This window comes from Oncorhynchus nerka, unplaced genomic scaffold (assembly GCF_034236695.1).
Source record: "Oncorhynchus nerka isolate Pitt River unplaced genomic scaffold, Oner_Uvic_2.0 unplaced_scaffold_1364, whole genome shotgun sequence".
Classification (NCBI taxonomy): Eukaryota; Metazoa; Chordata; class Actinopteri; order Salmoniformes; family Salmonidae; genus Oncorhynchus; species Oncorhynchus nerka.
This window is the reverse complement of record NW_027039986.1, coordinates 22,658-90,881: the sequence shown is the minus strand read 5'-3', so window position 1 is coordinate 90,881 and position 68,224 is coordinate 22,658. Positions and strand designations below refer to the sequence as shown.

Below are 68,224 nucleotides of genomic sequence, written 5' to 3'. Positions count from 1 at the left end.
GCGTCTCTCTGGTAACTAACCGTCTGTCGCGTCTCTCTGGTAACTAGCCGTCTGTCGCGTCTCTCTGGTAACTAACCGTCTGTCGCGTCTCTCTGGTAACTAACCGTCTGTCGCGTCTCTCTGGTAACTAACCTTCTGTCGCGTCTCTCTGGTAACTAACCGTCTGTCGCGTATCTCTGGTGACGTCGCCGTCTGTCGCGTCTCTCTGGTAACTGACCTTCTGTCGCGTCTCTCTGGTAACTAGCCGTCTGTCGCGTCTCTCTGGTAACTAGCCGTCTGTCGCGTCTCTCTGGTAACTAGCCGTCTGTCGCGTCTCTCTGGTAACTAACCGTCTGTCGCGTCTCTCTGGTAACTAACCTGTCGCGTCTCTCTGGTAACTAACCTTCTGTCGCGTCTCTCTGGTAACTAACCGTCTGTCGCGTCTGGTGACGTCGCCGTCTGTCGCGTCTCTCTGGTAACTAGCCGTCTGTCGCGTCTGGTGACGTCGCCGTCTGTCGCGTCTCTCTGGTAACTAGCCGTCTGTCGCGTCTCTGGTAACTAACCGTCTGTCGCGTCTCTTATAACTAGCCGTCTGTCGCGTCTCTGGTAACTAGCCGTCTGTCGCGTCTCTCTGGTAACTAACCGTCTGTCGCGTCTCTGGTAACTAACCGCTCTGTCGCGTCTCTGGTAACTAACCTTTCTGTCGCTATTTCTCTGGTAACTAACCTGTCGCGTCTCTCTGGTAACGCCCTGTCTGTCGCGTTCTCTGGTAACTGACCGCTTGTCGCGTCTCTCTAGCCGCCTGTCGCGTTCTCTAGCCGCCTGTCGCCAGTCTCTCTAGCCGCCTGTCGCGTCTCTCTGGTAACTAGCCGTCTGTCGCGTCTTCTGGTAACTAGCCGTCTGTCGCGTCTCTCTGGTAACTAGCCGTCTGTCGCGTCTCTCTGGTAACTAACCGCTCTGTCGCGTCTCTCTGGTAACTGACCGTCTGTCGCGTCTCTCTGGTAACTAGCCGTCTGTCGCGTCTCTCTGGTAACTAACCTTCTGTCGCGTCTCTCTGGTAACTAACCGTCTGTCGCGTCTCTCTGGTAACGCGCGTCTGTCGCGTCTTCTGGTAACGCCGCCTGTCGCGTCTCTCTGGTAACGCCGCTGTCTGTCGCGTCTTCTCTGGTAACTAGCCGCTCTGTCGCGTCTCTCTGGTAACTCACCGCCTGTCGCGCCTCTCTGGTAACTAACCGTCTGTCGCGTCTCTCTGGTAACTAGCCGTCTGTCGCGTCTCTCTGGTAACTGACCGCCTGTCGCGTCTCTCTGGTAACTAACCGTCTGTCGCTGTTTCTGGTAACGCCGCCGCCTGTCGCGTCTCTCTGGTGACGCCGCCGTCTGTCGCGTCTCTCTGGTAACGACCTTCTGTCGCGTCTCTCTGGTAACTAGCCGCCTGTCGCGTCTCTTCTGGTGACGCGCCGCCTGTCGCGTCTTCTCTGGTAACTAACCGTTGTCGCGCTCTCTGGTAACTAACCGTCTGTCGCGTCTTCTGGTAACCAGTTCCTGTCGCGTCTTTCTGGTAACTAACCGTCTGTCGCCTTCTCTGGTAACTAACCGTCTGTCGCGTCTCTCTGGTAACTAACCTTCTGTCGCGTCTTCTCTGGTAACTAACCGTCTGTCGCGTATCTCTGGTGACGCGCCGTCTGTCGCGTCTCTCTGGTAACTGACCTTCTGTCGCGTCTCTCTGGTAACTAGCCGTCTGTCGCGTCTCTCTGGTAACTAGCCGCTTGTCGCGTCTCTCTGGTAACTAGCCGTCTGTCGCGTCTCTCTGGTAACTAACCGTCTGTCGCGTCTCTCTGGTAACTAACCTGTCGCGCCTCTCTCTGGTAACTAACCTTCTGTCGCGCTCTCTGGTAACTAACCTTCTGTCGCGCGTCTGGTGACGCCGCCGTCTGTCGCGTCTCTGGTAACCAGCCGTCTGTCGCCTGGTGATGTCGCCGTCTGTCGCGTCTCTCTGGTAACTAGCCGCCTGTCGCGTCTCTGGTAACTAACCGTCTGTCGCGTCTCTTATAACTAGCCGTTGTCGCGTCTCTGGTAACTAGCCGCCTGTCGCGTTCTCTGGTAACTAACCGCCTGTCGCGTTCTCTGGTAACTAACCGCCTGTCGCGTCTCTCTGGTAACTAACCGTCTGTCGCGTCTCTCTGGTAACTAACCTTGTCGCGTCTCTCTGGTAACGCCGCCTGTCGCGTCTCTCTGGTAACGACCGCCTTGTCGCGTTCTTCTAGCCGCCTGTCGCGGTTTCTGCCGTCTGTCGCGTTCTCTAGCCAAAATTCTGTCGCGTCTCTGGTAACTCAGCCGTCTGTCGCGTCTTCTGGTAATTCAGCCGTCTGTCGCGTCTCTCTGGTAACTAGCCGCCTGTCGCGTCTCTCTGGTAACTAAGCCGCCTGTCGCGTCTCTCTGGTAACTGACCGTCTGTCGCGTTCTCTGGTAACTAGCCGCTGTCGCGTCTCTCTGGTAACTAACCTTCTGTCGCCTCTCTGGTAACTAGCCGCCTGTCGCGTTCTGGTAACTCAGCCGTCTGTCGCGTCTCTCTGGTAACGCCGCCTTTGTCGCGTCTCTCTGGTAACGCCGCTGTCTGTCGCTCTCTCTGGTAACTAGCCGCCTGTCGCGTCTCTCTGGTAACTCACCGCCTGTCGCGTCTTCTCTGGTAACTAACCGCCTGTCGCGTCTTCTGGTGACGCCGCTTTCTGTCGCGTCTCTCTGATAACTACCCTTCTGTCGCGTCTCTCTGGTAACTAACCTTCTGTCGCGTCTTCTGGTAACTAACCTTCTGTCGCGTCTCTCTGGTAACTAACCTTCTGTCGCGTCTCTCTGGTAACTAACCTTCTGTCGCCTCTCTGGTAACTAACCGTCTGTCGCGTCTCTCTGGTAACTAACCGTCTGTCGCCTCTCTGGTAACTAACCTGCCGCGTCTCTCTGGTAACGCCGCCGTCTGTCGCTCTCTGGTAACTGACCGTCTGTCGCGTCTCTCTAGCCGCTTTCTGCTAGCCTTCTAACCGCTTGTCGCGTCTCTAGTCGTCTGTCGCGCTTTCTGGTAACTAGCCGTCTGTCGCGTCTCTCTGGTAACTAGCCGCTTGTCGCGTCTTCTGGTAACTAGCCGCTGTCGCGTTCTCTCTGGTAACTAGCCGCCTGTCGCGTCTCTGGTAACTGACCGTCTGTCGCGTCTCTCTGGTAACTAGCCGTCTGTCGCGTCTCTCTGGTAACTAACCTTCTGTCGCGTCTCTCTGGTAACTAACCGTTCTGTCGCGTTTCTGGTAACGCCGCCGCTTGTCGCGTTTCTGGTAACGCAACCTTCGTCGCTTCTGTAACGCCGCTGTCTGTCGCTGCGTCTCTGGTAACTAACCGCTCTGTCGCGTCTCTCTGGTAACTCACCGCTGTCGCCTCTCTCTGGTAACGCCGCTTGTCGCTTCTCTGGTAACGCTAGCCGTCTGTCGCGTCTCTCTGGTAACTGACCGTTCTGTCGCTGCTTCTCTGGTAACTAACCGCCTGTCGCGTCTCTCTGGTAACTAACCGTCTGTCGCGCTCTCTCTGGTGACGCGCGCCTGTCTGTCGCGTCTCTCTGGTAACTGACCTTCTGTCGCGTCTCTGGTAACTAGCCGCCTGTCGCGTCTCTTCTGGTGACGCCGCCTGTCGCGTTCTCTGGTAACTAACCGCCTGTCGCGTCTTCTGGTAACTAACCGCCTGTCGCGTCTCTCTGGTAACTAGCCGTCTGTCGCGCTTTCTGGTAACTAACCGTTCTGTCGCGTCTTCTCTGGTAACTAACCGTCTGTCGCGTCTCTCTGGTAACTAACCTTCTCGTCGCTCTCTCTGGTAACTAACCGCCTGTCGCGTTCTCTGGTACGCCGCCTTCGTCGCGTTCTGGTAACTGACCTTCTGTCGCGTCTCTCTGGTAACTAGCCGTCTGTCGCGTCTCTCTGGTAACTAGCCGCCTGTCGCGTCTTCTGGTAACTAGCCGCTTCTGTCGCGTCTCTCTGGTAACTAACCGCCTGTCGCGTCTCTCTGGTAACTAACCTGTCGCGTCTCTCTGGTAACTAACCTTCTGTCGCGTCTCTCTGGTAACTAACCGCCTGTCGCGTCTGGTGACGCCGCTCTGTCGCGTCTCTCTGGTAACTAGCCGTCTGTCGCGTCTGGTGATGTAACCGTCTGTCGCGCTTTCTGGTAACTAGCCGTCTGTCGCGTCTCTGGTAACTAACCGTCTGTCGCGTTCTTATAACTAGCCGTCTGTCGCGCTCTGGTAACTAGCCGCCTGTCGCGTCTCTGGTAACTAACCGTCTGTCGCGTTCTCTGGTAACTAACCGCTTCTGTCGCGTCTCTCTGGTAACTAACCGCCTGTCGCGTCTCTGGTAACTAACCTGTCGCGTTTTCTGGTAACGCCGCCTGTCGCGTTCTCTGGTAACGACCGTCTCGCGTCTCTAGCCGCTGTCGCTCTTCTAGCCGTCTGTCGGTAACTAGCCTTCTGTCGCGTCTCTGGTAACTAAGCCGTCTGTCGCGTCTCTCTGGTAACTAGCCGCTCTGTCGCGTCTTCTCTGGTAACTAAGCCTTCTGTCGCGCTCTCTGGTAACTAGCCGTCTGTCGCGTCTCTCTGGTAACTGACCGTCTGTCGCGTCTTCTGGTAACTAGCCGTCTGTCGCGCTCTCTCTGGTAACTAACCTTCTGTCGCGTCTCTCTGGTAACTAGCCGTCTGTCGCGTCTCTCTGGTAACTAACCGTCTGTCGCGCGTTCTCTGGTAACGCCGCTCTGTCGCGTCTCTCTGGTAACGCCGCTGTCTGTCGCGTTTCTGGTAACTAGCCGTCTGTCGCGTCTCTCTGGTAACTCACCGCCTGTCGCGTTTCTGGTAACTAACCGCCTGTCGCGTTCTCTGGTGACGCCGCCTGTCGCGTCTCTCTGATAACTACCCTTCTGTCGCGCTCTCTGGTAACTAACCTTCTGTCGCGTCTCTCTGGTAACTAACCTTCTGTCGCGTCTCTGGTAACTAACCTTCTGTCGCGTCTCTCTGGTAACTAACCTTCTGTCGCGTTCTCTGGTAACTAGCCGCCTGTCGCGTCTTCTGGTAACTAGCCGTCTGTCGCGCTTTCTGGTAACGCCGCCGTCTGTCGCGTTTCTGGTAACGCCGTCTGTCGCGTTTTCTGGTAACTAGCCGTTTGTCGCGTTTTCTGGTAACCAGCCGCTCTGTCGCGTTTCTGGTAACGCTTCCGCCTGTCGCGCTTTCTGGTAACGCCGCCGTCTGTCGCGTTTTCTCTGGTAACGCCGCCGTCTGTCGCGTTTCTGGTAACGCCGCCTGTCGCGTCTCTCTGGTAACTGCCGCTGTCGCGTCTTCTGGTAACTAGCAGTCTGTCGCGTCTTTCTGGTAACTAGCCGCCTGTCGCGTCTCTCTGGTAACTAGCCGTCTGTCGCGTCTCTCTGGTAACTAGCCGCTCTGTCGCGTCTTTCTGGTAACTAACCGCCTGTCGCGTCTCTCTGGTAACTAACCTGTCGCGTCTTCTCTGGTAACTAACCTTCTGTCGCTTCTCTCTGGTAACTAACCGCCTGTCGCGTCTGGTGACGCCGCCGCCGTCGCGCGTTCTCTGGTAACGCCAGCCGCCTGTCGCGTCTGGTGACGCGCCGCTCTGTCGCCTCTCTGGTAACTAGCCGCCTGTCGCCTCTGGTAACTAACCGCTCTGTCGCGTTTCTTGTAACTTCTAGCCGCCTGTCGCGTCTTCTGGTAACTAGCCGCCTGTCGCGTCTCTGGTAACTAACCGCCTGTCGCTGTCTTCTGGTAACTAACCGCCTGTCGCTCTCTCTGGTAACTAACCGCCTGTCGCGTCTCTCTGGTAACTAACCTGTCGCGTCTCTGGTAACGCCGCCGTCGTCGCGTTCTCTGGTAACTGACCGCCTGTCGCGTCTCTCTGGTAACTGACCGCTTGTCGCTAGTCTCTGGTAACTAAGCCGTCTGTCGCGTCTTCTGGTAACTAACCGTCTGTCGCGTCTCTCTGGTAACTAGCCGCTGTCGCGTCTTCTGCAACTAGCCGTCTGTCGCGTCTCTCTGGTAACTAGCCGCCTGTCGCGTTCTCTGGTAACTGACCGCCTGTCGCGTTCTCTGGTAACTAGCCGTCTGTCGCGTCTCTCTGGTAACTAACCGCCTGTCGCGTCTCTCTGGTGACGTCGCCGTCTGTCGCGTCTCTCTGGTAACTGACCTTCTGTCGCGTCTCTCTGGTAACTAGCCGTCTGTCGCGTCTCTCTGGTGACGTCGCCGTCTGTCGCGTCTCTCTGGTAACTAACCGCTCTGTCGCGTCTTCTGGTAACTAACCGCTGTCGCGTCTCTCTGGTAATTCAGCCGCTGTCGCGTCTCTCTGGTGACGCCGCCGTCGTCGCGTCTCTCTGGTAAATAACCGTCTGTCGCGTCTCTCTGGTAAATTCAACCATCTGTCGCGTCTCTCTGGTAACTAGCCGTCTGTCGCCTTCTGGTAACTAACCGTCTGTCGCGTCTCTCTGGTAACTAACCGCTGTCGCGTCTCTGGTAACTAACCTTCTGTCGTCGCCTCAATGGTGACGCCGCCTGTCGCGTCTTTCTGGTGACGCAGCGTCTGTCGCGCGTCTCTCTGGTAACTGACCTTCTGTCGCGTCTCTCTGGTAACTAGCCGCCTGTCGCGTCTCTCTGGTAACTGACCGTCTGTCGCGTCTCTGGTAACTAGCCGTCTGTCGCGTCTCTCTGGTAACTAACCGCTGTCGCGTCTTTCTGGTGACGCCGTCTGTCGCGTCTCTCTGGTTACTAACCTTCTGTCGCGTCTCTCTGGTAACTAACCTTCTGTCGCTGTCTCTCTGGTAACTAACCTTCTGTCGCCTCTCTGGTAACTAACCTTCTGTCGCGTCTCTCTGGTAACTAACCTTCTGTCGCGTCTCTCTGGTAACTAACCGTCTGTCGCGTCTTCTGGTAACTAGCCTTCTGTCGCGTCTTCTGGTAACTAGCCGTCTGTCGCGTCTTCTCTGGTAACTAGCCGCCTGTCGCGTCTTCTGGTAACTGACCGTTCTGTCGCGTCTCTCTGGTAACTGACCGTCTGTCGCGTTTCTGGTAACTAGCCGCCGTCTGTCGCGTCTCTGGTAACTAGCCGCCTGTCGCGTCTCTCTGGTAACTCAGCCGCCTGTCGCGTCTCTCTGGTAACTAGCCGCCTGTCGCCTCTCTGGTAACTAGCCGTCTGTCGCGTTCTCTGGTAACTGACCGCCTGTCGCGTCTCTCTGGTAACTAGCCGCTCTGTCGCGTCTCTCTGGTAACTAACCGTCTGTCGCGTTCTCTGGTGACGCCGCCTGTCGCGTCTCTCTGGTAACTGACCTTCTGTCGCCTTCTGGTAACTCAGCCGCCTGTCGCGTCTTCTGGTGACGCCGCCGTCTGTCGCGTCTCTGGTAACTAACCGTCTGTCGCCTTTCTGGTAACTAACCTTCTGTCGCGTCTTCTGGTAACTAGCCGCCTGTCGCCCTCTCTGGTGACGCCGTCTGTCGCGTCTCTGGTAACTAACCGTCTGTCGCGTCTCTCTGGTAACTAACCATCTGTCGCGTCTCTCTGGTAACTAGCCGTCTGTCGCGTCTCTCTGGTAACTAACCGTCTGTCGCGTCTCTGGTAACTAACCGTCTGTCGCGTCTTCTCTGGTAACTAACCTTCTGTCGCGTCTCAATGGTGACGCAACCTTCTGTCGCGTCTCTCTGGTGACGCCGCCTGCTCTGTCGCGTCTCTGGTAACTGACCTTCTGTCGCGTTTCTCTGGTAACTAGCCGCCGTCGCGTCTCTCTGGTAACTGACCGCCTGTCGCGTTTCTGGTAACTAGCCGCTGTCGCGTCTTCTCTGGTAACTAACCGCTCTGTCGCGTCTCTCTGGTGACGCCGCCGTCTGTCGCGTCTTCTCTGGTTACTAACCTTCTGTCGCTGTCTCTGGTAACTAACCTTCTGTCGCCTTCTCTGGTAACTAACCTTCTGTCGCTCTCTCTGGTAACTAACCTTCTGTCGCGTCTCTCTGGTAACTAACCTTCTGTCGCGTCTCTCTGGTAACTAACCGTCTGTCGCGTCTTCTCTGGTAACTAGCCGTCTGTCGCGTCTCTCTGGTAACTAGCCGCCTGTCGCGTTCTCTGGTAACTAGCCGCTGTCGCGTCTCTCTGGTAACTAGCTGTCTGTCGCGTCTCTCTGGTAACTAGCCGTCTGTCGCTCTCTCTGGTAACTAGCCGTCTGTCGCGTCTCTCTGGTGACGCCGACTGTCGCGTCTTTCTGGTAACTAACCGTCTGTCGCGTCTCTGGTAACTAACCTTCTGTCGCTCTTTCTGGTAACTAACCTGTCGCTGCGTGTCTCTGGTAACTAACCTGTCGCGTCTCTCTGGTAACTAACCTTCTGTCGCGTCTCTCTGGTAACTAGCCGCCTGTCGCGTCTCTCTGGTGACGCCGCAGTCTGTCGCGTCTCTCTGGTAACTAACCTTCTGTCGCGTCTCTCTGGTAACTAACCTTCTGTCGCGTCTCTCTGGTAACTAGCCGTCTGTCGCGCTCTCTGGTGACGCGCAGTCTGTCGCGTCTCTCTGGTAACTAACCTTCTGTCGCGTCTCTCTGGTAACTAACCTTCTGTCGCGTCTCTTCTGGTAACTAGCCGTCTGTCGCGTCTCTCTGGTAACGCCGTCTGTCGCGTCTCTCTGGTAACGCCGTCTGTCGCGTCTCTCTGGTAACGCGCTGTCTGTCGCCTTCTGGTAACTAGCCGCCTGTCGCGCTCTCTGGTAACTCACCGCCTGTCGCGCTCTCTGGTAACTAACCGTCTGTCGCTTCTCTCTGGTGACGCCCGTCTGTCGCGTCTCTCTGATAACTACCCTTCTGTCGCTCTTTCTCTGGTAACTAACCTTCTGTCGCTTCTCTGGTAACTAACCTTCTGTCGCGTCTCTCTGGTAACTAACCTTCTGTCGCGTCTCTGGTAACTAACCTTCTGTCGCGTCTCTCTGGTAACTAGCTGTCTGTCGCTCTCTCTGGTAACTAGCCGTCTGTCGCGTCTCTGGTAACGCCGCCTGTCGCGTCTCTCTGGTAACGCCGCCGTCTGTCGCGTTCTCTGGTAACCAGCCGCCTGTCGCGTCTCTGGTAACGCCGCCTGTCGCGTCTCTGGTAACGCCGCCGTCTGTCGCGTTTTCTGGTAACGCCGCTTCTGTCGTCGTTTCTGGTAACGCCGTCTGTCGCGTTTTCTGGTAACGCCGCCGTCTGTCGCTCTTCTGGTAACGCCGCCTGTCGCGTCTCTCTGGTAATTAGCAGTCTGTCGCGCGTTCTCTGGTAACTAGCCGTCTGTCGCGTCTTCTGGTAACTAGCCGTCTGTCGCGTTCTGGTAACTAACCTTCTGTCGCGTCTTTCTGGTAATTCAACCGTCTGTCGCGTCTCTCTGGTAACTAACCTGTCGCGCTCTCTCTGGTAACTAACCTTCTGTCGCTTCTCTCTGGTAACTAACCGCCTGTCGCGTCTGGTGACGCCACCGCTCTGTCGCGTCTCTCTGGTAACTAGCCTGTCTGTCGCGTCTCTGGTGACGCCGCCGTCTGTCGCGTCTCTCTGGTAATTCAGCCGCTCTGTCGCGTCTCTGGTAACTAACCGCCTGTCGCCTCTCTTGTAACTAGCCGCCTGTCGCCGTTCTGGTAACTAGCCGTCTGTCGCGTCTTCTGGTAACTAACCGTCTGTCGCGCTTCTCTGGTAACTAACCGTTTGTCGCGTCTTCTGGTAAATAACCGTCTGTCGCGTCTCTGGTAACTAACCTGTCGCGCCTCTCTGGTAACGCCGCTGTCGCGTTCTCTGGTAACTGACCGCCTGTCGCGTCTTCTCTGGTAACTGACCGTCTGTCGCGTCTCTGGTAACTAGCCGCCTGTCGCGTCTTCTGGTAACTAGCCGCCTGTCGCGTTTCTCTGGTAACTACCGTCTGTCGCGTCTCTCTGGTAACGCCTTTGTCGCGTCTCTCTGGTAACCAGCCGCCTGTCGCGTCTCTCTGGTAACTGACCGTCTGTCGCGTCTCTGGTAACTAGCCGCTGTCGCGTCTCTCTGGTAACTAACCGCTTGTCGCGTCTTCTGGTGACGCAACTGTCGCGTCTTCTGGTAACTGACCTTCTGTCGCGTCTTTCTGGTAACGCCGTTTCGTCGTCTCTCTGGTAACGCCCGTCTGTCGCCTCTCTGGTAACTAACCGTCTGTCGCGTCTCTCTGGTAACGCCTGTCGCGTTCTCTGGTAACTAACCGTCTGTCGCTGTCTTCTGGTGACGCCGCCGCCTGTCGCAACTAACCGCTCTGTCGCCTTCTCTGGTAACTAACCGTCTGTCGCGTTTCTCTGGTAACTAACCTTCTGTCGCGTCTCTCTGGTAACTAACCGTCTGTCGCGTCTTCTCTGGTAACTAACCGTCTGTCGCCTTCTGTCTCTGGTAACTAACCGCCTGTCGCGTCTCTGGTGACGCCGCCGCTGTCGCGTCTCTCTGGTAACTAACCTTCTGTCGCGTCTCTCTGGTAACTAACCGTCTGTCGCGTCTCTCTGGTAACTCCGCTGTCGCGTTTCTGGTAACTAGCCGTCTGTCGCGTCTTCTGGTAACTAACCGTCTGTCGCGTCTCTCTGGTAACGCGCCGTCTGTCGCTCTCTCTGGTAACTAACCTTCTGTCGCCTTCTCTGGTAACTAACCGTTCTGTCGCTGTCTCTCTGGTAACTAACCTTCTGTCGCGTCTTCTGGTAACTAACCTTCTGTCGCGCTCTCTGGTAACTAACCTTCTGTCGCGTCTCTCTGGTAACTAACCTTCTGTCGCGTCTTCTGGTAACTAACCTTCTGTCGCGTCTTCTGGTAACTAACCGTCTGTCGCTAGTTTCTCTCTGGTAACTAGCCGCCTGTCGCGTCTTTCTCTGGTAACTAACCTTCTGTCGCGTTTCTGGTAACGCCGCCTTCTCTTTCTGGTAACGCCGCTGTCGCGTCTCTGGTAACTAACCTGGTCGCCGCCGTCTCGCGTCTGGTAACTAACCTTCTGTCGCGTGGTAACTAACAGTCTGTCGCGTCTCTCTGGTAACTAACCGTCTGTCGCGCTCTCTGGTAACGCCAGCCGTCTGTCGCGTCTCTCTGGTAACTAACCGTCTGTCGCGTCTTCTCTGGTAACTAACCTTCGCGTCTGTCGCGCTTCTCTGGTAACTAACCGTTTGTCGCGTCTCTCTGGTAACTGACCTTCTGTCGCTGCACCAGTCTCTCTGGTAACTAACCGTCTGTCGCGTCTTCTGTCGCCGCCGTTCGCGTCTCTGGTAACTAACCGCCTGTCGCGTCTCTCTGGTAACTAACCGCCTGTCGCGTCTCTGGTAACTAACCTTCTGTCGCGTCTCTCTGGTGACGTAATTGTCCGTTTCTGGTAACGCTCTGTCGCGTCTCTGGTAACTAACCGCTGTCGCCTCTTCTGGTAACTAACCGTCTCGCCTGGTAACGCCGCCTGTCGCGTCTCTCTGGTAACTAACCGCCTGTCGCGTCTGGTAACTAACCTTCTGTCGCGTCTCTGGTAACTGGTAACCGCCTGTCGCTGTCGCCGTCTGTCTCTCTGGTAACTAACCGTCTGTCGCGTCTCTGGTAATTCAGCCGCCTGTCGCGTCTTCTGGTAACTGACCGCCGTCTGTCGCGTCTTCTGGTAACTAGCCGTCTGTCGCGTTCTCTGGTAACTAACCGTCTGTCGCGTCTCTCTGGTAACTAACCTTCTGTCGCGTCTTCTGGTAACTAACCTTCTGTCGCGTCTTCTGGTAACTAACCTTCTGTCGCGCTCTCTGGTAACTAACCTTCTGTCGCGTCTCTCTGGTAACTAACCTTCTGTCGCGTCTCTCTGGTAACTAACCTTCTGTCGCGCTCTCTGGTAACTTTTCTGTCGCGTTTCTGGTAACTAACCTTCTGTCGCGTCTCTGGTAACTAACCGTCTGTCGCGTCTCTCTGGTAACGCCTTCTGTCGCTGTCTCTGGTAACTAACCTTCTGTCGCCTCTCTGGTAACTAACCGCCTGTCGCGCTTTCTCTGGTAACTAACCGCCTGTCGCGCTTTCTGTCCAGCTCTGTCGCAACTCTGGTCGCCTCTGTCGCGTCTTCTGGTAACTAACCGCCGTCGCCTCTGTCGCCGCCTGTCGTCTTCTGGTAACGACTGTCGCCTGTCGCTCGCCTCTCTCTGGTAACGCCTTCTGTCGCGTCTCTCTGGTAACTAACCGTCTGTCGCGTCTCTCTGGTAACTAGCCGCCTGTCGCGTTCTCTGGTGACTAACCGCTTCGCTAACCTTCTTCTGGTAACTAACCTTCTGTCGCGTCTCTGGTAACTAGCCTTCTGTCGCGTCTCTCTGGTAACTAACCGTCTGTCGCGCTCTCTGGTAACTAACCTTCTGTCGCGCTCTCTGGTAACTCTGTCGCGTCTCTCTGGTAACTAGACCGCTGTCGCGTCTCTCTGGTAACCGCCGTCGTCGCGTTCTGGTAACTAACCGCTGTCGCGTCTCTCTGGTAACTAACCGTCTGTCGCTTCTCTGGTAACGTACCGTCTGTCGCTTCTCTGGTAACTCGCCGTCTCTGTCGCCGTCTCTCTGGTAACTAACCGCCTGTCGCGTCTCTCTGGTAACCAGCCGTCTGTCGCGTCTCTCTGGTAACTAAGCCCTGTCGCGTTCTCTCTGGTAACTACCGCTGTCGCGTCTCTCTGGTAACGCAACCGCTTGTCGCGTCTCTCTGGTAACTAACCTTCTGTCGCGTTCTCTGGTAACTAACCTTCTGTCGCGTTCTCTCTGGTAACTAACCTTCTGTCGCGTCTCTCTGGTAACTAACCTTCTGTCGCGTCTCTCTGGTAACTAACCTTCTGTCGCGTCTCTCTGGTAACTAACCTTCTGTCGCGTCTCTGGTAACTAACCTTCTGTCGCTCTCTCTGGTCTAACCTTCTGTCGCGTCTCTGGTAATAACTAACCTTCTGTCGCCTCTCTCTGGTAACTAACCGCCTGTCGCGTCTCTGGTAACTACCGCCTGTCGCCTCTCTCTGGTAACGCCGCAGTTCTGGTCGCCGCCTTCTCTCTGGTAACTAACCGCTAACGCTTTCTGTAACCAGCTCTCTCTGGTAACTAGCCGCTGTCGCGTCTTCTGGTAACTAACCTTTCTGTCGCCGGTAACTAACCGCCTGTCGCCTCTCTGGTAACTAACCGTCTGTCGCCTTTCTCTGGTAACTAACCTTCTGTCGCCTCTCTGGTAACTAACCGTCTGTCGCGTCTCTCTGGTAACTAACCTTCTGTCGCCGTCTCTGGTAACTAACCGCTTCTGTCGCTTCTCTGGTAACTAACCTTCTGTCGCGTCTCTCTGGTAACTAACCTTCTGTCGCGTCTTCTCTGGTAACTAACGCTTCTGTCGCCTTTCTGGTAACTAACCTTTCTGTCGCGTTTCTGGTAACTGCCGTCTCTGTCGCCGCTCTGTCTTCTGGTAACTACGCCGCCTGTCGCCGTCTGTCGCGTTTCTGGTAACGAGCCGTCTGTCGCGTTCTGGTAACTAGCCGCCTGTCGCGTCTCTCTGGTAACTAACCGCCTGTCGCGTCTCTCTGGTAACGTCAACCGCGTTCTCTGGTAACTAACCTTCTGTCGCGCTCTCTGGTAACTAACCTTCTGTCGCGTCTCTCTGGTAACGTCGCGTCTCTCTGGTAACTCCTTCTGTCGCCTCTCTGGTAACTAACCTTCTGTCGCGTCTCTCTGGTAACTAACCTTCTGTCGCTCTCTGGTAACTAACCTTCTGTCGCGTCTCTGGTAACTAACCTTCTGTCGCGTCTCTCTGGTAACGCCCTTCTGTCGCCTTCTGGTAACTAACCTTTCTGTCGCTAGTTTCTGGTAACTAACCGCTCTGTCGCGTCTCTGGTAACTGGCTAACTAGCCGCCTGTCGCGTCTCTCTGGTAACGCCGCAGTCTGTCGCGTCTTCTGGTAACTAACCGCTCTGTCGCGTTTCTGGTAACTAACCTTCTGTCGCGTCTTCTGGTAACTAACCGCTCTGTCGCGCTTCTGGTAACGCCGCCGCCTTCGCCGTCGCGTCTTCTGGTAACGCCGCTGTCTGTCGCCTCTGGTAACGCCGCTTTCGTCGCCTTCTCTGGTAACTAAGCCGCTCTTCGCGCCTTCTCTGGTAACTAACCGCTTCTGTCGCTCTTCTGGTAACTAACCGTCTGTCGCCTCGGTGACGCCGCCGCTGTCGCGTTTCTGATAACTACCTTCTGTCGCTGCCTCTGGTAACTAACCTTCTGTCGCTAGCTCTGGTAACTAACCTCCTGTCGCGCTTCTCTGGTAACTAACCTTCTGTCGCGTTCTCTGGTAACTCAACCTTCTGTCGCGCCTCTTCTGGTAACTAACCGTCTGTCGCGTCTTCTCTGGTAACGCCGCATCTGTCGCGTTTTCTGGTAACGCCGCCTGTCGCGTTTCTGGTAACGCCGCTTCTGTCGCCTTCTGGTAACGTCAGCTGTCGCCTTTCTGGTAACGCCTTCTGTCGCGTCTTTCTGGTAACGCCGCCCTGTCGCGTTCTCTGGTAACGCCTTCGTCGCTGCCTCTGTCGCGCTAGCCTTCGTCGCTCTGGTTACTAACCTTCTGTCGCGTTCTCTGGTAACTAACCTTCTGTCGCGTTTCTGGTAACTAACCTTCTGTCGCGTTTCTGGTAACTAACCTTCTGTCGCGCTTCTCTGGTAACTAACCTTCTGTCGCGTCTCTCTGGTAATTCAACCTTCTGTCGCTTTCTCTGGTAACTAACCTTCTGTCGCGTTTCTCTGGTAACTAGCCGCCGTCGCGTCTCTCTGGTGACGCCGCAGTCTGTCGCGTCTCTGGTAACTAACCTTCTGTCGCGTCTCTGGTAACTAACCTTCTGTCGCTTTCTGGTAACTAGCTTCTGTCGCGTCTCTGGTGACGCCGCAGTTCTGTCGCCTTCTGGTAATTCAACCTTCTGTCGCTCTTCTGGTAACTAACCTTCTGTCGCTCTTCTCTGTAACAGCCGCCTGTCGCCTCTGGTAACGCCGCTGTCGCGTTTCTGGTAACGCCGCCGTCGCGCTTTCTGGTAACGTAGCTGTCTGTCGCGTCTTCTGGTAACGCCGCCTGTCGCGTGGTAACTCACCGCCTGTCGCGTTCTGGTAACTAACCGCCTGTCGCGTTTCTCTGGTGACGCCGCCTGTCGCGTCTTCTGATAACTACCTTCTGTCGCGTTTCTGGTAACTAACCTTCTGTCGCTGTCTCTGGTAACTAACCTTCTGTCGCCTTCTGGTAACTAACCTTCTGTCGCGTCTCTCTGGTAACTAACCTTCTGTCGCGTTCTCTGGTAACTAGCTGTCTATCGCGTCTCTCTGGTAACTAGCCGTCTGTCGCGCTTTCTGGTAACGCCGCTCGTCGCGTCTGGTAACGCCGCCGCCTGTCGCGATCTGGTAACTAGCCGTCTGTCGCGTTTCTGGTAACGCCGCCTTTGTCGCCTCTGGTAACGCCGCCGCTTGTCGCCTTCTGGTAACGCCGCCTGTCGCCTTCTCTGGTAACGCCGCCTGTCGCCTTCTGGTAACGCCGCCTGTCGCTCTCTCTGGTAACTAGCCGCTCTGTCGCGTCTCTCTGGTAACTAGCAGTCTTCTGTCGCGTCTCTGGTAACTAGCCGCCTGTCGCGTTCTGGTAACTAGCCGCCTGTCGCGTTTCTGGTAACCAGCCGCCTGTCGCGTTTTTCTGGTAACTAACCGCTGTCGCCTTCTCTGGTAACTAACCTGTCGCCTTCTCTGGTAACTAACCTTTCTGTCGCTTCTCTGGTAATTCAACCGCCTGTCGCGTTTGGTGACGCCGCCTTTCCTGTCGCGTTCTCTGGTAACTAGCCGCCTGTCGCCTGGTGACCTTCTGCCGTTTGTCGCGTCTCTGGTAACTAGCCGCCTCGTCGCGTTTCTGGTAACTAACCGTCTCTGCCTCTTGTAACTAGCCGCCTGTCGCGCCTTCTGGTAACCAGCCGCCTGTCGCTCTCTCTGGTAACTAACCGCCTGTCGCGTCTTCTGGTAACGCCGCCTGTCGCGTTCTCTGGTAACTAACCGTCTGTCGCGTTCTCTGGTAACTAACCTGTCGCTGTCTCTGGTAACGCCGCCTGTCGCCTCTCTGGTAACTGACCGCTCTGTCGCCTCTCTGGTAACTAACCGCCTGTCGCGTTTCTGGTAACTAGCAGTCTGTCGCGTCTTCTGGTAACCAGCCGCCTGTCGCCTCTCTGGTAACTAGCCGCCTGTCGCGCCTTCTCTGGTAACTAGCCGCCTGTCGCTCTTCTGGTAACTCAGCCGCCTGTCGCCTTCTCTGGTAACTGACCGCCTGTCGCCTCTCTGGTAACCAGCCGCCTGTCGCTCTTCTCTGGTAACTAACCGCCTGTCGCGTTCTCTGGTGACGCCTTGCCTGTCGCGTCTTCTGGTAACTGACCTTTCTGTCGCGTTTCTTCGGTAACTAGCCGCCTGTCGCGTTTCTTCTGGTAACGCCGCTCTGTCGCGTCTCTGGTAACTAACCGCTGTCGCTCTTCTGGTAACGCCGCCTGTCGCGTTTCTGGTAACTAGCCGCCTGTCGCGTTTCTCTGGTGACGCCGCTTCTGTCGCTGCCTTCTGGTAACTAACCGTCTGTCGCGCTCTTCTGGTAACTAACCGCCTCTGTCGCGTTTCTCTGGTAACAGCCGCCTGTCGCGCCTTCTCTGGTAACTAACCGCCTGTCGCCTTCTCTGGTAACCAACCGCCTGTCGCCGTTCTGGTAACTAACCTTCTGTCGCGTCTCTCTGGTAACTTCAACCGCTCTGTCGCGTTCTCTGGTAACGCCGCCTGTCGCGCCTTCTGGTAACTGACCTTTCTGTCTCTTCTGGTAACTAGCCGCCTGTCGCGTTCTGGTAACTCGACCGCCTGTCGCTTTCTGGTAACTAGCCGCCGTCGCGTTCTCTGGTAACAACCGCCTGTCGCGTTTTCTGGTGACGTTCTCCTGTCGCTATTCTGGTTACTAACCTTCTGTCGCCTCTCTTTTAACTAACCTTCTGTCGCGTCTCTCTGGTAACTAACCTTCTGTCGCGTCTCTGGTAACTAACCTTCTGTCGCGTTCTCTGGTAACTAACCTTCTGTCGCGTTCTCTGGTAACTAACCGCTCTGTCGCCCTCTCTGGTAACTAGCCGCTCGTCGCGCTTCTCTGGTAACTAGCCGCCTGTCGCGCTTCTGGTAACTAGCTGTCTGTCGCGGTTCTCTGGTAACTAGCCGCTCTGTCGCGGCCTCTCTGGTAACTAGCCGTCTGTCGCGCTTCTCTGGTAACGTAACCTTCTGTCGCCTCTCTGGTAACTAACCGCCTGTCGCGTCTCTCTGGTAACTAACCTTCTGTCGAATCTCTCTGGTAACTAACCTGTCGCGCTCTCTCTGGTAACTAACCTGTCGCGCTCTCTGGTAACTAACCTTCTGTCGCGTCTCTCTGGTAACTAACCTTCTGTCGCGTCTCTCTCTGGTAACTAACCTTCTGTCGCGTCTTCTGGTAACTAACCTGTCGCGTTCTCTGGTAACTAACCTGTCGCTTCTCTGGTAACTAACCTTCTGTCGCTGCCTCTCTGGTAACTAACCTTCTGTCGCTCTCTCTGGTAACTAGCCGCTGTCGCGTCTCTCTGGTGACGCCGCAGTCTGTCGCGCCTCTCTGGTAACTAACCTTCTGTCGCCTTCTCTGGTAACTAACCTTCTGTCGCGTCTCTCTGGTAACTAACCTTCTGTCGCCTTCTCTGGTAACTAGCCGTTTGTCGCGTCTCTCTGGTAAATAGCCTTCTGTCGCCTTCTCTGGTAATTAGCCGCCTGTCGCCTTCTCTGGTAACTAACCGCCTGTCGCCGCTCTTCTGGTAACTAGCCGCTCTATCGCGTTTTCTGGTAACGCCGCCTGTCGCGTTCTCTGGTAACGCCGCTTTCTGTCGCGTTTCTGGTAACGCCGCCGCTCTGTCGCGTTTTCTGGTAACTAGCCGCCTGTCGCGTCTTCTCTGGTAACGCCGCCGTCTGTCGCGTCTCTGGTAACTAACCTTCTGTCGCCTCTCTGGTAACTGACCTTCTGTCGCGTCTTCTGGTAACTGACCGCCTGTCGCGTCTCTCTGGTAACTGACCGCCTGTCGCGTTTTCTGGTAACGCCGTTCTGTCGCGTTTTCTGGTAACGCCGTCTGTCGCCTTCTGGTAACGCCGCCTGTCGCGTCTCTGGTAACGCCGCCGCTGTCGCGTTTCTGGTAACGCCGCTCGTCGCGTCTCTGGTAACTGACCTTCTGTCGCTGCGTCTTCTGGTAACTGACCGCTTGTCGCGTCTTCTGGTAACTGACCGCCTGTCGCGTTTCTGGTAACGCCGCCGTCGCGCTCTCTGGTAACGCCGTCTGTCGCGTCTCTGGTAACGCCGCTTCTGTCGCCTTCTGGTAACGCCGCCTGTCGCGTCTTTCTGGTAACGCCGCTGTCTCTGTCGCGCTCTCTCTGGTGACGCCGCCGTCTGTCGCGTTTTCTGGTGACGCTGCCGTCTGTCGCGTCTCTGGTGACGCCGCCTGTCGCGTTCTGGTGACGCCGCCTGTCGCGTTTTCTGGTGACGCCGCCGTCTGTCGCGTTCTCTGGTGACGCCACCGCTTCTGTCGCTTTTCTGGTAACTAGGCGTTCTGTCGCTTCTTCTTCTGGTAACTAGCCGCTCTGTCGCGTTCTCTGGTAACGCCGCTTCTGTCGCGCTTCTCTGGTAACTAACCGCCTGTCGCTGCCTCTTCTGGTAACTAACCGTCTGTCCCGCTTCTCTGGTAACTAACCGCTCTGTCGCTCTTCTCTGGTAACTGACCTTCTGTCGCCTCTTTGTAACTAACCTTCTGTCGCCTCTCTGGTAACTAATCTTCTGTCGCTACTCTCTGGTAACTAGCCGCCTGTCGCCTTCTCTGGTAACTAGCCTTCTGTCGCCTCTCTGGTAACTGACCGCTCTGTCGCGTCTTCTGGTAACTAGCCTTCTGTCGCCTTCTCTGGTAACTAGCCGTCTGTCGCGTCTTCTGGTAACTAGCTGTCTGTCGCGTCTCTCTGGTAACTCAGCCGCTCTGTCGCGTCTTCTCTGATGACGCCGCCGACTGTCGCGTTTCTGGTAACTAACCTTCTGTCGCTTCTCTCTGGTAACTGACCGCCTGTCGCGTCTCTCTGGTAACGCCGCCGTCTGTCGCGTCTCTGGTAACGCCGCCGCCTGTCGCGTTTCTGGTAACGCCGCCGTCTGTCGCTGCTCTCTGGTAACGCCGCCGTCGCGTTTTCTGGTAACGCCGCTTTTGTCGCGTCTCTGGTAAATAGCCTTCTGTCGCTCTCTCTGGTAACTAGCCGTCTGTCGCGTCTCTCTGGTAACTAACCGCCTGTCGCGTCTTTCTGGTAACTAGCCGCCTGTCGCGTTCTGGTAACGCCGCCGTCTGTCGCGTCTTCTTCTGGTAACGCCGCTGTCTGTCGCGTTTCTGGTAACGCCGCCTGTCGTCTGTCGCGTTCTGGTAACTAGCCGCCTGTCGCGTCTTCTGGTAACGCTCGCTTCTGTCGCGTCTCTGGTAACTAACCTTCTGTCGCCTTCTCTGGTAACTGACCTTCTGTCGCCTCCTCTCTGGTAACTGACCGCCTGTCGCGTTTCTGGTAACTGACCGCCTGTCGCCTTTCTGGTAACGCCGCCGTCTGTCGCGTCTTCTGGTAACGCCGCCTTTGTCGCGTCTTCTGGTAACGTCGCCTCTGTCGCGTTTCTGGTAACGCCGCCCGTCTGTCGCCTCTTCTGGTGACGCCGCCTCTGTCGCGTTTCTCTGGTGACGCCGCCGCTGTCGCGTCCTTCTGGTGACGCCGCCGCTGTCGCGTTTTTCTGGTGACGCCGCCGTTGTCGCGTTTTCTGGTGACGCGCCGCTGTCGCGTTTTCTGGTGACGCCGCCGTCGCGGCTCTCTGGTAACTCAGGCGCTCTGTCGCGTCTTCTCTCTGGTAACTAGCCGCCTGTCGCGTCTTCTGGTAACGCTGCTGCTGTCGCGTCTCTCTGGTAACTAACCGCCTGTCGCGTCTTCTCTGGTAACTAACCGCCTGTCCCGCCTTCTGGTAACTAACCGCCTGTCGCGTCTCTCTGGTAACTGACCTTCTGTCGCTCTTTTGGTAACTAACCTTCTGTCGCTCTCTCTGGTAACTAATCTTCTGTCGCGTCTCTTCTGGTAACTAGCCGCTGTCGCGTCTCTCTGGTAACTAGCCTTCTGTCGTCTCTCTGGTAACTGACCGTCTGTCGCGCTCTCTGGTAACTAGCCTTCTGTCGCCTCTTCTGGTAACTAGCCGCCTGTCGCGTCTCTCTGGTAACTAGCTGTCTGTCGCGTCTCTCTGGTAACTAGCCGCCTGTCGCGTCTCTCTGGTAACTAGCCGCCTGTCGCCTTCTGATGACGCCGCCGACTGTCGCGTCTCTCTGGTAACTAACCTTCTGTCGCGTCTCTCTGGTAACTAACCTGTCGCGCTTCTCTGGTAACTAACCTGTCGCCTCTCTGGTAACTAACCTTCTGTCGCGCCTCTCTGGTAACTAACCTTCTGTCGCGTCTCTCTGGTAACTAGCCGCCTGTCGCTCTCTCTGGTGACGCCGCAGTCTGTCGCGTCTCTCTGGTAACTAACCTTCTGTCGCGTCTTTCTGGTAACTAACCTTCTGTCGCGTCTCTCTGGTATCTAGCCGTCTGTCGCTTCTCTCTCTGGTAACTAGCCGCTTGTCGCGTCTCTCTGGTAAATAGCCTTCTGTCGTTCTCTGGTAACTAGCCGTCTGTCGCGCTCTCTGGTAACTAACCGCCTGTCGCGTTTCTTCTGGTAACTAGCCGCCTGTCGCGTCTTCTGGTAACTAGCCGCTGTCGCTTTTCTGGTAACTAGCCGCCTGTCGCGTTTCTGGTAACGCGCCGCCTGTCGCCTTCTGGTTAACTAGCCGCCTGTCGCGTTTCTGGTAACGCCGCCTGTCGCGTCTCTGGTAACTAACCTTCTGTCGCGTCTCTGGTACCTGACCTTCTGTCGCGCCTTCTGGTAACTGACCGCCTGTCGCGTCTCTCTGGTAACTGACCTTCTGTCGCCTCTCTCTGGTAACTAACCTGTCGCGTCTCTCTGGTAACTAACCTGTCGCGCCTCTCTGGTAACTAACCTTCTGTCGCGTCTCTCTGGTAACTAACCTTCTGTCGCGTCTCTCTGGTAACTAGCCGCTCTGTCGCGTCTCTCTGGTGACGCGCAGTCTGTCGCCTTCTCTGGTAACTAACCTTCTGTCGCGTCTCTCTGGTAACTAACCTTCTGTCGCGTCTCTCTGGTAACTAACCTCCTGTCGCGTCTCTCTGGTAACTAGCCGCTTGTCGCGCTCTCTGGTAAATAGCCTTCTGTCGCCTCTCTGGTAACTAGCCGTCTGTCGCGTCTTTCTGGTAACTAACCGCCTGTCGCGTCTCTCTGGTAACTAGCCGCTTGTCGCTTCTTCTGGTAACGCCGCCTGTCGCGTCTTCTGGTAACGCCGCCGTTGTCGTCGTCGCCTCTGGTAACGCCGCCGCCTGTCGCGTCTTCTGGTAACTAGCCGCCTGTCGCGTCTTCTCTGGTAACGCCGCCGCTGTCGCGTTTCTCTGGTAACTAACCTTCTGTCGCGTCTTCTGGTAACTGACCTTCTGTCGCCTTTCTGGTAACTGACCGCTGTCGCGTTTCTCTGGTAACTGACCGCCTGTCGCGTTCTGGTAACGCCGCCGCTCTGTCGCGTTTCTGGTAACGCCGCCGTTTGTCGCGTCTCTGGTAACGTAACCGTCTGTCGCGTTTCTGGTAACGCCGCGTCTGTCGCGTTTTCTCTGGTAACGCCGCCGTTTGTCGCGTTTTCTGGTGACGCCGCCTGTCGCGTTTCTGGTGACGCCGCCGCCTGTCGCGTTTTCTGGTGACGCCGCCGTCTGTCGCGTTTCTGGTGACGACGCCGCCTGTCGCGTTTTCTCTGGTGACGCCGCCGCTGTCGCCTTCTCTGGTGACGCCGCCTGTCGCTCTTTCTGGTAGGCGTCGTCGCGTCTCTCTGGTAACTAGCCGCCTGTCGCGCTTCTCTGGTAACGCTGCCGCCTCGTCGCGTCTTCTGGTAACTAACCGTCTGTCGCGTTCTCTGGTAACTAACCGCCTGTCCCGCCTCTCTGGTAACTAACCGTCTGTCGCGTCTCTCTGGTAACTGACCTTCTGTCGTCTCTTTGGTAACTAACCTTCTGTCGTCTCTCTGGTAACTAATCTTCTGTCGCGTCTCTCTGGTAACTAGCCGTCTGTCGCGTCTCTCTGGTAACTAGCCTTCTGTCGTCTCTCTGGTAACTGACCGCCTGTCGCGTCTCTGGTAACTAGCCTTCTGTCGCCTCTCTGGTAACTAGCCGTCTGTCGCGTCTCTCTGGTAACTAGCTGTCTGTCGCGTCTCTCTGGTAACTAGCCGTCTGTCGCGTCTCTCTGATGACGTCGCCGACTGTCGCGTCTCTCTGGTAACTAACCTTCTGTCGCGTCTCTCTGGTAACTAACCTGTCGCGTCTCTCTGGTAACTAACCTGTCGCGCTCTCTGGTAACTCAACCTTCTGTCGCGTCTCTGGTAACTAACCTTCTGTCGCGTCTCTCTGGTAACTAGCCGCCTGTCGCGTCTTCTCTGGTGACGCTAACAGTCTGTCGCGCTCTCTGGTAACTAACCTTCTGTCGCGTCTCTCTGGTATCTCCAGCCGCCTGTCGCGTCTCTCTGGTAACTAGCCGCTTGTCGCGTCTTCTGGTAAATAGCCTTCGTCGCTCTTCTGGTAACTAGCCGCCTGTCGCTGTTCTGGTAACTAACCGCCTGTTGTCGCTCTCTGGTAACTAGCCGCCTGTCGCGTCTCTCTGGTAACGCTGCCGCTCTGTCGCGTCTTCTGGTAATTAACCGCCTGTCGCGTCTCTCTGGTAACTAACCGCTCTGTCCTGCCTTCTCTGGTAACTAACCGGTTTGTCGCGTCTTCTGGTAACTGACCTTCTGTCGCTCTTTGGTAACTAACCTTCTGTCGCCTCTCTGGTAACTAATCTTCTGTCGCGTCTTCTGGTAACTAGCCGCCTGTCGCCTCTCTGGTAACTAGCCTTCTGTCGCCTCTCTCTGGTAACTGACCGCCTGTCGCGCCTCTCTGGTAACTAGCCTTCTGTCGCTTCTCTGGTAACTAGCCGTCTGTCGCGTCTTCTCTGGTAACTAGCTGTCTGTCGCGTCTCTCTGGTAACTAGCCGCTCTGTCGCGTCTCTCTGGTAACTAGCCGCCTGTCGCGTTTCTCTCGATGACGCCGCCGACTGTCGCGTCTCTCTGGTAACTAACCTTCTGTCGCGTCTCTGGTAACTAACCTGTCGCCTCTCTGGTAACTAACCTGTCGCGTCTCTCTGGTAACTAACCTTCTGTCGCGTCTCTGGTAACTAACCTTCTGTCGCGTCTTCTCTGGTAACTAGCCGCCTGTCGCGCTCTCTGGTGACGCCGCAGTCTGTCGCGTCTCTCTGGTAACTAACCTTCTGTCGCCTTCTGGTAACTAACCTTCTGTCGCGTCTCTCTGGTATTAGCCGCCTGTCGCGTTCTCTGGTAACTAGCCGCTTGTCGCGCTCTCTGGTAAATAGCCTTCTGTCGTCTCTCTGGTAACTAGCCGCCTGTCGCGCTTTCTGGTAACTAACCGCTCTGTCGCCTCTCTCTGGTAACTAGCCGCTCTGTCGCGTTTCTGGTAACTAGCCGCCTGTCGCCTTCTGGTAACTAGCCGCCTGTCGCGTTTTCTGTAACGCCCGTTTGTCGCGTTCTGGTTAACTAGCCGCTTGTCGCCTCTTCTGGTAACGCCGCCTGTCGCCTCTCTGGTAACTAACCTTCTGTCGCGCTCTCTGGTACCTGACCTTCTGTCGCGTCTCTCTGGTAACTGACCGCCTGTCGCGTCTCTCTGGTAACTGACCTTCTGTCGCGTCTCTCTGGTAACTAACCTTTGTCGCGTCTCTCTGGTAACTAACCTGTCGCGTCTCTCTGGTAACTAACCTTCTGTCGCGTCTCTCTGGTAACTAACCTTCTGTCGCGCTCTCTGGTAACCAGCCGCCTGTCGCGTCTCTGGTGACGCCGCAGTCTGTCGCGTCTCTCTGGTAACTAACCTTCTGTCGCTGGTAACTAACCTTCTGTCGCGTCTCTCTGGTAACTAACCTTCTGTCGCGCTCTCTGGTAACTAGCCGCTTGTCGCGTCTCTCTGGTAAATAGCCTTCTGTCGTCTCTCTGGTAACTAGCCGCCTGTCGCGTCTCTCTGGTAACTAACCGCCTGTCGCGTCTTCTGGTAACTAGCCGTCTGTCGCGCCTTCTGGTAACGCCGTCTGTCGCCTCTGTCGCCTTCTCTTCTGGTAACGCCGCTGTCGCGTTTCTGGTAACGCCGCTCTGTCGCCTCTCTGGTAACTAGCCGCTTGTCGCGTCTCTCTGGTAACGCCGCCGTTCTGTCGCGTTTCTGGTAACTAACCTTCTGTCGCTCTTTCTGGTAACTGACCTTCTGTCGCGTCTCTGGTAACTGACCGCTCTGTCGCGTTTCTGGTAACTGACCGCCTGTCGCGTTTCTGGTAACGCCCGTTTGTCGCCTTCTGGTAACGCCGCCGTTTGTCGCGCGTTCTGGTAACGCCGCCTGTCGCGTTTTCTGGTAACGCTGCCGCTGTCGCGTTTTCTGGTAACGCCGCCGCTCTGTCGCGTTTTTCTGGTGACGCCGCTTGTCGCGTTCTCTGGTGACGCCAAGCCTGTCGCGTCTTCTGGTGACGCCGCTTCTCGTCGCCTTCTCTGGTGACGCCGCCGTCGTCGCGTTTCTGGTGACGCCGCCGTTCTGTCGCGTCTTTCTGGTGACGCCGCCTGTCGGCTTTCTGGTAGGCGTCTCGTCGCGTCTTCTGGTAACTAGCCGCTCTGTCGCGTCTCTCTGGTAACGCCGCCGCTGGTAACGTCGCTGCTTCTGGTAACTAACCGTCTGTCGCTGCCTCTGGTAACTAACCGCCTGTCCTGCTCTCTGGTAACTAACCGCTGTCGCCTCTCTGGTAACTGACCTTCTGTCGCCTCTTTGGTAACTAACCTTCTGTCGCTCTCTGGTAACTAATCTTCTGTCGCCTTTCTGGTAACCAGCCGCCTGTCGCGTCTCTCTGGTAACTAGCCTTCTGTCGCCTCTCTGGTAACTGACCGCTCTGTCGCGTTCTCTGGTAACTAGCCTTCTGTCGCCTTCTCTGGTAACTAGCCGTCTGTCGCGTCTTCTGGTAACTAGCTGTCTGTCGCGCTCTCTGGTAACTAGCCGTCTGTCGCGTCTTCTGATGACGCCGCCGACTGTCGCGCCTCTCTGGTAACTAACCTTCTGTCGCCTCTCTGGTAACTAACCTGTCGCGCCTTCTGGTAACTAACCTGTCGCGTCTCTCTGGTAACTAACCTTCTGTCGCCTCTCTGGTAACTAACCTTCTGTCGCTCTCTCTGGTAACTAGCCGCCTGTCGCGCTCTCTCTGGTGACGCCGCAGTCTGTCGCGTCTCTCTCTGGTAACTAACCTTCTGTCGCTTCTCTCTGGTAACCAGCCGCTCTGTCGCCTCTCTGGTAACAGCCGCTTGTCGCGTCTCTGGTAAATAGCCTTCTGTCGCCTCTCTGGTAATTCAGCCGCCTGTCGCGCTTCTCTGGTAACTAACCGTCTGTCGCCTCTCTTCTGGTAACTAGCCGCTGTCGCGTCTTTCTGGTAACCAGCCGTCTGTCGCGCCTTCTCTGGTAACTAGCCGCCTGTCGCGTCTCTGGTAACGCCGCCTGTCGCGTTCTCTGTTAACTAGCCGCCTGTCGCGTTCTTCTGGTAACGCCGCTGTCTGTCGCGTCTCTGGTAACTAACCTTCTGTCGCCTCTCTGGTACCTGACCTTCTGTCGCCTCTCTCTGGTAACTGACCGCCTGTCGCGTCTTTCTGGTAACTGTCCGTTGTCGCGTTTCTGGTAACGCCGCTGTTCGTCGCGTTTCTGGTAACGCCGCCGCCTGTCGCGTCTTCTGGTAACGCCGCCTCTGTCGCGTTTCTTCTGGTGACGCCGCCGTCTGTCGCGTTCCTGGTGACGCCGCCTCTGTCGCGTTCTGGTGACGCCGCCTGTCGCCTTCTCTGGTGACGCCGCCTGTCGCATCTCTCTGGTAACTAACCTTCTGTCGCGTCTCTGGTAACTAACCTTCTGTCGCGGTCTCTGGTAACTAACCGCCTGTCGCCTCTCTGGTAACTAGCCGCCTGTCGCCTTCTGGTAACTAGCCGCCTGTCGCGTCTCTCTGGTAACTAGCTGTCTGTCGCGGTCTCTGGTAACTAGCCGCCTGTCGCGTTTTCTGGTAACTAGCCGCTCTGTCGCGTCTTCTGGTGACGCTGCCGACTGTCGCGTCTCTGGTAACTAACCGCCTGTCGCTATCTTCTTCTGGTAACTAACCTTCTGTCGAATCTCTCTGGTAACTAACCTGTCGCGTCTTCTCTGGTAACTAACCTGTCGCGCCTCTCTGGTAACTAACCTTCTGTCGCGCCTTCTCTGGTAACTAACCTTCTGTCGCGTCTCTCTGGTAACTAACCTTCTGTCGCCTCTCTGGTAACTAACCTGTCGCTGTCTCTCTGGTAACTAACCTGTCGCGCCTCTCTGGTAACTAACCTTCTGTCGCGTCTTCTGGTAACTAACCTTCTGTCGCGTCTTCTCTGGTAACTAACTTTCTGTCGCTGGCTCTCTCTGGTAACTAACCTTCTGTCGCTCTCTCTGGTAACTAGCCGCTTGTCGCGTTCTCTGGTAAATAGCCTTCTGTCGCCTCTCTGGTAACTAGCCGCTTGTCGCGTTTCTCTGGTAACTAACCGCTCTGTCGCTCTCTCTCTGGTAACTAGCCGTCTGTCGCGTCTTTCTGGTAACGCCGCCTGTCGCCGCGTCTCTGGTAACGCCGCCTCTGTCACGTTTCTGGTAACGCCGCCTGTCGCGTTTCTCTGGTAACGCCCGCTGTCGCGTCTTCTGGTGACGCCGCCTTCCGCGTTTCTGGTGACGCCGCCGTCTGTCGCGTTTCTCTGGTGACGCCGCGTTCGTCGCGCCTTCTGGTGACGCCGCCGCCTGTCGCGTCTTCTGGTGACGCCGCCTGTCGCGTTTCTGGTGACGCTGCCGTCCTGTCGGTTTCTCTGGTAACTAGCGCTTGTCGCGTTTTCTGGTAACTAGCCGCCTTCTCGCGTCTTCTGGTAACGCTGCCGCTCGTCGCGTTCTGGTAACTAACCGCTTATCGCATCGCTCTGGTAACTAACCGCCTGTCCCGCTTCTCTGGTAACTAACCGCCTGTCGCTCCTTCTCTGGTAACTGACCTTCTGTCGCCTCTTTGGTAACTAACCTGTCGCGTCTCTCTGGTAACTAACCTTCTGTCGCGTCTTCTGGTAACTAACCTTCTGTCGCCTCTCTGGTAACTGAGCAGTCTGTCGCGTCTTCTGGTGACGCCGCAGTCTGTCGCTCTCTCTGGTAACTAACCTTCTGTCGCCTTCTGGTAACTAACCTTCTGTCGCGTCTTCTGGTATCTAGCCGCTCTGTCGCGTCTTTCTGGTAACCAGCCGCTTGTCGCCTTCTCTGGTAAATAGCCTTCTGTCGCCTCTCTGGTAACTAGCCGCCTGTCGCGTCTCTCTGGTAACTAACCGCCTGTCGCGTCTTCTCTGGTAACTAGCCGCCTGTCGCGTCTCTGGTAACTAGCCGCCTGTCGCCTCTCTGGTAACTAGCCGCTGTCGCTGTCTCTGGTAACGCCGCCGTCTGTCGCCTTCTGGTTAACTAGCTCTGTCGCGTTCTCTGGTAACGCCGCCGTCTGTCGCGTCTCTGGTAACTAACCTTCTGTCGCGTCTTCTGGTACCTGACCTTCTGTTGCGCCTCTCTGGTAACTGACCGTCTGTCGCGTTTCTGGTAACTGTGGGTCTGTCGCGTCTGGTAACGCCGCCGTCTGTCGCGTCTCTGGTAACGCCGCCTCTGTCGCGTTCTCTGGTAACGCCGCCTTCTGTCGCGTTTCTGGTGACGCCGCCTGTCGCGTCTCCTGGTGACGCCGCCGCTGTCGCGTCTCTCTGGTGACGCCGCCTGTCGCGTCTCTCTGGTGACGCCGCCGTGTCGCATCTCTCTGGTAACTAACCTTCTGTCGCTCTCTCTGGTAACTAACCTTCTGTCGCGGTTCTCTGGTAACTAACCGCTGTCGCGCTCTCTGGTAACTAGCCGCCTGTCGCGTCTCTCTGGTAACTAGCCGTCTGTCGCGTCTCTCTGGTAACTAGCTGTCTGTCGTGTCTCTCTGGTAACTAGCCGCCTGTCGCGTTTTTCTGGTAACTAGCCGCCTGTCGCTGTTCTGGTGACGCCGCCGACTGTCGCGTCTCTCTGGTAACTAACCGTCTGTCGCGTCTCTCTGGTAACTAACCTTCTGTCGAATCTCTCTGGTAACTAACCTGTCGCGTCTCTCTGGTAACTAACCTGTCGCGTCTCTCTGGTAACTAACCTTCTGTCGCGTCTCTCTGGTAACTAACCTTCTGTCGCGTTCTCTGGTAACTAACCTTCTGTCGCCTCTCTCTGGTAACTAACCTGTCGCCTCTCTGGTAACTAACCTGTCGCGCCTCTCTGGTAACTAACCTTCTGTCGCCTCTCTGGTAACTAACCTTCTGTCGCGTTTCTGGTAACTAACCTTCTGTCGCGTCTCTCTGGTAACTAACCTTCTGTCGCGTCTTCTGGTAACTAGCCGTTTGTCGCGTCTCTGGTAAATAGCCTTCTGTCGTCTCTGGTAACTAGCCGCTTGTCGCGTCTCTCTGGTAACTAACCGCCTGTCGCTTTCTTCTGGTAACCAGCCGCTTGTCGCGTTTCTCTGGTAACGCTGACGTCTGTCGCGTCTCTCTGGTAACGCCGCCGCTCTGTCACGTTTTCTGGTAACGCCGCTTCTGTCGCGTCTTTCTGGTAACGCCGCCGCCTGTCGCCTTCTGGTGACGCCGCCGTCTGTCGTTCTTCTGGTGACGCCGCTCCTGTCGCCTTCTGGTGACGCCGCGTCTGTCGCGTCTCTCTCTGGTGACGCCGCCGCTGTCGCGTCTTCTGGTGACGCCGCCGCTGTCGCGTTTTCTGGTGACGCCGCCGTCTGTCGGCTTTCTGGTAATTAGGCGCCTGTCGCGCCTCTCTGGTAACTAGCCGCCTGTCGCGCTCTCTGGTAACGTCGCCGCTCTGTCGCGCCTTCTGGTAACTAACCGCTTCATCGCCTCTCTGGTAACTAACCGCCTGTCCCGCCTCTCTGGTAACTAACCGCCTGTCGCGTCTCTCTGGTAACTGACCTTCTGTCGCTCTTTGGTAACTAACCTGTCGCTCTCGCTCTCTGGTAACTAACCTTCTGTCGCTCTCTCTGGTAACTAACCTTCTGTCGCGCCTCTCTGGTAACTAGCCGCCTGTCGCGTCTCTCTGGTGACGCCGCAGTCTGTCGCGTCTCTCTGGTAACTAACCTTCTGTCGCGCTCTCTGGTAACTAACCTTCTGTCGCTCTTCTGGTATCTCAGCCGTCTGTCGCGTCTCTCTGGTAACTAGCCGCTTGTCGCGTCTTCTCTGGTAAATAGCCTTCTGTCGCCTCTCTGGTAACTAGCCGTCTGTCGCGTCTTCTCTGGTAACTAACCGTCTGTCGCGTCTTTCTGGTAACTAGCCGCCTGTCGCTCTTTTCTGGTAACTAGCCGCTTGTCGCCTTTCTGGTAACTAGCCGCCTGTCGCGTTTTCTGGTAACGCCGCCTCGTCGCTCTCTGGTTAACTAGCCGCCTGTCGCGCTCTCTGGTAACGCTCGCCTGTCGCGTCTCTGGTAACTAACCTTCTGTCGCGTCTCTCTGGTACCTGACCTTCTGTCGCGTTCTCTGGTAACTGACCGCCTGTCGCGTCTCTCTGGTAACTGTGGGTCTGTCGCGTCTCTGGTAACGCCGCCCGTCTGTCGCGTTCTGGTAACGCCGCCGCTCTGTCGCGTTTTCTGGTAACGCCGCTTCGCTCGTCGCCTTCTGGTGACGCCGCCTCGTCGCGTCTCCTGGTGACGCCGCCTGTCGCGTTTCTCTGGTGACGCCGCTTGTCGCTCTTCTGGTGACGCCGCCGTCTGTCGCGTCTCTGGTAACTAACCTTCTGTCGCTCTCTCTGGTAACTAACCTTCTGTCGTGGTTCTCTGGTAACTAACCGTCTGTCGCGTCTCTCTGGTAACTAGCCGTCTGTCGCTCTCTCTCTGGTAACTAGCCGCTCTGTCGCGTCTCTCTGGTAACTAGCTGTCTGTCGTGTCTCTGGTAACTAGCCGCCTGTCGCCTTCTCTGGTAACTAGCCGCCTGTCGCGTCTTCTGGTGACGCCGCCGACTGTCGCGCTTTCTGGTAACTAGCCGCCTGTCGCGCGTCTCTTCTGGTGACGCCGCCGACTGTCGCGCCTTCTCTGGTAACTAGCCGCCTGTCGCGCTCTTCTGGTAACTAGCCGCCTGTCGCGTCTCTGGTAACTAGCTGTCTGTCGTGTCTCTCTGGTAACTAGCCGCCTGTCGCGTCTTCTGGTAACTCAGCCGCCTGTCGCGCTCTCTGGTGACGCCGCAGACTGTCGCGTCTCTCTGGTAACTAACCGTCTGTCGCGTCTCTCTGGTAACTAACCTTCTGTCGAATCTCTCTGGTAACTAACCTGTCGCGTCTCTCTGGTAACTAACCTGTCGCGTCTCTCTGGTAACTAACCTTCTGTCGCGTCTCTCTGGTAACTAACCTTCTGTCGCGTCTCTCTGGTAACTAACCTTCTGTCGCGTCTCTCTGGTAACTAACCTGTCGCGTCTCTCTGGTAACTAACCTGTCGCGTCTCTCTGGTAACTAACCTTCTGTCGCGTCTCTCTGGTAACTAACCTTCTGTCGCGTCTCTCTGGTAACTAGCCGCCTGTCGCGTCTCTCTGGTGACGTCGCAGTCTGTCGCGTCTCTCTGGTAACTAACCTTCTGTCGCGTCTCTCTGGTAACTAACCTTCTGTCGCGTCTCTCTGGTAACTAACCTTCTGTCGCGTCTCTCTGGTAACTAGCCGTTTGTCGCGTCTCTCTGGTAAATAGCCTTCTGTCGTCTCTCTGGTAACTAGCCGTCTGTCGCGTCTCTCTGGTAACTAACCGTCTGTCGCGTCTCTCTGGTAACTAGCCGCTCTGTCGCGTCTTTCTGGTAACGCCGCCGTCTGTCGCCTTTCTGGTAACGCCGCTTTGTCGCGTTTCTGGTAACGCCGCCGTTTGTCGCGTTTTCTGGTAACGCCGCCGTTTGTCGCCTTCTGGTGACGCCGCCGCCTGTCGCGTTTTCTCTGGTGACGCCGCCTGTCGCGTTTCTCTGGTGACGCCGCCGCTCGTCGCCTTTCTGGTGACGCCGCCTCTGTCGCGTCTCTTCTGGTGACGCCGCCGTCTGTCGCGTCTTCTTCTGGTGACGCTGCCTGTCGGCTCTCTGGTAACTAGGCGTCTGTCGCGTCTTCTGGTAACTAGCCGCCTGTCGCGTTCTCTGGTAACGCTGCTGCCTGTCGCGTCTTCTGGTAACTAACCGCTCTATCGCGTCTTCTCTGGTAACTAACCGCCTGTCCCGCCTCTCTGGTAACTAACCGCTCTGTCGCGTCTCTCTGGTAACTGACCTTCTGTCGCCTCTTTGGTAACTAACCTTCTGTCGCTCTCTCTGGTAACTAATCTTCTGTCGCCTTCTCTGGTAACTAGCCGCTGTCGCGCTCTCTGGTAACTAGCCTTCTGTCGCCTCTCTGGTAACTGACCGCCTGTCGCGTCTTCTCTGGTAACTAGCCTTCTGTCGCTCTCTCTGGTAACTAGCCGTCTGTCGCGTCTCTCTGGTAACTAGCTGTCTGTCGCGTCTCTCTGGTAACTAGCCATCTGTCGCGCTTTCTGGTAACTAGCCGCCTGTCGCGTCTCTCTGATGACGCCGCCGACTGTCGCGTCTCTCTGGTAACTAACCTTCTGTCGCGCCTTCTCTGGTAACTAACCTGTCGCGTCTCTCTGGTAACTAACCTGTCGCGTCTCTCTGGTAACTAACCTTCTGTCGCGTCTCTCTGGTAACTAACCTTTGTCGCTGTCTCTCTGGTAACTAGCCGTCTGTCGCGTCTCTGGTGACGCCGCAGTCTGTCGCGTCTCTCTGGTAACTAACCTTCTGTCGCGTCTCTGGTAACTAACCTTCTGTCGCGTCTTCTGGTATCTAGCCGTCTGTCGCGTCTCTCTGGTAACTAGCCGCTTGTCGCGTCTCTCTGGTAAATAGCCTTCTGTCGCTCTCTCTGGTAACTAGCCGTCTGTCGCGTCTCTCTGGTAACTAACCGCCTGTCGCGCTCTCTGGTAACTAGCCGCCTGTCGCGTCTCTTCTGGTAACTAGCCGCCTGTTGCGTCTCTCTGGTACCAGCCGCCTGTCGCGTTCTGGTAACGCCGCCTGTCGTCGCCTTCTCTGGTTAACTAGCCGCCTGTCGCCTTCTCTGGTAACGCCGCTTTGTCGCGTCTCTGGTAACTAACCTTCTGTCGCGTCTCTCTGGTACCTGACCTTCTGTCGCTGTCTCTCTGGTAACTGACCGTATGTCGCGCCTTTCTGGTAACTGTCCGTCTGTCGCGCCTTCTGGTAACGCCGCCGTCTGTCGCGTTCTGGTAACGCCGCCTGTCTGTCGCGTTCTCTGGTAACGCGCTGCCTGTCGCGCGTTCTTCTGGTGACGCCGCTCTGTCGCGTTTCCCTGGTGACGCCGCCGTCTGTCGCGTTTTCTGGTGACGCCGCTCTGTCGCGCTTCTCTGGTGACGCCGCCTCTGTCGCGTCTCTCTGGTAACTAACCTTCTGTCGCGTCTCTCTGGTAAATAACCTTCTGTCGTGGTTCTCTGGTAACTAACCGTCTGTCGCGTCTCTCTGGTAACTAGCCGTCTGTCGCGTCTTCTCTGGTAACTAGCCGCCTGTCGCGTCTCTCTGGTAACTAGCTGTCTGTCGTGTCTCTCTCTGGTAACTAGCCGCCTGTCGCCTTCTGGTAACTAGCCGCCTGTCGCCTTCTCTGGTGACGCCGCCGACTGTCGCGTCTCTCTGGTAACTAACCGTCTGTCGCTGCCTCTCTGGTAACTAACCTTCTGTCGAATCTCTCTGGTAACTAACCTGTCGCTGCCTCTCTGGTAACTAACCTGTCGCGCCTCTCTGGTAACTAACCTTCTGTCGCGTCTCTCTGGTAACTAACCTTCTGTCGCGCTCTCTGGTAACTAACCTTCTGTCGCGTCTCTCTGGTAACTAACCTGTCGCTGTCTCTCTGGTAACTAACCTGTCGCGTCTCTGGTAACTAACCTTCTGTCGCCTTCTCTGGTACCTAACCTTCTGTCGCGTCTCTCTGGTAACTAGCCGTCTGTCGCGTCTCTCTGGTGACGCCGCAGTCTGTCGCGTCTCTCTGGTAACTAACCTTCTGTCGCGTCTCTCTGGTAACTAACCTTCTGTCGCCTCTCTGGTAACTAACCTTCTGTCGCGTCTCTCTCTCTGGTAACTAGCCGTTTGTCGCGTCTTCTGGTAAATAGCCTTCTGTCGCCTCTCTGGTAACTAGCCGCCTGTCGCGTCTTCTCTGGTAACTAACCGTCTGTCGCGTCTTCTGGTAACTAGCCGCTCTGTCGCGTCTCTTCTGGTAACGCCGCCGTTTCGCTCTCTCTGGTAACGCCGCCTTCGTCGCGTCTGGTAACGCTGCCGCCTGTCGCGTCTCTCTGTAACCCCTTCAGCCGCCTGTCGCGCTTCTGGTAACGCCGCCTGTCTGTCGCTCTCTGGTAACTAACCTTCTGTCGCCTCTCTGGTAACTGACCTTCTGTCGCGTCTCTCTGGTAACTGACCGCTTGTCGCGTCTCTCTGGTAACTGACCGCCTGTCGCTCTGGTAACGCCGCCTGTCGCGTCTCTGGTAACGTCGCCGTCTGTCGCGTTCTGGTAACGCCGCCCTGTCGCGTTTCTGGTAACGCCGCCGTCGTCGCGTTTCTGGTAACGCCGCCTGTCGCGTTTCTGGTGACGCCGCGTCTGTCGCGTTTTCTCTGGTGACGCTGCCGTCGCGCGTCTCTGGTGACGCCGCCTGTCGCGTTCTTCTGGTGACGCCGCCGCCTGTCGCGTCTCTCTGGTGACGCCGCTGTCTGTCGGGCTCTCTGGTAACTAGGCGCTCTGTCGCGTCTCTCTGGTAACTAGCCGCCTGTCGCGTCTCTGGTAACGCCGCCGCCTGTCGCGCTCTCTGGTAACTAACCGCCTGTCGCGTCTTCTGGTAACTAACCGCTGTCCTGCCTCTTTGGTAACTAACCGCCTGTCGCGTCTCTCTGGTAACTGACCTTATGTCGCCTCTTTGGTAACTAACCTTCTGTCGCCTCTCTGGTAACTAATCTTCTGTCGCGCTTCTCTGGTAACCAGCCGCCTGTCGCGCTTCTCTGGTAACTAGCCTTCTGTCGCCTCTCTCTGGTAACTGACCGCCTGTCGCTATCTCTGGTAACTAGCCTTCTGTCGTCTCTCTGGTAACTAGCCGTCTGTCGCGTCTCTGGTAACTAGCTGTCTGTCGCGTCTCTCTGGTAACTAGCCGTCTGTCGCGTCTCTCTGGTAACTAGCCGCCTGTCGCGTTCTCTGATGACGCCGCCGATTGTCGCCTTCTCTGGTAACTAACCTTCTGTCGCGTCTCTCTGGTAACTAACCTGTCGCGTCTCTCTGGTAACTAACCTGTCGCGTCTCTCTGGTAACTAACCTTCTGTCGCGTCTCTCTGGTAACTAACCTTCTGTTGCGCCTCTCTGGTAACTAGCCGTCTGTCGCGTCTCTCTGGTGACGCCGCAGTCTGTCGCGTCTCTCTGGTAACTAACCTTCTGTCGCGCCTCTCTGGTAACTAACCTTCTGTCGCTCTCTCTGGTATCTAGCCGCCTGTCGCGTCTCTCTGGTAACTAGCCGTTTGTCGCGTCTCTCTGGTAAATAGCCTTCTGTCGCTCTCTCTGGTAACTAGCCGCCTGTCGCGTCTCTCTGGTAACTAACCGCCTGTCGCGCCTTCTTGGTAACTAGCCGCCTGTCGCCTTCTCTGGTAACTAGCCGCCTGTCGCGTTTCTCTGGTAACTAGCCGCCTGTCGCGTTTCTGGTAACGCCGCCGTCTGTCGTCGTCTTCTGGTTAACTAGCCGCCTGTCGCGTCTCTCTGGTAACGCCGCCGTCTGTCGCGTCTCTGGTAACTAACCTTCTGTCGCCTCTCTGGTACCTGACCTTCTGTCGCGTCTCTGGTAACTGACCGCCTGTCGCGTCTCTCTGGTAACTGTCCGCCTGTCGCGTTCTGGTAACGCCGCCGTCTGTCGCGTTTTCTGGTAACGCCGCTCCTGTCGCGTTTTTCTGGTGACGCCGCCCGTTTGTCGCGTTCCCTGGTGACGCCGCTCTGTCGCGTTTTCTGGTGACGCCGCCGCTGTCGCGTTTTCTGGTGACGCCGCTTCTGTCGCGTTTTCTGGTGACGCCGCCGCCTGTCGCCTCTCTCTGGTAACTAGGCGTCTGTCGCGTTTCTCTGGTAACCAGCCGCCTGTCGCCTTTTCTGGTAACGCCGCCGCTCGTCGCGCTCTCTCTGGTAACTAACCGCCTGTCGCTAGTCTCTCTGGTAACCAACCGCCTGTCCCGCCTCTCTGGTAACCAACCGCCTGTCGCGTCTCTCTGGTAACTGACCTTCTGTCGTCTCTCTGGTAACTGACCTTCTGTCGCCTCTCTGGTAACTAACCTTCTGTCGTCTCTCTGGTAACTAACCTTCTGTCGCGTCTCTCTGGTAACTAGCCGCCTGTCGCGTCTCTCTGGTAACTAGCCTTCTGTCGCCTCTCTCTGGTAACTGACCGTCTGTCGCGTCTCTCTGGTAACTAGCCTTCTGTCGCCTCTTCTGGTAACTAGCCGCTTGTCGCGTCTCTCTGGTAACTAGCTGTCTGTCGCGTTTCTCTGGTAACTAGCCGCCTGTCGCGTCTCTCTGGTAACTAGCCGCCTGTCGCGTCTCTCTGGTGACGCCGACTGTCGCGTCTCTCTGGTAACTAACCGCCTGTCGCGTCTCTCTGGTAACTAACCTTCTGTCGCGTCTCTCTGGTAACTAACCTGTCGCGTTCTCTGGTAACTAACCTGTCGCGCCTCTCTGGTAACTAACCTTCTGTCGCGTCTCTCTGGTAACTAACCTTCTGTCGCTTCTCTGGTAACTAGCCGCCTGTCGCGTTCTCTGGTGACGCCGCAGTCTGTCGCGCTTTCTGGTAACGCCGCCGTCTGTCGCGTTTTCTGGTGACGCCGCCTGTCGCGTTTCTGGTGACGCCGTTGTCGCGTTTTCTGGTGACGCCGCCGTCTGTCGCGTCTCTCTGGTGACGCTGTCTGTCGCCTCTTCTGGTAACTAGGCGTCTGTCGCATCTCTCTGGTAACTAGCCGCCTGTCGCTTCTCTCTGGTAACGCCGCCGTCTGTCGCGCCTTCTCTGGTAACTAACCGTCTGTCGCGTCTCTCTGGTAACTAACCGCCTGTCCCGCCTCTCTGGTAACTAACCGCCTGTCGCGCCTCTCTGGTAACTGACCTTCTGTCGCCTCTCTGGTAACTGACCTTCTGTCGCCTCTCTGGTAACTAACCTTCTGTCGCTCTCTCTGGTAACTAACCTTCTGTCGCTCTCTGGTAACTAGCCGTCTGTCGCGTCTCTCTGGTAACTAGCCTTCTGTCGTCTCTCTGGTAACTGACCGTCTGTCGCGTCTCTCTGGTAACTAGCCTTCTGTCGTCTCTCTGGTAACTAACCTTCTGTCGCGTCTCTCTGGTAACTAACCTTCTGTCGCGTCTCTCTGGTATCTAGCCGTCTGTCGCGTCTCTCTGGTAACTAGCCGTTTGTCGCGTCTCTCTGGTAAATAGCCTTCTGTCGTCTCTCTGGTAACTAGCCGTCTGTCGTGTCTCTCTGGTAACTAACCGTCTGTCGCGTCTCTCTGGTAACTAACCGTCTGTCGCGTCTCTCTGGCTACCTGACATGATGACTCCTTGCTGTCCCCAGTCCACCTGGCCATGCTGCTGCTCCAGTTTCAACTGGCCTGGGCCCTAGGACCATGTCCCAGGACTACCTGACATGATGACTCCTTGCTGTCCCCAGTCCACCTGGCCATGCTGCTGCTCCAGTTTCAACTGTTCTGCCTTACTATTATTCAACCATGCTGGTCATTTATGAACATTTGAACATCTTGGCCACGTTCTGTTATAATCTCCACCCGGCACAGCCAGAAGAGGACTGGCCACCCCACATATGCTCTCTCTAATTCTCTCTTTCTTTCTCTCTCTCTCGGAGGACCTGAGCCCTAGGACCGTGCCCCAGGACTACCTGACATGATGACTCCTTGCTGTCCCCAGTCCACCTGGCCATGCTGCTGCTCCAGTTTCAACTGTTCTGCCTTATTATTATTCGACCATGCTGGTCATTTATGAACATTTGAACATCTTGGTCATGTTCTGTTATAATCTCTACCCGGCACAGCCAGAAGAGGACTGGCCACCCCACATAGCCTGGTTCCTCTCTAGGTTTCTTCCTAGGTTTTGGCCTTTCTAGGGAGTTTTTCCTAGCCACCGTGCTTTTACACCTGCATTGTTTGCTGTTTGGGGTTTTAGGCTGGGTTTCTGTACAGCACTTTGAGATATCAGCTGATGTACGAAGGGCTATATAAATAAATTTGATTTGATTTGATTTTGATTTGGTAACTAGCCGTCTGTCGCGTCTCTCTGGTAACGTCGCCGTCTGTCGCGTCTCTCTGGTAACTAGCCGTCTGTCGCGTTTCTGGTAACGCCGCCTGTCGCGTCTCTGGTAACTAGCCGCCTGTCGCGCCTTCTGGTAACGCCGCCGTCTGTCGCGTCTCTGGTAACTAACCTTCTGTCGCGTCTCTTTGGTAACTGACCTTCTGTCGCGCTTTCTGGTAACTGACCGCCTGTCGCGTCTCTCTGGTAACTGACCGCTTGTCGCGTCTCTGGTAACGCTGCCGTTTGTCGCGTTTCTGGTAACGCCGCTGTCGCGTTTTCTGGTAACGCCGCCGCTGTCGCGTTTTCTAGTAACGCCGCCGTCTGTCGCGCTTCTTCTGGTAACGCCGCCGCCTGTCGCGTTTTCTTCTGGTGACGTCGCCGCCTGTCGCGTTTTCTGGTGACGCCGCTGCCTGTCGCCATCTTCTCTCTGGTGACGCCGCCTGTCGCGTCTCTCTGGTGACGCCGCCAGTCTGTCGCGTTTCTGGTAACTAACCTTCTGTCGCGTTCTCTGGTAACTGACCTTCTGTCGCCTCTCTGGTAACTGACCGCCTGTCGCGCTTCTGGTAACTGACCGCCTGTCGCGTCTCTGGTAACGCCGCCGTCTGTCGCGTTTCTGGTAACGTCGCCGCTGTCGCGTTTGGTAACGCCGCCCGTGTCGCGTTCTGGTAACGCCGCTGTCGCGTTCTGGTAACGCCGCCGTTGTCGCGTCTCTTTCTGGTGACGCCGCCCTGTCGCGTTTCTCTGTGACGCTGCCGCCTCGTCGCGTTTCTCTGGTGACGCCGCTGTCGTCGCGTTTCTCTGGTGACGCCGCCTCTGTCGCCTTCTGGTAACAGGCGTCTGTCGCCGTTTCTGGTAACTAGCCGCCTGTCGCGTCTTTCTGGTAACGCCGTCTGTCGCCTTTCTGGTAACTAACCGCCTGTCGCGTCTCTCTGGTAACTAACCGCCTGTCCTCCTTCTGGTAACTAACCGCCTGTCGCGTCTTCTGGTAACTAGCCGCCTGTCGCGCTCTCTCTGGTAACTAGCCTTCTGTCGCTCTCTTCTGGTAACTGACCGCTGTCGCGTTCTCTGGTAACTAGCCTTCTGTCGCCTCTCTGGTAATTCAGCCGCCTGTCGCGTCTCTCTGGTAACTAACCTTCTGTCGCGTCTCTCTGGTAACTAACCTTCTGTCGCGTCTCTCTGGTAACTAACCTTCTGTCGCCTTCTGGTAACTAACCGTCTGTCGCGTCTCTCTGGTAACTAACCTTCTGTCGTGGTCTCTCTGGTAACGCCGCTGTCTGTCGCTCTTCTGGTAACGCCGCCTCTGTCGCCTTCTCTGGTGACGCCGCCCGCCTGTCGCGTCTCTTCTGGTAACTAGCCGCCTGTCGCTTCTTTGTAACGCCGCTTCTGTCGCGTCTCTGGTAACTAGCCGCCTGTCGCGTCTCTCTGGTAACGCCGCCGTCTCGTCGCGTCTCTGGTAACTAACCTTCTGTCGCTGGCGTCTCTGGTAACTGACCTTCTGTCGCGTCTCTCTGGTAACTGACCGTCTGTCGCGCTCTCTGGTAACTGACCGTCTGTCGCGTCTCTGGTAACGCCGCCGTCTGTCGCGTTTCTGGTAACGCTGCCTGTCGCGTCTCTGGTAACGCCGCCCCGTTCGTCGCGTTCTAGTAACGCGCCGCTCGTCGCGTTCTTCTGGTAACGCCGCCTGTCGCGTTTCTCTGGTGACGCTTCTGTCGCGTTCTCTGGTGACGCCGCTTGTCGCGTCTCTCTGGTGACGCTGCCTGTCGCGTCTTTCTGGTGACGCCGCCGCCTGTCGCGTCTCTGGTAACTAACCTTCTGTCGCGTCTCTCTGGTAACTGACCTTCTGTCGCGTCTCTCTGGTAACTGACCGTCTGTCGCGTCTCTCTGGTAACTGACCGCCTGTCGCGTCTTCTGGTAACGCCGCCGCTGTCGCGTTTCTGGTAACGCCGCCTGTCGCGTTCTGGTAACGCGGCCGCCTGTCGCGTTTCTGGTAACGCCGCCGTCTGTCGCGTTTCTCTGGTAACGCCGCCGTCGTCGCGTTTCTGGTGACGCCGCCGCTGTCGCTTTTCTGGTGACGCCGCCTGTCGCGTTTTCTGGTGACGCCGCCGTTTGTCGCTCTCTCTGGTGACGCCGCCGCTCGTCGCTTCTCTGGTAATTCAGGCGCCTGTCGCGTTCTGGTAACCAGCCGCCTGTCGCGTCTTCTGGTAACGCCGCCGCCTGTCGCGTCTTCTCTGGTAACTAACCGCCTGTCGCGTCTCTCTGGTAACTAACCGTCTGTCCTGTCTTCTGGTAACTAACCGCCTGTCGCGTCTCTGGTAACCAGCCGCCTGTCGCGTCTCTCTGGTAACTAGCCTTCTGTCGCCTCTCTGGTAACTGACCGCCTGTCGCGTCTCTCTGGTAACTAGCCTTCTGTCGTCTCTCTGGTAACTAGCCGTCTGTCGCGCCTCTCTGGTAACTAACCTTCTGTCGCTCTCTCTGGTAACTAACCTTCTGTCGCGTCTCTCTGGTAACTAACCTTCTGTCGCGTCTCTCTGGTAACTAACCGCCTGTCGCGTCTCTCTGGTAACTAACCTTCTGTCGTGTCTCTCTGGTAACGCCGCTGTCGTCGTGGTCTCTCTGGTAACGCCGCCTGTCGCGCCTCTTCTGGTGACGCCGCCTGTCGCGTTCTGGTGACGCCGCCGCTATGTCGCTTCTCTGGTGACGCCGCCGCTGTCGCTCTCTTCTGGTGACGCCGCCTCTGTCGCGTCTCTGGTAACTAACCTTCTGTCGCGTCTCTCTGGTAACTGACCTTCTGTCGCGCCTCTCTGGTAACTGACCGCCTGTCGCGCCTCTCTGGTAACTGACCGCCTGTCGCGTCTTCTGGTAACGCCCGCCTGTCGCGTCTTCTGGTAACGCCGCCGTCTGTCGCGTCTTCTGGTAACGCCGCGTCTGTCGCGTCTCTGGTAACGCCGCCTGTCACGCCTCTGGTAACGCCGCTTCTGTCGCGTTTTCTGGTGACGCCGCCTTCGTCGTTTTCTGGTGACGCCGCCGCTGTCGCCTTTCTGGTGACGCCGCCTGTCGCGTCTCTCTGGTGACGCCGCCGCTGTCGCTTTCTCTGGTAATTAGGCGTCTGTCGCGCTCTCTGGTAACTCAGCCGCCTGTCGCGTTCTCTGGTAACGCCGCTGCTGTCGCTGCCTTCTGGTAACTAACCGCTCTGTCGCGTCTCTCTGGTAACTAACCGTCTGTCCCGCCTTCTGGTAACTAACCGCCTGTCGCGTCTTTCTGGTAACTAGCCGCCTGTCGCGTCTCTCTGGTAACTAGCCTTCTGTCGCCTCTCTGGTAACTGACCGCTTGTCGCTCCTCTCTGGTAACAGCCTTCTGTCGCCTCTCTGGTAACTAGCCGCCTGTCGCGTCTCTGGTAACTAACCTTCTGTCGCCTCTCTGGTAACTAACCTTCTGTCGCTCTCTCTGGTAACTAACCTTCTGTCGCGTCTCTCTGGTAATTCAACCGTCTGTCGCGTCTCTCTGGTAACTAACCTTCTGTCGTGTCTCTCTGGTAACGCCGCTGTCTGTCGCGCTTCTCTGGTAACGCTGCCTGTCGCGTCTTCTGGTAACGCCGCCTGTCGCGTCTTTCTGGTGACGCTCTCCGCTTCGTCGCCTTCTCTGGTGACGCCGCCGCCGTCACGCCTCTCTGGTAACTAACCGCTCTGTCCTGCCTCTGGTAACTAACCGCCTGTCGCGCTCTCTGGTAACTGACCTTTCTGTCGCCTCTCTGGTAACTGACCTTCTGTCGCCTCTCTGGTAACTAACCTTCTGTCGCTCTCTGGTAACTAACCTTCTGTCGCTTCTCTGGTAACTAGCCGCCTGTCGCGTCTCTCTGGTAACCAGCCTTCTGTCGTCTCTCTGGTAACTGACCGCTCTGTCGCGTCTCTCTGGTAACTAGCCTTCTGTCGTCTCTCTGGTAACTAGCCGTCTGTCGCGTCTCTCTGGTAACTAGCTGTCTGTCGCGTCTTCTGGTAACTAGCCGCCTGTCGCGGGTTTCTCTGGTAACTAGCCGTCTATCGCGTTCTCTGGTGACGCCGTAGCGACTATCGCGCCTCTCTGGTAACTAACCGTCTGTCGCGTCTCTCTGGTAACTAACCTTCTGTCGCGCTCTCTCTGGTAACTAACCTGTCGCGTCTCTCTGGTAACTAACCTGTCGCGTCTCTCTGGTAACTAACCTTCTGTCGCGTCTCTTCTGGTAACTAACCTTCTGTCGCTGTTCTCTGGTAACTAGCCGTCTGTCGCGTCTCTCTGGTGACGCCGCAGTCTGTCGCGTCTCTCTGGTAACGCCGCCTGTCGCCGTCTTCTGGTGACGCCGCCGTCTGTCGCGTTTTCTGGTGACGCCGCCGTCTGTCGCGTCTTCTCTGGTGACGCCGTCTGTCGCGTCTCTCTGGTGACGCCGCCGTCGTCGCTTTCTGCAATTAGGCGTCTGTCGCATCTTCTGGTAACTAGCCGCTCTGTCGCTCTCTCTGGTAACGCGCGCCTGTCGCGTCTCTCTGGTAACTAACCGCTGTCGCGTCTCTCTGGTAACTAACCGTCTGTCCTGTCTTCTCTGGTAACTCAACCGCCTGTCGCGTTCTCTGGTAACTGACCTTCTGTCGCCTCTCTGGTAACTGACCTTCTGTCGCCTCTCTGGTAACTAACCTTCTGTCGCCTCTCTGGTAACTAACCTTCTGTCGCCTCTCTGGTAACTAGCCGTCTGTCGCGTCTCTCTGGTAACTAGCCTTCTGTCGTCTCTCTGGTAACTGACCGTCTGTCGCGTCTCTCTGGTAACTAGCCTTCTGTCGTCTCTCTGGTAACTAACCTTCTGTCGCGTCTCTCTGGTAACTAACCTTCTGTCGCGTCTCTCTGGTATCTAGCCGTCTGTCGCTAGTTTCTCTGGTAACTCAGCCGCTTGTCGCGTCTCTCTGGTAAATAGCCTTCTGTCGCTCTCTCTGGTAATCTAGCCGTTTGTCGTGGTCTCTCTGGTAACCAACCGCCTGTCGCCTCTCTGGTAACTAACCGTCTGTCGCGTCTTTCTGGCTACCTGACATGATGACTCCTTGCTGTCCCCAGTCCACCTGGCCATGCTGCTGCTCCAGTTTCAACTGGCCTGGGCCCTAGGACCATGTCCCAGGACTACCTGACATGATGACTCCTTGCTGTCCCCAGTCCACCTGGCCATGCTGCTGCTCCAGTTTCAACTGTTCTGCCTTACTATTATTCAACCATGCTGGTCATTTATGAACATTTGAACATCTTGGCCACGCTCTGTTATAATTCCACCTGCACAGCCAGAAGAGGACTGGCCACCCCACATATGCTCTCTAACCTTCTCTCTTTCTTTCTCTCTCTCTCGGAGGACCTGAGCCCTAGGACCGTGCCCCAGGACTACCTGACATGATGACTCCTTGCTGTCCCCAGTCCACCTGGCCATGCTGCTGCTCCAGTTTCAACTGTTCTGCCTTATTATTATTCGACCATGCTGGTCATTTATGAACATTTGAACATCTTGGTCATGTTCTGTTATAATCTCTACCCGGCACAGCCAGAAGAGGACTGGCCACCCCACATAGCCTGGTTCCTCTCTAGGTTTCTTCCTAGGTTTTGGCCTTTCTAGGGAGTTTTTCCTAGCCACCGTGTTTACACCTGCATTGTTTGCTGTTTGGGGTTTTAGGCTGGGTTTCTGTACAGCACTTTGAGATATCAGCTGATGTACTGTGCGGGCTATATAAATAAATTTGATTTGATTTGATTTTGATTGGTAATCAGCCGCCTGTCGCTCTTTCTGGTAACGCCGCCTGTCGCTGTTTCTCTGGTAACTAGCCGCTCTGTCGCGTTTGGTAACGCTGCCGCCTGTCGCGTCTTCTGGTAACTAGCCGCCTGTCGCGTTCTCTGTAACGCCGCTGTTTGTCGCGTTTCTGGTAACTAACCTTCTGTCGCCTCTCTGCAACTGACCTTCGTCGCCCTCTCTGGTAACTGACCGCCTGTCGCTATTCTCTGGTAACTGACCGCTCTGTCGCCTTCTGGTAACGCCGCCTCTGTCGCGTTTTCTGGTAACGCCGCCATGTCGCGTTTCTCTGGTAACGCCGTTTGTCGCGTTTTCTAGTAACGCCGCCGTCTGTCGCGTTTTCTGGTAACGCCGCCGCCTGTCGCCTTCTGGTGACGCCGCCTGTCGCGTTTCTGGTGACGCCGCCTGTCGCGCCTTCTCTAGTGACGCCGCCGTCTGTCGCGTTCTCTGGTGACGCCGCTCTGTCGCGTTTCTGGTAACTAACCTTCTGTCGCTGCCTCTCTGGTAACTGACCTTCTGTCGCGTCTCTCTGGTAACTGACCGCCTGTCGCGTCTTCTGGTAACTGACCGCCTGTCGCTGCTTCTGGTAACGCCGCCTTCAGTCGCGTTTTCTGGTAACGCCGCCCTGTCGCTTTTCTGGTAACGCCGCTTCTGTCGCGTTTTCTGGTAACGCCGCCTTCGTCGCGTTTTCTGGTAACGCCGCTCGTCGCGTTTCTGGTGACGCCCGCCTGTCGCTGCTTTCTGGTGACGCCGCCTGTCGCTAGTTTCTGGTGACGCCTGCCTGTCGCGTTCTTCTGGTGACGCTGCCGCCTGTCGCTTTCTGGTAATTCAGGCGCCTGTCGCGGCTTTCTGGTAACTAGCCGTTTGTCGCTGCCTTCTGGTAACGCCGCTTTCGTCGCCTTCTGGTAACTAGCCGCCTGTCGTCGCCTTCTCTGGTGACGCCTCCGCCTGTCGCTCTCTGGTGACGCCGCCAGCTCTGTCACGCCTCTCTGGTAACCAACCGTCTGTCCTCGCCTTCTGGTAACTAACCGCTCGTCGCTGGCTTCTCTGGTAACTGACCTTCTGTCGCCTCTCTGGTAACTGACCTTCTGTCGCCTCTCTGGTAACTAACCTTCTGTCGCCTCTCTGGTAACTAACCTTCTGTCGCCTTTCTCTGGTAACTAGCCGCTCTGTCGCGCCTCTCTGGTAACTAGCCTTCTGTCGCCTCTGGTAACTGACCGCCTGTCGCTGGGCTCTCTGGTAACTAGCCTTCTGTCGCCTCTCTGGTAACTCAGCCGCCTGTCGCCTTCTCTGGTAACTAGCTGTCTGTCGCTGCCTTCTCTGGTAACTCAGCCGTCTGTCGCTCTTCTGGTAATTCAGCCGCCTGTCGCTCTCTGGTGACGCCGCCGACCGTCGCTGCCTTCTGGTAACTAACCGCCTGTCGCGCTCTCTGGTAACTAACCTTCTGTCGCTCTCTCTGGTAACCAACCTGTCGCGTTCTCTGGTAACTAACCTGTCGCGTCTCTCTGGTAACTAACCTTCTGTCGCTGCTTCTGGTAACTAACCTTCTGTCGCTATTTCTGGTAACTAGCCGCCTGTCGCTTTCTTCTGGTGACGCCGCAGTCTGTCGCTGGGCTCTCTGGTAACCAGCCGCCTGTCGCGTTTTTCTGGTGACGCGCTTCTGTCGCGCTTTCTGGTGACGCCCTTCGTCGCCTTCTGGTGACGCCGCCGCCTGTCGCTTCTGGTGACGCCTGCCTGTCGCCTTCTCTGCAACTAGGCGCCTTCGTCGATCTCTTCTGGTAATTCAGCTGCCTGTCGCGCCTTCTGGTAACGCCGCCGCCTGTCGCCTTCTCTGGTAACTAACCGCTTGTCGCCATTCTCTGGTAACTAACCGCCTGTCCGCGCCTCTCTGGTAACTAACCGTCTGTCGCGTCTCTCTGGTAACTGACCTTCTGTCGCCTCTCTGGTAACTGACCTTCTGTCGCCTCTCTGGTAACTAACCTTCTGTCGCCTCTCTGGTAACTAACCTTCTGTCGCCTCTCTGGTAACTAGCCGTCTGTCGCCTTCTGGTAACTAGCCTTCTGTCGTCTCTCTGGTAACTGACCGTCTGTCGCGTCTTCTCTGGTAACTAGCCTTCTGTCGTCTCTCTGGTAACTAACCTTCTGTCGCGTCTCTCTGGTAACTAACCTTCTGTCGCGTCTCTCTGGTATTCAGCCGTCTGTCGCTTCTCTCTGGTAACTAGCCGTTTGTCGCGTCTTCTCTGGTAAATAGCCTTCTGTCGCCCTCTGGTAACTAGCCGTCTGTCGTGTTTCTCTGGTAACTAACCGTCTGTCGCGTCTCTCTGGTAACTAACCGTCTGTCGCGCTTCTCTGGCTACCTGACATGATGACTCCTTGCTGTCCCCAGTCCACCTGGCCATGCTGCTGCTCCAGTTTCAACTGGCCTGGGCCCTAGGGACCATGTCCCAGGACTACCTGACATGATGACTCCTTGCTGTCCCCAGTCCACCTGGCCATGCTGCTGCTCCAGTTTCAACTGTTCTGCCTTACTATTATTCAACCATGCTGGTCATTTATGAACATTTGAACATCTTGGCCACGTTCTGTTATAATCTCCACCCGGCACAGCCAGAAGAGGACTGGCCACCCCACATATGCTCTCTAATTTCTTTCTTTCTCTCTCGGAGGACCTGAGCCCTAGGACCGTGCCCCAGGACTACCTGACATGATGACTCCTTGCTGTCCCCAGTCCACCTGGCCATGCTGCTGCTCCAGTTTCAACTGTTCTGCCTTATTATTATTCGACCATGCTGGTCATTTATGAACATTTGAACATCTTGGTCATGTTCTGTTATAATCTCTACCCGGCACAGCCAGAAGAGGACTGGCCACCCCACATAGCCTGGTTCCTCTCTAGGTTTCTTCCTAGGTTTTGGCCTTCTAGGGAGTTTTTCCTAGCCACCGTGCTTTTACACCTGCATTGTTTGCTGTTTGGGGTTTTAGGGCTGGGTTTCTGTACAGCACTTTGAGATATCAGCTGATGTACGAAGGGCTATATAAATAAATTTGATTTGATTTGATTTTGATTTGCACCAGCCGCCTGTCGCCTCTCTGGTAACGCGCCGTCTGTCGCGCCTCTTCTGGTAACTAGCCGTCTGTCGCGTTTTGGTAACGTCGCCGCCTGTCGCCTTGTCGTCTCTGGTAATCTAGCCGCCTGTCGCGCCTCTGGTAACGTCGCCACTGTCGCGTCTCTGGTAACTAACCTTCTGTCGCGTCTCTCTGGTAACTGACCTTCTGTCGCCTCTCTGGTAACTGACCGCTGTCGCGATCTGGTAACTGACCGCCTGTCGCGTTTCGGTAACGTCGCCGCTCTGTCGCGTTTCTGGTAACGCCGCTTCTGTCGCGCCTTCTGGTAACGCCGCCGTCTGTCGCGCTTCTCTAGTAACGCGCCGCCTGTCGCTTTTCTGGTAACGCCGCCTTCTGTCGCTTTCTGGTGACGCCGCCCTGTCGCGCCTTCTGGTGACGCCGCTCGTCGCGTTTTTCTAGTGACGCCGCCGCCTCGTCGCGTCTCTCTGGTGACGCCGCCGTCTGTCGCTGTCTTCTGGTAACTAACCTTCTGTCGCCTTCTCTGGTAACTGACCTTCTGTCGCGTCTCTCTGGTAACTGACCGTCTGTCGCGTTCTGGTAACTGACCGCCTGTCGCCTTCTGGTAACGCCGTTTGTCGCACTTCTGGTAACGCCGCCTTTGTCGCCTTGGTAACGCCGCTTCTGTCGCGTTTTCTGGTAACGCCGCTGTGTCGCCTTTCTGGTAACGCCGCTGTTCTCGCCTTTCGGTGACGCCGCCTGTCGCGCCTTCTGGTGACGCCGCCTGTCGCCTTCGGTGACGCCGCCTGTCGCCTTTCTGGTGACGCTGCCTGTCGCCTTTCTGGTAAATAGGCGTCTGTCGCGTTTTCTGGTAACCAGCCGCCTGTCGCGTCTTCTGGTAACGCCGCCCTGTCGCGTCTCTCTGGTAACCAACCGTCTGTCGCGTCTTCTGGTAACTAACCGCTCGTCCTGGCTCTCTGGTAAATTCAACCGCCTGTCGCGTCTCTCTGGTAATTCAGCCGCTCTGTCGCGTCTCTCTGGCACCAGCCTTCTGTCGCCTCTCTGGTAACTGACCGCCTGTCGCGGCTTCTCTGGTAACTAGCCTTCTGTCGCCTCTCTGTAATCAGCCGCCTGTCGCGTTTCTCTGGTAACTAACCTTCTGTCGCGTCTCTCTGGTAACCAACCTTCTGTCGCCTTCTGGTAACCAACCTTCTGTCGCGCTTCTCTGGTAACTAACCGCCTGTCGCGCCTCTCTGGTAACTAACCTTCTGTCGTGGTCTTCTCTGGTAACGCCGCTGTTCGTCGCCTTCTCTGGTAACGCCGCCTTCGTCGCGTTTCTTCTGGTGACGCTGCCGCTCGTCGCTTCCTCTTCTGGTGACGCCGCTCTGTCGCGTTTCTGGTGACGCCGCCGCCTGTCGCCTCTGGTAACCCAGCCGCCTGTCGCGCTTCTGGTAACGCCGCCTGTCGCCTTTCTGGTAACTAGCCGCTTCTTCGCCTCTTTCTGGTAACGCCTGTCGCGCCTCTGGTAACTAACCTTCTGTCGCTATTCTCTGGTAACTGACCTTCTGTCGCCTCTGGTAACTGACCGCCTGTCGCCTTTCTCTGGTAACTGACCGCTTCGCTTCAGTTTCTGGTAACGCCGCCTCGTCGCGGTTCCTGGTAACGCCGCTCGTCGCCTTCTGGTAACGCCGCTCTGTCGCCTTCAGTAACGCCGCCGCCTCTGTCGCGCTCTCTTCTGGTAACGCCGCTTGTCGCCAGTTTTCTGGTGACGCCGCCTGCCTCTCTGGTGACGCGTTGCCCGTCGCGTCTGGTGACGCCGCCTGTCGCGTCTTCTCTGGTGACGCCGCCGTCTGTCGCGTTTCTGGTGACGCAACCTTCTGTCGCGCCCTCTGGTAACTGACCTTCTGTCGCGCCTCCTCTGGTAACTGACCGCCTGTCGCTGCCTCTCTGGTAACTGACCGTCTGTCGCGTCTCTGGTAACGTCGCCGCTGTGTCGCCTTCGGTAACGCCGCCTGTCGCTTTCGGTAACGCCGCCGCCTGTCGCTTCTGGTAACGCCGCCGTTTGTCGCCTCTCTGGTAACGCTAACGCTTCTGTCGCGCTTTCTGGTGACGCCGGGCCGCTGTCGCGTTTCTCTGGTGACGCCGCTCTGTCGCTGCCTTCTGGTGACGCCGCCTGTCGCGTTTTCTGGTGACGCCGCCGCCTGTCGCCTTCTTCTGCAATTCAGGCGTTCGTCGCGCTTCTCTGGTAACCAGCCGCCTGTCGCTCTCTCTGGTAACGCCGCCTGTCGCGTCTCTCTGGTAACTAACCGCTTGTCGCCTTTCTCTGGTAACTCAACCGCCTGTCCCGCTTCTCTGCAACAAACCGCTGTCGTCGGGCTCTCTGGTAACCAGCCGCTGTCGCCTCTCTGGTAACCAGCCTTCTGTCGCCTTCTGGTAACTGACCGCCTGCTGCCTCTCTGGTAACTAGCCTTCTGTCGTTCTCTGGTAACAGCCTGTCTGTCGTCGCTGCCTTCTGGTAACTAACCTTCTGTCGCCTTCTGGTAACTAACCTTCTGTCGCGCTCTTCTGGTAACTAACCTTCTGTCGCTATTTCTCTGGTAACCAACCGCTGTCGCGTCTCTTCTGGTAACCAATCTTCTGTCGCTTCTCTGGTAACGCCGCCTTCTGTCGCCTTCTCTGGTAACGTCGCTGTCTGTCGCCTTCTGGTGACGCCGACTGTCGCGGCCTCTCTGCGACGCCGCCGCCTGTCGCGCTCTCTGGTGACGCCGCCGTCGTCGCGTCTTCTGGTGACGCCGCCTTCTGTCGCGTCTCTGGTAACTAACCTTCTGTCGCCTCTTCTGGTAACTGACCGCCTGTCGCGTTCTGGTAACTGACCGCCTGTCGCGTCTCTCTGGTAACTAACCTTCTGTCGCGTCTCTGGTAACTAACCTGTCGCGCCTTCTCTGGTAACTAACCTGTCGCCTTCTCTGGTAATCCAACCTTCTGTCGCCTTCTCTGGTAACTAACCTTCTGTCGCTGCTCTCTCTGTAACCAGCCGCCTGTCGCCTTCTCTGGTGACGCCGCTTCTGTCACGCCTCTCTGGTAACTAACCGCTCTGTCCCGCCTCTCTGGTAACCAACCGCCTGTCGCGCTTCTCTGGTAACTGACCTTCTGTCGCCTCTCTGGTAACTGACCTTCTGTCGCCTTCTCTGCAACTAACCGCCTGTCGCCTCTCTGGTAACTAACCTTCTGTCGCGTTTTCTGGTAACTCAACTGTCGCGCTCTCTGGTAACCAACCTGTCGCGTCTCTCTGGTAACTAACCTTCTGTCGCCGCTCTCGGTAACTAGCCGCCTGTCGCCTTTCTGGTGACGCCGCCTGTCACGCCTCTCTGGTAACTAACCGCCTGTCCTGCCGCTCTCTCTGGTAATTAACCGCCTGTCGCCGCTTCTCTGGTGACTAACCTTCTGTCGCCTCTCTGGTAACTAACCTGTCGCTAGTTCTCTGGTAACTAACCTGTCGCGATTCTCTGGTAACTAACCTTCTGTCGCTTCTCTCTGGTAACTAACCTTCTGTCGCCTCTCTGGTAACTCAGCCGTCTGTCGCGTCTCTCTCTGGTGACGCCGCAGTCTGTCGCCTCTCTCTTCTGGTAATTAGCCGCCTGTCGCCTCTCTGGTAACTAACCGCTCTGTCGCCTTCTCTGGTAACTAACCTTCTGTCGCTGCCTCTCTGGTAACTAGCCGTCTGTCGCGTCTCTCTGGTAACTAGCTGTCTGTCGCGTCTCTTCTGGTAACTAGCCGTCTGTCGCGTCTCTCTGGTAACTCAGCCGCCTGTCGCGCCTTCTGGTGACGCCGCCGACTGTCGCGTCTCTCTGGTAAATAACCGCCTGTCGCGCTCTCTCTGGTAACTAACCTTCTGTCGCCTCTCTGGTAACTAACCTGTCGCGCGTCTCTCTGGTAACTAACCTGTCGCGTCTCTCTGGTAACTAACCTTCTGTCGCGTCTCTCTGGTAACTAACCTTCTGTCGCCTTCTCTGGTAACTAGCCGCCTGTTGCGCCCTTCTGGTGACGCCGCCTGTCACGCTCTCGGTAACCAACCGCCTGTCCTGCCTTCTCTGGTAACTAACCGCCTGTCGCCTCTGGTAACTGACCTTCTGTCGCCTTCTGGTAACTGACCTTCTGTCGCCTCTCTGGTAACTAACCGCCTGTCGCGTCTCTCTGGTAACTAACCTTCGTCGCTGCTCTCTGGTAACTGACCTGTCGCGCCTCTCTGGTAACTAACCTGCTCGCCTCTCTGGTAACTAACCTTCTGTCGCTCTCTCTGTAAATTCAACTTTCTGTCGCCTTCTCTGGTAACTAGCCGCCTGTCGCTTCTCTTCTGGTGACGCCGCTCTGTCACGCTTCTGGTAACTAACCGCCTGTCCCGCCTCTCTGGTAACTAACCGCCTGTCGCTAGCTTCTCTGGTAACTAACCTTTCTGTCGCTCTCTCTGGTAACTAACCTTCTGTCGCTGGGCTTCTCAGGTAACCAGCCGCCTGTCGCTATTTCTGGTAACTAGCCTTCTGTCGCCTCTCTGGTAACTGACCGCCTGTCGCGTCTCTCTGGTAACTAGCCTTCTGTCGCCTTCTTCTGGTAACTCAGCCGCCTGTCGCCTTCTGGTAACCAGCTGTCTGTCGCGCCTTCTCTGGTAATTCAGCCGCCTGTCGCTCTCTCTGGTAATCAGCCGCCTGTCGCGTCGCCTCTCTGGTGACGCCGCCGACTGTCGCGGCTTCTCTGGTAACTAACCGCCTGTCGCTATTTCTCTGGTAACTAACCTTCTGTCGCTCCTCTCTGGTAACCAGCCGCTCTGTCGCGCATTTCTGGTAACTAGCTGTCTGTCGCGCCTTCTGGTAACTCAGCCGCTCTGTCGCGTTCTCTGGTAACCAGCCGCCTGTCGCGTTTTCTGGTGACGCCGACTGTCTCGCTCTCTGGTAACTAACCGCCCGTCGCGCTTCTCTGGTAACTAACCTTCTGTCGCTCTCTCTGGTGCAACTAACCTGTCGCGTCTCTCTGGTAACTAACCTGTCGCTCTCTCTGGTAACTAACCTTCTGTCGCCTCTCTCTGGTAACTAACCTTCTGTCGCGTCTTCTCTGGTAACCAGCCGCCTGTTGCGCCTTCTCTGGTGACGCTCCTGTCACGCCTCTCTGGTAACCAACCGCCTGTCCTGCCTCTCTGGTAACTAACCGTCTGTCGCGTCTCTCTGGTAACTGACCTTCTGTCGCCTCTCTGGTAACTGACCTTCTGTCGCCTCTCTGGTAACTAACCGCCTGTCGCGCGGCTTCTGGTAACTAACCTTCTGTCGCCTCTCTGGTAACTAACCTGTCGCTCGCTCTCTCTGGTAACTAACCTGTCGCTGCCTCTCTGGTAACTAACCTTCTGTCGCGTTCTCTGGTAACTAACCTTCTGTCGCCTCTCTGGTAACTAGCCGCCTGTCGCTGGTAACTAACTCTTCTGGTGACGCCGGTAACCTGTCTGTCACGCCTTCTCTGGTAAATTCAACCGCCTGTCCCGCCTTCTGGTAACTAACCGCCTGTCGCGCTTCTCTGGTAACTAACCTTCGTCGCTTCTGGTAATCAACCTTCTGTCGCGTTTCTCAGGTAACCAGCCGCCTGTCGCCCTTCTCTGCAACTAGCCTTCTGTCGCCTCTCTGGTAACTAACCGTCTGTCGCGTCTCTCTGGTAACTAGCCTTCTGTCGCCTCTCTGGTAACCAGCCGTCTTCGTCGCCTTCTCTGGTAACTAACCTGTCGCCTTCTGGTAACTAGCCGCCTGTCGCCCTCTCTGGTAACTAGCCGCCTGTCGCGTTCTCTGACGCCGACTAACTCGCTTGTCGCCTCTGGTAACTAACCGCCTGTCGCTGCTCTCTGGTAACTAACCTGTCGTCTCGCCTCTCTGGTAACTAACCTGTCGCCGCCTCTCTGGTAACTAACCTTCTGTCGCCTCTCTGGTAACTAACCTTCTGTCGCGTCTCTCTGGTAACTAGCCGTCTGTCGCGTCTCTGGTGACGCCGCAGTCTGTCGCGCTCTCTCTGGTAACCAACCTTCTGTCGCGTCTCTCTGGTAACTAACCTTCTGTCGCCTCTCTGGTATCTAGCCGTCTGTCGCGTCTCTCTGGTAACTAGCCGTTTGTCGCGTTCTCTGGTAAATAGCCTTCTGTCGTCTCTCTGGTAACTAGCCTCTGTCGCGTTTCTCTGGTAACTAACCGTCTGTCGCGCTCTCTGGTAACTAACCGTCTGTCGCGCCCTCTGGCTACCTGACACGATGACTCCTTGCTGTCCCCAGTCCACCTGGCCATGCTGCTGCTCCAGTTTCAACTGGCCTGGGCCCAGGACCTTGTCCCAGGACTACCTGACATGATGACTCCTTGCTGTCCCCAGTCCACCTGGCCATGCTGTTGCTCCAGTTTCAACTGTTCTGCCTTACTATTATTCAACCATGCTGGTCATTTATGAACATTTGAACATCTTGGCCACGTTCTGTTATAATCTCCACCTGGCACAGCCAGAAGAGGACTGGCCACCCCACATATGCTCTCTAACCTCTTTCTTTCTCTCTGGAGGACCTGAGCCCTAGGACCTTGCCCCAGGACTACCTGACATGATGACTCCTTGCTGTCCCCAGTCCACCTGACTGTGCTGCTGCTCCAGTTTCAACTGTTCTGCCTTATTATTATTCGACCATGCTGGTCATTTATGAACATTTGAACATCTTGGTCATGTTCTGTTATAATCTCTACCCGGCACAGCCAGAAGAGGACTGGCCACCCCACATAGCCTGGTTCCTCTCTAGGTTTCTTCCTAGGTTTTGGCCTTTCTAGGGAGTTTTTCCAGCCACCGTGCTTTTACACCTGCATTGTTTGCTGTTCTGGGGTTTTAGGGCTGGGTTTCTGTACAGCACTTTGAGATATCAGCTGATGTACGAAGGGCTCTGGTAAATAAATTTGATTTGATTTGATTTTGATTTGGTAACTAGCCGTCTGTCGCGCTCTCTCTGGTAACGCCGCTTCTGTCGCGCTCTCTCTGGTAAATGGGCTGTCTGTCGCTTTCTTGGTAACGCCCTTTCTGTCGCGTCTTTCTGGTAACAGTTCCATTGTCGCGTCTCTCTGGTAACGTCGCCGTCCGTCGCGTTTCTGGTAACTAACCTTCTGTCGCGTCTCTCTGGTAACTGACCTTCTGTCGCGTCTCTCTGGTAACTGACCGTCTGTCGCGTCTTCTGGTAACTGACCGTCGTCGCGTCTTCGGTAACGCTGCCTTGCGCCTTCTGTAACGCCGCCTCTTTGGTAACGCCTTCTGTCTCGCCGCCTTTCTGGTAACGCCGCTCTGTCGCGCCTTCTGGTAACGCCGCCTTCTGTCGCCTTCTGGTGACGCCCTTGCCTGTCGCCTTCTTCTGGTGACGCCGCCTGTCGCCCTCTCTGGTGACGCGCGCTTCGTCGTCGTTTTCTGTGACGTCTAACCGCCTGTCGCTCTTCTGGTAACTAACCGCTCTGTCGCCTTCTCTGGTAATTCAACCGCCTGTCGCCTTTCTGGTAACTAGCCAGTCTGTCGCCTTCTGGTAACTAACCTTCGTCGCTCTTCTGGTAACTGACCTTCTGTCGCTTTCTGTAACTAACCTTTCTGTCTGCCTTCTCTGGTAACTAACCTTCTGTCGCTCTCTCTGGTAACTAACCTTCTGTCGCCTCTCTGGTAACTGACCTTCTGTCGCCTCTCTGGTAACTAACCTTCTGTCGCCTTCTCTGGTAACTAACCTCTGTCGTCTCTCTGGTACTAACCTTCTGCCTGCTTGGTAACGCCGCTGTTCGTCGCCTTCTCTGGTAACTAACCTTCTGTCGCCTTCTCTGGTAACTAACCTTCTGTCGCGCCTTCTCTGGTAACTAACCTTCTGTCGCGCCTCTCTGGTAACGCTTCTGTCACGCTCTGGTAACTAACCTTCTGTCGCTGCCTCTCTGCAACCAACCTTCTGTCGCCTTCTCTGGTAACGTCGCTGTTCGTCGCTTTCTGGTAACGCCTTCTGTCGCCTTTTCTGGTAACGCCTTTCTGTCGCCTTTCTGCGACGCAACCTTCTGTCGCTTCTGGTGACGCCAGTACTGTCACGCCAGTTCTCTGGTAACTAACCGTTCTGTCCTGCCTCTGGTAACCAACAGTCTGTCGCCTTCTCTGTAACTGGACCTTCTGTCGCCTCTCTGGTAACTGAACCAACCTTCTGTCGCCTCTCTGGTAACTAACCTTCTGTCGTCTCTCTGGTAACTAACCTTCGCTGTCGCGTCTTCTGGTAACTAGCCGTCTGTCGCGTCTCTCTGGTAACTAACCTTCTGTCGTCTTCTGGTAACTAACCTTCTGTCGCGCTCTCTGGTAACCAAAATTCTGTCGCTTCTCTGGTAACTAACCTTCTGTCGCCTTTCTGGTAAATTCAACCTTCTGTCGCGTCTCTCTGGTAACTAGCCTTCTGTCGGCCTCTGGTGACGTCGCAGTTCGTCGCCTCTCTGGTAACCAACCTTCTGTCGTTGCTCTCTGGTAACTAACCTTCGTCGCCAGTTCTCTGGTAACTAACCTTCTGTCGCCTTCTCTGGAACGCCCTGTCTGTCTCGCTCTCTCTGGTAACTAACCTTCTGTCGCGCCTTTCTGGTAACTGAACAGTTCTGTCGCCTTCTCTGGTAACTAACCTTCTGTCGCTCTCTGGTAACGCACCGTCTGTCGCCTTCTGGTGACAACTTCGTCGCGTCTCTCTGGTAACTAACCTTCTGTCGCGTCTTCTCTGGTAACGCCGGGCCTTCTGTCGCTGCCTCTCTGCAACGCCGCTGTCGCCTTCTCTGGTAACGCAACCTGCCTGTCGCGACTCTCTGGTAACGTCAACCGTCTGTCGCGACTTCTGGTAACGCTGCCGCCTTCTGGTAACCGACCTTCTCTGGTGACGCCTCTTCTGTCGCATCTTCTGGTAACGCCGCCATCTTCGCGTCTTCTCTGGTAACGTCGCCGCTGTCAGTTTCTCTGGTAACCAGGCCGCCTGTCGCCTCTCTGGTAACTTCTGTCGCCTCTCTGGTAAACATTCAGTCGTCTCTGGTAACGCTGTCGCTCTCTGGTAACAACCGCCTGTCGCCTTCTCTGGTAACTAACCGTCTGTCGCGTCTCTCTGGTAACCAACCGCCTGTCGCGCTCTCTGGTAACCCTACCTCTCGCCTTCTCTGGTAACTGACCTTCTGTCGCTCTCTGGTAACTGACCTTCTGTCGCCTCTCTGGTAACTAACCTTCTGTCATCTCTCTGGTAACTAACCTTCTGTCGCCTCTCTGGTAACTAACCTTCTGTCGCCTTCTCTGGTAACTAACCTTCTGTCGCCTCTGGTAACTGACCGTCTGTCGCTCTCTCTGGTAACGCCTTCTGTTGTCTTCTGTAACGCAACCTTCTGTCGCGTCTTCTCTGGTAACTAGCTGTTCTGTCGCGTCTCTCTGGTAACTAACCGTCTGTCGCTCTCTTCTGGTAACTAGCCGCTGTTGTCTCTCTTGCACCAGCCGCTCTCTTCTCTGGTAACGCCGACTGTCGCGCCTGTCGCCTTCTGGTAACTAAACCTGTCGTGCTGGTCGCTTCTCTGGTGACTAACCTTCTGTCGCTATTTCTCTGGTAACTAACCTTCTGTCGCCTTCTCTGGTAACTAACCTGTCGTCGCCTCTCTGGTAACTAACCTTCTGTCGCCAGTTTTCTGCACCAACCTTCTGTCGCCTCTTCTGGTAACTAGCCGCCTTCTGTCGCGTTTCTCTGGTGACGCCCAGTCTGTCGCCTTCTCTGGTAACTAACCTTCTGTCGCCTCTCTGGTAACCAACCTTCTGTCGCGTCTTTCTGGTAACTAACCTTCTGTCGCGTCTTCTGGTAACGCCGCCTGCTCTGTTGCCTCTTCTTCTGGTAACGCCTCCATTGCTCTCGCCGGTAACTAACCTTCGTCGCCTCTCTGGTAACTGCTGTCTGTCGCTTCTGGTAACTAACCGCCTGTCGCCTTCTGGTAACGCCTTCTGTCACCGTCGCGTTTCTGTAAACCAACCGCCGCCCTCTCTGGTAACTAACCGACTGTCGCGTCTCTGGTAACGCCGTCTGTCGCCGCTCTCTGGTAACTAACCTTCTGTCGCCTTCTGTAACCAACCTTTTCGCTCTCTGGTAACTAACCGCTGTCGCCTTTCTGGTGACGCCGCTTCTGTCGCCTTCTGGTAACAGCTTTCGTCGCGCCTCTGGTAACTTCAACATTCTGTCGCCGCTCTCTGCAATTCAACCTAATCTGTCGCCTTCTGCAACGCCCTTCGTCGCCTTCTCTGGTAACCAACCTTCTGTCGTCTTTCTCTGGTAACTAACCGTTCTGTCGCGCTTTCGGTGACAACTAACCTCTGTCGCCATTTCGGGTAACCTTCTGTCGCGCTCTTCGTAACTGAAGTCTGTCGCCTGGTAACTAACCTTCTGTCGCGCTCTCTGTAACTAACCTTCTGTCGCCTATCTGGTAACTAACCTTCTGTCGCTTCTCTGGTAACTAACCGCCTGTCGCCTTCTGGTAACGCCGCTTCTGTCGCGCTCTCTGGTAACTAACCTTCTGTCGCGCTTCCTCTGGTAATTAACCGCTTGTCACTTTTCTGGTAACTAGCCTTCTGTCGCTTCTCTGCAACTAACTCTTTCTGTCGCTCTCTGGTAACTAACCTTTCCTGTCGCCTCTCTGTAACTAACCTTCTGTCGCCTTTCTGGTAACTAACCTTCTGTCGCGCATTCTGGTAACTAACCTTCTGTCGCTTCCTCTTCTGGTAACTAACCTTCTGTCGCTCTCTCTGGTAACTAACCTTCTGTCGCGTTTCTGTAACAACTCTACTGCCTCGCCATTTCTCTGGTAACTAACCGCAGTTCGTCGCCTCTGCAACTAACCTTCTGCCGTCTTCTCTGGTAACCAACCTTCTGTCGCCTCTCTGGTAACCAACCTTCTCGCGGTCTCTGGTAACGCATTCTGTCGCTGGGGCTTCTGCAACGTCAGCAATCTGTCGCCTTCTTCTGGTAACGCCTTCGCTTCGTCAGCTTTCTGGTGCAGACGCCGCTTCGCTTCGTCGCCTCTCTGGTAACTAACCTTCTGTCGCCTCTCTGGTAACTAACCGGCTCGTCGCCTTTCTGGTACCTAACCTTCGTCGCGCTTTCTGGTAACTAACCTTCTGTAGTCTCTGGTAACTAACCTTCGTCGCCATTTCTCTGGTAACTAACCTTCTGTAGTCTTCTTCTGGTAACCAACCGCCTGTCGCCTTCTCTGCAATCCAACCTTTCTGTCGCTTTCTGGTAAATTCAACCGCCGTCGTCGCGCTTCTCTGTAACCAGCTGTTCGTTGTCTCTCTGGTAACTAGTCTTCTGTCGCTAGTCCTTCTGTAAACAAAACCTACTGTCTCGCTCTCCTTCTGCAACGCCTTCTGTCGCTCGTTTCTGGTAACTGACAGTTCCTGTCGCCAGCCTGGTAACTAACCTTCGTCGTCGCTTCCTCTGCACCAACTTCTGTCGCCTCTTCTGGTAACTAACCTTCGTCGCCTCTCTGGTAACCAGCCGCCTGTCGCTCTCTCTGGTGACGCCCTTCTGTCGCCTCTTCTGTAACTAACCTTCTGTCGCCTCTCTGCACCAACCTCTGTCGCCTTCGGTAACCAACCTTCGTCGTCTTCGGTAACGCCGCTGTTCGTCGCCAGTTTTCGGCAATGCCGCTGCCTGTCGCCATTTCGGTAACGCCGCCGCCTGTCGCCTTCGGTGACGCCGCCTGTCGCAGCGCTCTCTGGTGACGTCGCCATCTGTCGCTATTTCGGTAACTAACCGCTTCGTCGCTTTCTGCAATTCAGTCGCCTGTCGCTACTTCTGGTACCGTCTTCTGTCGCCATTTCCTCTGGTAACTAATCCTCTGTCGCTGGTTTTCGCAATTCAACTCTTCGTCGCTGTCTTCTCTGGTAATCCGCCGTTCTGTCGCCTTTCTGTAATCAGCCGCTCGTCTCTGGTTTTCGGTAACCAGTCGCCGTCGCTCTCTGGCAACTAGCCGTTTGTCGCTGCTTTCTGGTAACGACGCCGTTTGTCGCCATTCTCTGGTAACGCCGCTGTCGAGTCTCTGGTAACCCGCCGTTTGTCGGCCTTCTCTGGTGACTTACTGCTGTCGCTTTCTGCAACTAACCGTTTGTCGCTGCTTTCTGGTAATTCAACCTGTCGCTCGCGTTCCTCTCTGGTACTTCTAACCTGCTTCGCGTTCTTCTGGTAACTAACCTTCTGTCGCGCCTCTCTCTGGTAACTAACCGTCTGTCCCGCCTTCTCTGGTAACCGACCTCCTGTCGCCTTCTGGTACACCGATTTCCGTCGCTCTCTGGTAACTGACCTTTCGTCGCCTCCTCTGGTAACTGACCTTGTCAGCCTTCTGGTAACCAACCTTCTGTCGTCTCGGTAACTAACCGTCCGTCGCGCTCTCTGGTAACTGTCGCCGCTCGTCGCCTCTCTGGTAACTAACCTTCGTCGCCTCTCTGGTAATTCAGCCGCTGTCGCGTTTCGGTAACTGCTTGCGCTCGCACCGACCGTCTGTCGCTCTCTGGTAACTAGCCTTCGGTCGCTTCCTTCTGTAAACTAACCGTCTGTCGTCTCTCTTCTAAGATCGCCGCCTGTCGCTGTCGCTTCTGGTAACTACCACCTTCGCCGCCAGTCTTCTGGTAATCAACCTTCTGTCGCCTTCTGGTAACTCAACCTTCTGTCGCTCTCTCTTCTGGTAACGTCGCCGCCTGTCGCGTCTTCTGGTAACGCCGCCGTTTGTCGCGTTTCTGGTAATTCAACCGTCTGTCGCGTTTCTGGTAACGCCGCCGTTTCTGTCGCGCTTCTGGGTAATCTAGTCGTTTGTCGCTGCGTTTTCTGGTAACTAACCGCTGTCCGTTCTTTGCAACAGCCGCTCGTCGCTTCTGGTAACGCCGCCTGTCGCTTCGGTAACGCCGCCGCTCGTCGCTATCTTCTGGTGCCGCCGCCTCATGTCGCTGCTCTCTCTGGTAACTAACCTCTTGTCGCCTTCTGGTAATCAACCGCTTGTCGCGTTTCTCGGTAATTCAACCTTCTGTCGCCAGTTTCTGCAAACTAACCTTCGTCGCCGCTTTCTCTGGTAATCCAACCCTCGTCGCCTCTCTGGTAACTAATCGCCTGTCCCCGGCTCCTCTGGTAACCGATTCTGTTGTCTCGTAACCGACTCTGTCGCCTCCAGTAACTGACCGTCTGTCGTTCTCTCTGGTAACCGACCTGTCGTCGTCTCTCTGGTAACTAGCCGCTCTGCGTTCTTCTGGTAACTACCGTCTGTCGCGTCTCTCTGGTAACGCCGCCTGCTCGCGCTCCTCTGGTAACTGGTCCTGTCGCCGTTTCTGGTGCTGCCGTCGCCGCCTCTCTGTAACCAGCCGTCGTCGCCTTCTGGCCTGACCGTTTGTCGCGTTTCTTCTGGTAACTAGCTTCTGTCGCCTTCTCTGGTAACTAGTCGCCAGGGCGCTCGCTGACGCCGCTCGCGCATTTCTGGTAAATACACGCTATGCGCTTTGGCAACTCAACCCTCTGTCGCTATTTGGCACCAACTTTGTCGCTTTCTTCTGGTAACGCCGCCGCTCGTCGCGCCCTGGTAACGCCGCCGCTTCGTCGCGTTCCTCGGTAGATTCAACCGCCTGTCGCCTTCTGGTAACGCCGCGTCGCCGCGTTTCGGCACCAGCCGCCTGTCGCGCTTCTGGCACCAACCTTTCTGTCGCTTTCTGGTAACTCAACCGCTCTGGTCGCCGCCTGGTAACTGCCTGCTCGTCTGTCGCGTTCCCGGCTAGCCGCCTGTCGCGTCTCTGGTAACTAACCTTCGTCGCCGCTTTCTGGTCAACCAACCTTCGTCGCGCTCTTCTGGTAACTACCGTCTGTCGCCTCCGTCGCCGCTGTCGCGCTCCTGGTAACCAGCCGCCTGTCGCTCTGGTAACCCGCCGCCTGTCGCCGTTTTCTGGTGACCGCCGTCGTCGCTCGGTGACGCCGTTCGTCGCGTTTCTGGCAACGCCGCCTGTCTCGGCCTTCTGGTAACCAGCCGCCTGTCGCCTTCTGCAACTGACCTTCTGTCGCCTTCTTGTATTCAACCTTCTGTCGCGCTCTTCTGGTAACTAACCTTCGTCGCGCTTCTGGTAACCGCTCGCCGCTCGTCGCCTTCCTGGTAACCAGCCGCCTGTCGCGTCTCTGGTAACTAACCTCTGTTGCAGCCTCTCTGGTAACTAACCTTCTGTCGCGCTCTCTGGTAACTAGCCGCCTGTCGCTGACGTCTGGTGATCTGCCGCCGTCCTTCTTCGGTAACGCCAGCCGCTGTCGCGCCTTCTGGTAATCTAGCCGCTTGTCGCTTCGGTAAGCTGCCGTCGTCGCCTCTCTGGTAACTGCCGCTCGCGCTTGTAACTGCCGCCGTCGTCGCTGCTTCTGGTAACCGCCTGTCGTCGCGCTTCGGTGAACGCCGCCGCCTGTCGCGCTTCTGTGCAATCAGCGCCGCTGCTCAGTCAGCGTTTCCTTCTGGTAACGTCACCGCCTGTCGTCTTCGGTAACGCCGCTCAGTGCCGTCGCTGCGTTTCTGGTAACGCCGCCGTCGCCTCTGGTAACCCGCCGCCCGTCGCGTTCTCTGGTAATCTGGCCGCTCGTCGCGTGCCTTCGGTAATTCAACCGCTGTCGCGCCTTCTGGTAACTCCAACTGCGTTTGCTCGCTTGGTAACTAACCTGTCGTCGCCTTCGGTAACCAATCGCTCTGTCGGCCTTCTGGTTGCACCGCCGCCTTTCGTCGCTCTCTGGTAACCGACCGTTTGTCGCGGTCTCTGGTAACGCCGCCGTCTGTCGCGTCTCTGGTAACGCCGCCGCCTGTCGCGCTTCGGTAACGTCGCCGCCTGTCGCGTTCTCTGGTAACCAGCCGCCTGTCGCTTTCTGGTGACGCAGTCGTCTGTCGCTGTTTCTCTGGTAATCCAGCCGCTTCGTCGCTAGTTTCTGGTAACTAACCGTTCTGTCGCGTCTCTCTGGCACCAACCTTCTGTCCCGCTTCCTGGTAACTGACCTTTCTGTCGCTTTCTGGTAACCAACCGTCTGTCGCCTCTCTGGTAACTAACCTTCTGTCGCTTCTCTGGTAATAACCTTCTGTCGCTCTCTGGTAACTCAACCTTCTGTCGCGTCTCTCTGGTAACCTAGCCGTCTGTCGCGTCTCTTGGTGACGCCGCCGTCGTCCCCGACAACAAGTCTTGGTCGTGTCTTTGGCATAATTAAAACTGATGACTTATTTATCAAATAACTCCGTAATTATTATTATGTGATTAAACTGATTAATCATGTAACTGTAATTAACTAGGAAGTCGGGGCACCAAGTAAAATATTCAGATTACAACGTTATAATTTTCCTAATATAACTTTCAGAAATATAATATCTGATCACATAGTCTTCTGATTAATGCATTATTTACCTCACATTAGGTTCATTCCAAACGTCGTAAATTGTTGGTTATCTGCACGAATCCCAGTCTTCACTGAATCATCCATACATCAATTGTCTTAAAATAATTGATTTACTAAGTAATTCACAGAAATGCGTCACACAAACAAAATCGATATATTTCCAAAGAAATTATATGGGGTATGTGCCATGGTTTGATCAATTTGATTTCCATTGATAATTTGTGTGATTTGTCAGCACATTCAACTATGTAAAGAAAAAGTATTTAATAAGAATATTTCATTCATTCAGATCTAGGATGTGTTATTTTAGTGTTCCTTTATTTTTTGAGCAGTATATTTACAAAGAAAGGAGGATGTGCCCTAATAGCGGCTTGTTAGACAGTGATAATTATAACAATTGAAATGCTAATCCTTCACATATGAAAGCTCATTCGGAACTATTGCAATCAATATATATATTTACGCTCAGTGTGTCGTCGGTATCTCTGTTGAAACGCTTGTCTGTTGGAGAGTTTGTCCGCTCTCTCTCTGTCGTGGTTAGAATGGCTGGTTCAGTGACATTACTTCATGTCGTTATAGGATAGAGATTTTTGGCTGTTGGTTTTCGCGTTCAATGATACCGATTTCCTAGCTGCAGACTAGTAATTAATATCAAAGACTTGTTCTATTCTGTCAGTATCGATATAGTGGTATGGTTAAAAGCCCTATGCTCGCAACTTGGTCTGGGGGGGGCTATGCTCACAACTTGGTCTGGGGGCTATGCTCACAATCTCTGGGTCTGGGGAGGCTATGCTCACAACTTGGTCTGGGGGGCCTATGCTCACAACTTGGTCTGGGGGCCCTATGCTCACAACTTGGTCTGGGGCCCCATGCTCGCAACTTGGTCTGGGGGCCCCATGCCAGCAACTCTGGTCTGGGGGGCCCTATGCTCACAACCTGGTCTGGGGGCCCTATGCTCACAACTTGGTTCGGGGGGCTTGCTCACAACTTGGTCTGGGGGGCCCTATGCTCACAATCCTGGTCTGGGGGGCCCTATGCTCACAACTTGGTCTGGGGCCCTATGCTCGCAACTTGGTCTGGGGAGGGGGGCCCCATGCTCGCAACTTGGTCTGGGGCCCTATGCTCGCAACTTGAAGTCTGGGGGTCCATTCGCACAACTTGGTTCATGGCGGGCTCTGTACACAACCTGGCCCGCGGGGCCTATGCTCACAACTTGGTCTGGGCCCTATGCACACAACCCTGGTCTGGGGGCCCTGTGCCACAACTTGGTCTGGGGTGGGCCCTATGCGCGCAACTTCTGTCTGGGGGGCCTGATGCTCGCAATCCTGGTCTGGGGGAGGGGGAGGCCCCATGCTCGCAACTCTGGTCTGGGGGGGCCCATGTCGCAACTTCTGGTCTGGGGGCCCTATGCTCGCAGCTTGGCCTGGGGGCGGGCATGCCATGAAGATGCTTATGAAATATTCTGTGCCCTGTTTCCCTGCCAGTGAGCTTCGGGACAGACAGCTGTAGGCTATTTGATCAAGAGATAGGAAGTAATCAGGTAGCCCTGTCTTTATGACGTCTCCATTGGATCCGAGCAGGACATGAGTGGTCAAAAAGGGAGAGAGCTGGGAATATTTTTCAAATGCATTGAGGAGCTTTTGTAATTCTCAATGGAGCGGTGAAACGGTATGTGCTTGCTTGCTGCCTTGAAGGAGACAAAGGCATCACTTTGAGAAGCTCCCACAGGCTCAGTAGCAGGTAAAGCGTTTAGCCCATCAGAAATACTATCAGATGGGCACATTTGTAAGCTCGCATTACGCAGGCTAGCAGCATATAGTGTCTACTTATGCGTTTGCGTTCTTACTCAGCGCCTTGACCGGAGCGCTGCCAAACAGAATAAGGACCAGTCAACTGCAATGAAATGCTAGAAACACAGTTTCTCTCACAAGCGTAAGCATAGGTTAAAGTCCACTCTGCAAACAATGGGTCCACCCAACAATGAGAATGCTGAAAGACTGATATTGACGTGCGCCAACCGAAAATGACTCATGGCCCGAAAAGCCGGTGCTGGGATTGTAGATTGTAAATGATAGAAATGGCAGCAAAATGTAGTACTGGTGATATATGTAATGGGGAATTGATATATTACTCAATATCACCGTTTAAACATTGTTATATTGCACCTAGAAAGGGCACTGGGCAAACAATGATTCGTTGTCGTTTAATAAAACATATGAGCTCATCAGCTTAAACACCACCTGCATCTGGCCGGCCAATTGTTAACCGTGCCAGCACCAACGTCACCCAGCACGCGGCTGCGTGATTTACCTCCGATATTCCCCTTCGTTTCAAGAAGAGAAAGTTTGAGGAGGTGGAGGAGGAGCGAGGTGTTTACGTCAAAACCAAGAACCCGTGAAGGTCAGTTATACTTCTTAGTTATAATCTCGTTGTATAACACAATTCCATGGAATAACATTCATCCTGTTATATAACACAACCCATAATACCATTCATCTCAGCTCTTCTAACACAATCTCCATAATACACATTCATCTCTTAACATACAACTCATAATATAGCCATCTATCCTGTTATAACACAACCCAATACACCATTCACTTGTTATAATACACCCCATAATACCATTCAATCCTGCCTGAACATCTATCCTGTTATATATCACACCTGAGCATTTGATACCATATCTCATTTATATTTGATGTCTATACAGGTTCAATTCATCTCCACTTGCACATACCTACACATCATCTTATCTCCTACCATAATATATCATCTATCCTGTTATATATCACAAACCTATAATACCATTCATCTCAGCCTATATGTCATCCCACATCATTCATCTCTAAATGCAGTAACATAAACCCATAATACACATTCATCTCTGAAGAGAACATTAAACTGTTTGTCAGCACATTCATCTCGTTATATGGTCACACATTCATAGCCGCCATAATACACATTCACCCTGTTATATAACAATATTCATCCAGTATAATACGTCTCCATACCACCATTCAATCCTGCCATATAATTACGCCCCAGTAATACAACATTCATCTCGTTATGGCGGTCACATCATACCATCCGCTGAGACCACACCATAATACACCATTCATCCTTGCCATATAACACACCTATAATAATACCATCTCGCAGCCTTATAATACATCATTCATCAATATACCATTCATCCTGTTATATAACACAATCATAATACAACATTCACTCTGTTATAGTATCACAACCCATAATATAATATCTACCATCTATCATAACACAAACCCATAATATACCATTCATTCCTGTTATATAATATAGCTCATCCACCCCAGTTATATAACACAACTCATAATATACCATTCATCTCGTTATATAACACACCTCATAATACACATTCATCTCGTCTTGTAACACACATTCATCCTGAAACTCTATAATACATTCCACCCTGTTAGGCATTCATCTTGTTATAACACAACCCACATTCATCCTGTTATATCAATAAACCTTTGTAATACCATTCATCCTGTTATAGTATCACGTCTCCATACCATCTATCTCAAAGAGAGACACAAATCTATACATTCACCCCAGCCCATCTCTGTTATAACACACCCATATCCTCTATAACACAACAAACCATAATAGGCCATTCATCTCTGTGAGTAACACACACATTCATCTTAAAGAGTAATCTCCATAATATAACATTCATCTCAAGAGTATGGTTTATCATCTGTACACAACCCATATCATGTCATTCATCTCTGTGCTTATACTCCAACCCATAATACACATTCATCCTGCTTAACACCATCTCATCCTGTTATATCAGACCATTCATCTCTGTTTCTATACCCAACATGAGGTTTCAGCCGCCTCAGTTAAGTGCTGCCAGCGTGCTTTCGTTTTCACCAGAACAGAGGCTAACGGCAGCAAGAAGAAACTCCCAAGAAATAGGAAAGAAAGCTACAGTGCCGAGGAGATGCAAAGGAAGAGATATACAAGTACGTAGCGATAAATATTTCAGAATATAGAGATTCCGCTCATTCAACATACTAATTTGTTATTTGTCAAAGAAGAAAAGAAGAAAAGGTCAAGTGAGGACTGCTGAGAGCCAGAACTTTGCCGTGGTTGCACTGTGTCAGATCGACCGGTGCACCCGGGACCAGCCATTGAGAATTGAGACGCAGGTTAGCCAGAATGACCAGCAAAGCGATCTCAGTTATGAGACTCTGATACCGATCACTGACTGAGAACCGGGATCGAGAGACTGTAGCTGATTCGTTACATTCTTGATGATGATTCGACCGCTTAAAGACTAGAGAACTGGAGACGGAGGTTGCTTCAGAATGACATAGCTGATCTGTTATGCAGCATTCTGATATGGGTATTCCCTGTGATTTGGTTTAAGATGAACCTTGCTTCATTGTACCTCTTATTATACAATCGTTCAAAGCACTACATGTAATCAATAACCATGTTAAACATACCCACCCACTGGCTTGACGATGCCTGAAAGAGCGAAGTTTTTCGCTGTCTTGTTCATAAGTACAACTATTTTTCTTCAGTCAGCGGTATTTCACCAGCTATGGTGGATCTGTACTTCGGGATTTTTACTACCTTGTTACGCTATTAAATTATTCTTAACATGACTACAATATTTTTCCCATTACTTACACACGATGCCAATGCCAAAGCAACAGCTTAGAATGCGTACATTTATTCAAAATACAAACCACATGGCTTAGTCACCACTCTTCCTACATACACTAGGCCACACTGATTGTATCGGGTACCCTGTATATAGATTTCACTGACTCGGCACAGTAATTTCGTAGATTTCATTACCCGGTAGCTTGTATATAGACGACACCGACTCAGCAGCCGGTACTTCCTGTATAGTAGACTCGTTATGTTACATTTACCAGTTTATTTGGGTAAATATTTTATTGCTGTCACTGGTTCACTGTTGGCCATGGCTTGCCAGTCAGCATTTCACAGCAACACAGCCAGCCAGTGAGCTTGTCGTCAGCATTTCACAGTAAGGCGCTGTCAGTCAGCTTCACAGTAATCTACACTGTTATTAAGGGTCAGTCACATTATTGTGCAGCGTCTACACTGTTACCATGGGCTTGTCAGTCAGCATTCACGTAGCGTTCATAGTTACAGTGCATGTGACGTAAAGTTTGATATAGATGCTGCGGTTCCTGTTGAAGTATAGCATTACAGCCTGGCCTTCTTGCGCGATGCTGCTTACCTGGGTGAGTTTCGCGCAGCCAGCCGCGTCCCACCCTGCACTCCAGCCTGCCGTTAATGCTGACAGCGGAAGATGAAAAAGGATTTCACACTCCATGACTCATATGTACAGGATGCATTTCCTGGGAGCTGGTGGAGAGACAGTTGATGGTAATAGTGTGACAGAAGGGAGGAGTCTCATGGGCAGCCAGCCTGCCAGCAATAACCTGAGAGCAGATGCCTAGCACACACCACACCTCGAGTTGTTGCTTGTTCACAAGATAAGCATATATACCTTGTTATTAGCTTGTATCTATAATACTGAATGTTAGTAGCATGTTTCATTGTCACACTGCTTAAAACTACAACTGTTCAGAACGTGCTGGTTTACTACCAACATCACACTGCTTAAAACTATAATCAGCTCAGAATGTGCTGCTATTTACTACCAATACACTGCTTAAAACTATAATTGTTCAGAATGCGTTGGTTTACTACCAATAATACGTTGCAACTAGACACGTGCTGTTTAATAATACACAGCTTAATTGTTCAGAATGTTGGTTTACAGTTGTAACACATATATCGAATTGTTCAATAATGTGCAAATGTATAATAAACACAGAAACCCAAAACCTGGGGGAAAAGGAACATACTTACGCCCCACCATGTTCTGCAACAAATGCCTTTATTCACAAAACAAAGACAATTTCACTCAACTGCCCCGACCCGCTGCAAACAAAGACACCTTCACCGACATACTAAACATAGACAACTCACCAACCACGCCCCGACCATACTAAAAACAGCCACAACTCACCAACCACTTCCTGACCATACTAAAACAAAGACAACTCACTCACACTCACGCCTGATCAGCTAAAACAAAGACAACTCACGCCACCATACTAACAAAGAAACTAAACAAAGACATGGCCAGGACAAGAGAACGGGGAGCAGGATGCTCCAGCCTGCAAAGCAGCTTATGGCAACAAAGTTGACCAACAAATAGCATGCCTTCGGGCCGCTACACGTCAGTCCCAGCGACCCTGATTGCTCCGCATAGAGCCAAACACAACACCT

General features: G+C 55.0%; 1 protein-coding gene across 1 annotated transcript; it reads right to left on the bottom strand.

Annotated features, from left to right (window-relative positions):
- Positions 1–28,705: 28,705 nt before the first annotated feature.
- On the bottom strand, positions 28,706–58,239 carry LOC135568878 (trichohyalin-like). Its single transcript, XM_065015654.1, has 11 exons — positions 58,104–58,239; positions 55,194–55,491; positions 48,009–48,798; positions 47,712–47,891; positions 46,654–47,368; positions 44,929–45,130; positions 43,527–44,204; positions 39,490–39,741; positions 38,143–38,416; positions 37,810–38,049; positions 28,706–29,029 (listed from the first exon to the last, which is right to left on the bottom strand). Exons 1-11 carry the CDS (start codon positions 58,237–58,239, stop codon positions 28,706–28,708), a joined length of 4,089 nt encoding a protein of 1,362 aa, XP_064871726.1.
- Positions 58,240–68,224: the final 9,985 nt, after the last annotated feature.

What these genes read in the sequence shown, in the direction of transcription:
- LOC135568878 (XM_065015654.1), bottom strand. Translation starts at nt 58,239, where the DNA reads ATGGCGACGTCACCAGAGAGCGCTGCGACAGGCGGCGTCACCGAAGGC. An exon ending in TACCAGAAGCGCGACAGGCG is followed by an intron (nt 38,050 to 38,142) that starts GTCAGTTACCAG and finishes CGGCGTCACCAG; the next exon opens with AGAGACGCGACAGGCGGCGT. An exon ending in TACCAGAGACGCGACAAGCG is followed by an intron (nt 29,030 to 37,809) that starts GTCAGTTACCAG and finishes CCTAATTACCAG; the next exon opens with AAAGCCGACAGACGGCGGCG.